Source organism: Arvicola amphibius, chromosome 8 (genome assembly GCF_903992535.2).
Source record: "Arvicola amphibius chromosome 8, mArvAmp1.2, whole genome shotgun sequence".
In the NCBI taxonomy this organism is placed as follows: domain Eukaryota; kingdom Metazoa; phylum Chordata; class Mammalia; order Rodentia; family Cricetidae; genus Arvicola; species Arvicola amphibius.
In genome coordinates, this window is record NC_052054.1 from 71,428,075 (window position 1) to 71,498,543 (window position 70,469).

At 49.3% G+C, this 70,469-nt stretch overlaps 3 protein-coding genes across 4 annotated transcripts in view; 1 reads left to right on the forward strand and 2 right to left on the reverse strand.

Moving 5' to 3' along the window:
* Ccdc8 (coiled-coil domain containing 8) overlaps positions 1-2,156 on the forward strand; it is a 3,335-nt gene extending 1,179 nt beyond the window's left edge. Inside the window, exon 1 of the mRNA XM_038340023.1 lies at positions 1-2,156. This exon is cut by the window's left edge and continues 1,179 nt beyond it. Within this exon, the coding sequence (XP_038195951.1) occupies positions 1-1,403 (1,403 nt within the window). The 3' untranslated portion in view covers positions 1,404-2,156.
* Positions 2,157-19,623: 17,467 nt separating this feature from the next.
* Ppp5c (protein phosphatase 5 catalytic subunit) lies at positions 19,624-44,537 on the reverse strand. Its single transcript, XM_038340102.2, has 13 exons — positions 44,322-44,537; positions 39,064-39,305; positions 32,044-32,191; positions 26,583-26,704; positions 23,922-23,987; positions 23,533-23,631; positions 22,715-22,820; positions 22,170-22,312; positions 22,007-22,094; positions 21,299-21,339; positions 21,026-21,204; positions 20,233-20,314; positions 19,624-20,149 (listed from the first exon to the last, which is right to left on the reverse strand). The coding sequence occupies exons 1-13, from the start codon at positions 44,440-44,442 to the stop codon at positions 20,087-20,089; spliced, it is 1,500 nt and encodes a 499-aa protein (XP_038196030.1). The 5' UTR covers positions 44,443-44,537; the 3' UTR covers positions 19,624-20,086.
* Positions 44,538-50,423: 5,886 nt separating this feature from the next.
* Hif3a (hypoxia inducible factor 3 subunit alpha) overlaps positions 50,424-70,469 on the reverse strand; it is a 28,575-nt gene continuing 8,529 nt past the window's right edge. For both annotated transcript variants that reach the window (XM_038339594.1, XM_038339595.1), the window contains exons 4-15: positions 68,247-68,331; positions 67,171-67,283; positions 66,604-66,812; positions 65,409-65,515; positions 65,015-65,162; positions 61,684-61,796; positions 60,888-61,078; positions 58,911-59,012; positions 57,723-57,994; positions 56,316-56,427; positions 54,294-54,375; positions 50,424-52,626 (exon numbers count right to left, since the gene is read on the reverse strand). In XM_038339594.1, the coding sequence (XP_038195522.1) occupies positions 52,529-52,626; positions 54,294-54,375; positions 56,316-56,427; positions 57,723-57,994; positions 58,911-59,012; positions 60,888-61,078; positions 61,684-61,796; positions 65,015-65,162; positions 65,409-65,515; positions 66,604-66,812; positions 67,171-67,283; positions 68,247-68,331 (1,632 nt within the window). In that variant the 3' untranslated portion in view covers positions 50,424-52,528. The remainder of the gene's footprint in view (positions 52,627-54,293; positions 54,376-56,315; positions 56,428-57,722; positions 57,995-58,910; positions 59,013-60,887; positions 61,079-61,683; positions 61,797-65,014; positions 65,163-65,408; positions 65,516-66,603; positions 66,813-67,170; positions 67,284-68,246; positions 68,332-70,469) is intronic.

A 70,469-nucleotide genomic window follows, 5' to 3' on the forward strand; every position in this document is an offset into this window, starting at 1 on the left:
CCAGCGCGCCTCCTCCACGTCGCCGAGGCAATCTGCCAGTGCCCATGTTTGAAAACCTGGGACCCCGGCCGTCCAAGGCCGACAGATGGCGGGAGTATGTCAGCCAGGTGTCCTGGGGGAAGCTGAAACAGAGGGTGAAGGGCTGGGCACCCAGATCAGGCTCGGGCGTGGTCGAGGCCCAGCAGGCCTCCATCGCAGCTGAGAGGGCTGGAGAATTGAGACGTAGCCATACCAGTCGGGACGATAGCTCCAGAAACACAGGAGACCGGAGCGACCAGACACCAGGTACTAGACGCTGGAAGCCCAAGATCAAGTGGGTCTCCTTGAGGCGGTGCAGGAAGGAGCAGGAGTCCCCAGAGGCTGCAGAGAACCAGAGGGTAGATGTTCCAGCTGAAGGTGGAGTAGAGGCTGCACCTAACCCGAGACCAGAGGCTGCACCTAATCCGAGACCAGAGGCTGAACCTAACTTGAGGGCAGAGGCTGCACCTAATCTGGGGGCAGAGGCTGCACCTAATCCGAGGGCAGAGGCTGCACCTAACCCAAGACTAGAGGCTGCTCCTAATCCAAGGGCAGGGGCTGCACCTGAAGAGAGGGCAGAGGCTGCAGCTAACCCGAAGGTAGAGGCTGCAGCTAATCCGAGGGCAGAGGCTGAAGTTAATCCGAGGGGAGAGGCTGCAGCTAATCCGAGGGCAGAGGCTGCAGCTAACCCGAAGGTAGAGGCTGCAGCTAACCTGAAGGTAGAGGCTGCAGCTAACCTGAAGGTAGAGGCTGCAGCTAATCCGAGGGCAGAGGCTGCAGCTAACCCGAAGGTAGAGGCTGCAGCTAACCCGAAGGTAGAGGCTGCAGCTAACCTGAAGGTAGAGGCTGCAGCTAACCCGAAGGTAGAGGCTGCAGCTAACCTGAAGGTAGAGGCTGCAGCTAACCTGAAGGTAGAGGCTGCAGCTAATCCGAGGGCAGAGGCTGCAGCTAATCCGAGGGCAGAGGCTGCAGCTAATCAGAGGACAGAAGTCATAGGTAGTCCGAGGGCAGAGGGCCCAGTGAACCAAGAGACTGGAGCTGCAGAAAGTGAGAGGGTGGAGGCCCCAGCTGACCAAAGGGCAGGAGTCCTCCATGACCAGAGGGAGGAGGCTGGACCTCAGGCTGTAGCGCAAGCCTCAGCTAGCTCTGTTACCCTAGGGACAGCCCCGGGATCTAGGGCCCGGAAACAGGTAAAAACAGTGAGGTTCCAGACCCCAGGACGGTTCTCATGGCTTCACAAGCGCAGGAGGGCCTTCTGGCACACCCCCCGGCTGCCAACCCTGCCCAAGAGAGTCCCCAGGGTAGGTGAGGCTAGGAGCCTCAGGGTGCTGAGGGCTGAGGCTAGAGCAGAAATGGAACACAGACAGCAAGAGGAACAGCTGTGAGAGGAGTCCAGGGCCCCTGCACCCTGCCTGCCCTGTGCTGGCTGCTACAGTGCCTCCCTCCCTTGTAGGCTCCTTCTACCTCCATGTTTGAAAATGGAGGCTGCTGAGGCAGACAGCACCTCCCATGCCTTCACCAGCAGTACTTTTCTCCCCTTCTCTACCTTCTTCCTCTCCCTTCCTTCCTTCCTTCCTTCATTCCTTCCTTCCTTCCTCCCTTCCTTCCTTCCTTCCTCCCTTCCCTCCTCCTCCTCCTCCTCCTCTTCCTCCTCCTCCTCCTCTTCCTACTCTTTTTGAGACAGTCTTGCTATGCAGCCCTGCTGGTCTGGCATTCTGTACATAGTTGGTCTCAAACCCACAGCAGTCCCTGCCTGAGTATCCTGCGCCCCAGGATGGCAGGTGTGTTCCACTACATCTGGCTCCGGTGACCCTCTTTTGTTTTTGTTGTGTTTGGGACAGGGTGGCTGACCTGGAACTCAGAGAGATCCGCCTGCCTCTGCTAGAACCAAAGGCACACGCCGCCACCCCCAAACCTGCCTTCCTGTGGCCCTCTTTATGATCTTGTTTTTACCTGAGGAGATCATTTGTTTTTAGGGGGACATAGCTGTAGACACACTTGACGTTTTTAATACATTGATTTTTTTTAAAAAAACAATATATACTGAATATAGCATCTCAAAGAGTGAAAGGAACGAAGCCCATGGAGCCTGCTTGCCTGGACGGTGCTGTAACTCTCTTGCTATGTATCTTAAGTGTGCACAGCCTGGCAAAGGGGAATGGGCAGAGGAGGGGTTATTCTGTCCTATGTCTTCTGTCTACAACTGGCTTTGATGGACGGCCCCTTTTGCACTTAAAGAGAGGGCTCAAGCTGATATGCAAATAAAAATGTTTACAACAGTGGTTCTCCACCTTCCTAATGCTGTGACCCTTTGATACAGTTCTTCGTTTTCGTTACTATTTCATAACTGTAATGTTGCTACTGTTGTAATGTAAATATCTGGTATGAAGGCTATCTATCTGATGTGTGACCCCTGAAAGGGTTGTTGCCTAAAGGGGTTGTGACCCACAGGGTGAGAAACACTGGTTCTCAACAGCAGGGTTTCTTGTTTCGGAGTCGTTGTGGATGGTGTTGGGGTGATTTGGCTCCTTAACGACGATGGCCCTGTGTTTAAGCTGTCACTTTGCCAGCCATGTTTAGGCTGCTAAGTGCTGGAGGGCTGGAGGTTAAAGGGCCCGTGGGCTTCACATACCGCACTGATCTTGGTGACAAGGCACGGAAAAGCCACAAGGAGTAGGGCGCCGGAGAGACAGCTCAGTGGGTAAGAGCCCTGGCTGCTTTTGCAGAAAACCCGGGTTTGACCCCCAGGACCCACATGGTGGTTCACAGCCACGTGTAACTCCAGTTCCAGGGGATCTGATGCCTTCTGTTGTTCTTCAGTCACCAGGCACATGTATGATATCCATACCTGCCACATACAGTCACCAGGAAATATATAATACACATACATGCAGCCCAAACGCACAGACACAAAATGATAATTGAAAATTAATTTAAAGCTGGATGGTGGTGTTCTCATGCTTCTAATCCCAGCACTCAGGAGGCAGAAGAAGGCGGATCTCTGAGTTCAAGGCCAGCCTGGTCTACAGAGTGAGTTCCAGGACAGCTGGGGCCACACAGAGAAACCCTGCCTTGAAAAACAAAACAAAATAAACAAACAAAAAGGCCACCAGGAAAGCACTCAAAGCTTTAGTCTGGGACCCTGTTGTAATGTGGTGTAGGCCAAGATGACTGTGTGGCCTTTGAATGTGAAGAGATCTTTTTGTTGTCTATTTTCTGAGACAGGGTCGCCTTATATAACCTCAACTGTATGGTGGTCCTGCGTCTGTCTCCCGAATGCCAGGATTGCAAGTGTGTGCCACCCTTCCCAGCTTCCTCTTGCTGTGGTCGCCATCACTCTGTTTCTATGACTTGCCTGTGGGAGTCAGAAGACAACTTGTTGGGATCAGCTCTCTCCTACCATGTGGATTCTGGGGTCATCAGGCTTGGCAGCAATCAGCTTTACCTGTCCCCACCTCACTACCCCCTCCAGTCTGTTTTGACTGATCTTACAAACATCTGGGGATGGTATACGTGTTAGAATAGAAGCATGCTCAAAGGGGGAAGCAGTGTGCACAAATGCCTCTTATGACCAGACACAGGGCCTGCAGGGGTGGTGAAGGAAGGTGAGGGTATCTCCGTGATGGTTGGCAGCCTACAGTCACTAGCAGTGAAAAAGAATAAATGTGCACACACAGCCTTGGGAAAAGTCAGCCGGAGAAAAGGGCGCTGGTGGGAAAGAGCAGCCCAGCCTTCTTGTGGTGGGTTTGTTTTGTTTCATTTTTTTGCTTTTTTTTTTTTTTTTTTTTTTTGAGACAGGGTTTCTCTCTGTAACGGTCCAGGCTGTCCTGGAGCTCACTCTGTACACCAGGCTGGCCTCAAACTCACTGAGATTCGCCTGCCTCTGCCTCCCGAACACTAGGATTAAAGGAGTGTGCCACCACTGTCCGGCGTCCAGTGCTCTTGTGATTGAAGAGTTATGTCCTAGGAGCCCTTACTTTCTTCTTTTTTCCTCCTGTGGAGAGGACAACACAAAACACAATACAAATGGGAAGGAGAAGAAAGGTGGGGTTACAAGGGGTCATCATAGGGCCAGCCTGCCTAGAATTTCCCAGTGATAGGTGTGGCTCAGATATTAGACAGAAGCTTTGCCACTGAATCATGTCCCCAGGCCCTCACTGGGAGATTCTAGGCAGGGGCTCTATAATGAGCCTTTGTACACTCCTCTTTCTTTTCTTTCCCTGCTGTGTTCTGAAAGAGAATAGTTACATAATGTACTGCACAGTTCTCAGTGGCTTTGCTATAGCCCTTCTGGTGTTGGTCACGGGCAAAGCTTGTTTCCTTACAGCTCACAGCCAGTCCAAAAGAAACTCCCACTGACGAGTTGACAAAAAGGTAAACTATGGACCCCCACCTGGGGGAGTGGGCTTGGTGGGGGCTGGAGGTGTCTGGAATGACCAGGTTAGGGGAGAGATCAGGGGTGGTCCTTGCTGTTGTCCACAGCCACTTGAAGATAAAAAGGAAAGCATCAAAGGACAGTATCACCTAGTGACTGTGCTCAGTCTTCCTCACAGGGCCTGGAGCTCAGTGGGCTTTAGGGACAATATTGGAGTTCCATGTAGGATCGACATAGGACTACAGGTTCCACAGACACCCTTTGCCCTTGGTGATGCTGCATTTTACTTTACTGGCATGGGTGTGTATGCACACATGTGCGTGGGCACACACACATCTACTCCACACTGACACAAGCACAAATGATTAGGCCCCCATACAAATGCATTGGTAGCCCTCCCAAAATGTCCACAAATCCATGGACACACATACACAATGTTCATTCACACTGTGGATCACAGAGACCCACCAGGTCTCCACACATGCCAGGAAACCCTCTGTCCCCTGACACAATGCTCCACCATACTTACAAATGTTAGCATTGACACCCATGTTGCTAGACACCCTTGTAGACACATGGAAAACCACCCAAACCCAGAAGACTGTCGCAAGATGGATTGACACTATGGAGAACCCTCTTCCTGGGAGAGATTTTCACGGTCTTTCTGAATAGCCCTGAAATTGGACAAACCTGGGTCAGCTTGACCTGTAGCCTGTCCCTCCCTTGAGTGGACATAATGTTCTTTTCCCTCCCTTATCAAGCAGGAGCATCCAGAGATAACCCAGATGTGAGAGAAGAGAAACCCTTGCATTGCCTTAGACCAACAGATAAGTGATGTTGTATCTTCAAATAGTCAACCCAAGGATTTTGTTGTTTTAAAGACAGGATCTCATGTAGCTTTGGCTTGCCTGAAATACCCTGTGTTGTGCAGCATGACCTTGAATTTCCGTTCATCTTGTCTTCATTTCCCACGTGAGATGTACAACCACTCCAGAGTTGGGGATCAAACTCAGGGCTTCAAGCATGCTAAACAAACACTACCAACTGAACCCTAAGGGATTTCTGCTCGGTCGGTTCCCAAATTCAACCAGAGGCACAGCTTCTGAACTGCTAGATGTTAAGCATGCCCGGGTCACCCAGTTTACACAAGACACCTAGTCGCCTGCGTAGTTTGGACCAACGGGACTGTAGCGCCACCTAGTGGTCATAATGAGAATTGTGGCTAGCTCAGGCAGGAGGCTGTGGCTGGTTTGGGATTAAAGTGAAGGCTCACTTCTGCAGCCATCCTAGACAGTTCTAGAACATGGTCTGGACACACCAAGGGGCAGAGACCATCTCTGAGGCCTAGGGGAGGGAGGGAGGGTCTTCACAGGCAGTGCCCTGGGACCACTTGTGGCCAGGAGTCATGACCAAGTCGGAATGATTCCTGATAAATGAGTTTGAGGCCGCACTACCAAAGTGTGAATTTAGGGACTTGGTCTTGCAGGTACCATTTAAATCTTCTTTGCAGCCGGGATGAGATGGGGTAGGATAACACAGAGTTCAGACCACAAGTTTTGTCATGTGGGGAATGAGGGTGAGAATTCCTGCCCTCAGCCTAGCCCCCCTCTTCCCGACGGAGCTGAAGAAGACACAGTCATGAATGTGACCCAGAACCTGAACAACCAGTCCTTTGCTTTCTTTTATTTGTTTTTAAAGATCACATTTTAGCCAGCATGGTGGTACTGACCTGTAGTGTCAGCTACTCCAGGGACTGAGGCAGGAGGATCACTTGATTCTGAGAGTTCAAGGCCAGCCTGGGTAACAGGTGAGACCCTGCATAGAGAAACACACAGACAACCACGTGGATAAGGAAGCAAACAAAACTTGATCCCAGGGCTGCAAACCTGTGACCCTGGCACCTGGGAGGCTGAGGTGAGGACTAGAGAGATGGTTCAGTGATGCAGAGGACCTAAGTTCAGTTACTAGCATCCACATCCAGAGGCTTACAATCACCTGGAACTCCAGCTCCAGGGGATCATACTGGCCTCCCATGGCACCTGACACGTCACATGTACACGCGCGTGCGTGCGCACACACACAAATGTGCTCTTGCAAAAAAAAGAATTGATGGGGGAGACAAAGGGAGAGAGAGGAAATCGCCCTATGGAGGACACAAGCTATGCAGAATATTATTTTCTCCTTGCTCTGCTGTAGATGATCCTTCTGATGAGTGGGTTACAGTGATGAGCTCATAGGCATACCTGGATGCATTTCTGTCTTACCTGGTCCCTCTTGACCTGTTTCTCTCCTGCCTGCTGGTCCCCATGGCCACTTATAAAATAATAATTTAGAGGCTTAATATTAATTATAATTGTTTGGTCTATGGCTCAGGCTTATTACTAGCTAGCTCTTATTTTTAAATTAATCCATTTCTAATAATCTGAGTATTGCCATGTGGCTTCGTGACATTACCTGCTCTCTAGTACATCTTGATGCTCTGGCAGCTGCTGGCATCTCCTTGATCCTACCCTTCTTCACCTGTATGTCTGCTTAGATTTACCACTATATTCTGCCCTGCCATAGGCCAAAGCAGCTATATTCATCAACCAATAAAAGCAACATATATTCACAGCATACAGAAAGACAGCCTGCATCAAATACTCCGGAGGTGGGGGACTCGGAGGCCACTTTTGTCCACCTCAGACTGATTGAAACCCTTGGCTTTCATGTGGGTTTGTGTGAGAGAGTATGCTGGATGACACCTCTGACATCATAGTCTGGGATGAAGACAAACACATGAAATATCAGCTCCCAAGATGAAGAGGCAGGATTAGGACATCAAAGAAGACTATATATAGTGAGTTTGAGACCAGCCTGGGATACATAAGACACTGTCGGAATGGTCGATTGAATAAATACAGAAATGGCAGAATAGTCTGCACTAAGAGCATGTTCATATTGCCCATTTCTGCGGCGAGCGAACCCTGACCAGCAGGGAAAGATCACCACCGACACAGGATTCTTCTCTGATCACACTTTAATGAAGCGTTGCTTGGTTGAGGGAGAGCTGGAAGCAGGGGGCTCCGAGCCGGGCTGGGTGGCGGCTTATATAGAGGAGGACGGGGCGTGTCTACTGATTAGGTGACGTGGCAGAAAAGGATTGGTGGAAACCTGTTGCTAGGCAGATGTGGCGCGAAAAGTTCGCGCCACATACTTGTTTACTTTAGCCCTCGGCGCCATCTTGTAATGGCGAATGTAAGTGCGGCCGCCACAGTTCCCCCCTTTTAATTTTATGAAATTTAAAAGACAGTCAAGGCTGAGGTCAGAGGACCTTACCCTGAAAATGTAGACATGTCCCGTTTTTCTCAGGGATGGGAAAAATAAGCGGGACTACCCATATGCATAAGGTCATGATCTCCTGAGTGGATCTACTCAGTGCACTCTTAGGTGCAAAACCTCCTGTCCAGGACAACACATCCCCAGATTCAGGGGAACCTCATCGATCCCTCTTTCCGAGTGCAATGGCTCAATGGCCTTCGGGTGCAAAAGCAGGGATTAGGGTCAGGAGTCCTGTAAGATGCTGATCCAAGCTTGGGGGGAGTTACCGGCCTCCAAGGCTGCGAGGGCACGAGCAATGGCCACCTTTTCCCGTTTCCTTACCCGAATCAGCCTTAGAATCAGAAACAACGCCAATATCACTCCCGAAGTTAATATTAATCCTAGCACGCCAACCCCTGCCCATTCCTTAATATATGAAAAGGTATCTACCAGCCAATCTGTAAATTCCCCCAGCGAAACCATAGTCGCCTGGGTTTGATTCAAAGCCAAAATCTTCAAACTAAAATTTGCTTGCAATTGTTCCAATTCCCTTGTCCAATTGCCATTTAGATATTGAGAAATCGCTCGGGATTCATTAAGGGTAGCAGTATAGGGGGTAACACACAAGTGCTTAGTACGATCCACACAACCAAAGGTAACTATATCAAACATTTTTAACATATTTCTTTCCACCAAATCAACTCTCTTATTTAACAATAAAATACCTGACATTAATTGATGGTTAATCTTTTCTTGTATATACATAGCTTCCGAGGTTTTTTGAACCACGGAATTGATAAAAGTAACTGTCTGAACTTGATTGGCCATAGCTACTCCTGCAGTAACAGCTGCAGCAGCAGACACTGCAATAGCCGTCACAATAGTTGCTGTAATGCCAAAATCCCTTTTCCGGCGAACCAGGGTGGCTAATGGGAAGTTCTTAGGATTGGCTTTTACAGGCAAAAACACAAAGGTAGGGATGCGCATAACAATCGCACCTGAATGGTAGAAATTCCAACATTGTGACAGAGAGCAATTATCCTTCTTGCAATCAACTGCAGTATTATTTGAACTCCCTGTAGTATTAAACAAAAGCCAGACAAAGGGAGGATCCAGGCAAACTCTGGTTTGCCGTAGAGTAGTATTATGTTTTTTCTCTACACTAGTTATATTAATTTCTTTAGAAGTGTGATTCATAATCCCTGTATAATTATTTAACATAATTATTCCAGAGCGAACAAATGTAGCAAATGGAGACAACTCAGTTATAGCTCCTCTGGAATTCATAAGTATCCACGGTGTAAAGGGTGATCCAACCTTTATCATAAGTTTTCTTTTAACCTTAAAATGGTTAAGATTCCTAAGAACCCATCCAGAATTATTGTAAAACTTATCATATCGTCCTCTGCAATCCACAAATTCAGGGGGATAGCTCAAATCATTACCAGAGCATCTAGGGACAGACGAAGAAAAAATATTATTACTAGTATGATTACTATTGCCAACCTGTGAATCACTATTATTAACCTTGCTAACCTGTACCCAATTGGGCGTTGTAAGGTTGCAACTGATCCCATAAGTGGTAACATTAACAGTATCATTGGAACCGAAATAGGAGCCAGATCCAGATTTAGCTCCAGATCTGACCTGAGGCAGGGCTACGCTAATGGCCTTTCTCAAAAAATTAGGGGTATCTTCTAAAAATGGATCTCTAGCTACAGTAAGATTCATAGCATCTAGCAAGATGCAGTCTGAGATAGAAGTGCTCTGATTTGTGGTAAAACATAAAGTTCCTGCTAGGGGCACTACAGTTTGATTAAATTTCTGTTCCTGAGCATCCACCTTTTTGCAAACTAAGTTCAATTGGCAACTATCAACAAAAAATTGTGGCAATATTGTGGACTCATTGTGAACAGGAATTGGAATGGGCCATGTACGGGCCACAGCCCAGAAATAAGATTCTTCAGATTCAACTGGAACCGGCAGGTTCACCAACAGGATCAGGAGCAGCAACATCTCCTTGCTCTTCGTCAGGCTGTTCCAGTGTTGTCACGATCCTTGTCAGTCTGGTAGGGATCCACACCGGATCTGGCCGATTCTGAGGAAAGACACAAACAGCTCCCCTGGACCTCTGTATCACAGGGTCCGGTCCATACCATTTGTTATCAATTACATCCTTCCATTTTACTAATTCTGTATTTCTGTGTCTGTGGTCCATATGTCTTTCCGCGGCTGAACAGCCATTGGAATCCAAGGTCAAAAAATTAAATGTAAAGAGAGCGAGAGATATTCTATCTCGCGGGGATGCGCCCTCGGCTATTCCCCCTTTTTGTTTTTGAAGCAATTCCTTAATGGTGCGGTTAGCCCTTTCCACGATGCCTTGTCCTTGTGGATTATAGGGCAAACCAGTAGTATGATTAATTTCAAAAATAGAGCAGAACTGTTGAAAACTTTTAGAGGCATATGCCGGGCCATTATCAGTTTTTAAAGAATAAGGCTTGCCCCAAGCAGCCCAGGCTTCTAGGCAATGGGTCCTTACGTTAAGGACCTTTTCACCACATAACGGGGTGGCATGTATAACACCTGAACAAGTGTCCACGGAAACATGCAAATATTTTTGTTTGCCAAATTCTGAAACATGAGTAACATCCATCTGCCAAAGGGTAAGTGGCTTTAACCCACGTGGATTAACCCCAATATGAGGCGGATGATGAAAGATCACACAGGAGGAACATTGTTTAACTATCTCACGCGCTTGGTCGCGAGTAATATTAAACTTAAGGCGAAGGGTATTTGCAGGCACATGAAACTTTCTATGAAATTGTTCAGCCGATTGCATAGGATCCAGGGCAACTAAAGCCATTTCCCTGGTAGCCCTATCAACCATATCATTAGCTTCAGTCATAGGTCCAGGAAGACCGGAATGAGCTCTAATATGACCGATAAAAAATGGTTTAGCACGTTGAATTATACAATTCTGAATTTGTAATAACAAAGATGCAACCATGCTACTAGGTTTAACATATGCAGCCACTTCCAGATGTTTTACAGCATTAACTACATAGCATGAATCAGAATACAAATTAAAAGGCTGATGGGGAAAGGCCTTAAAGACCTCCAACACTACTTGACACTCCACGACTTGGGGTGCTCCAGAGCGAAATTTCAGAGTAACAGGCGGGGAGCCATATACCATATAGGCTCCAATTCCAGTTTTGGACCCATCAGTAAAAATAGTCAAGCCATTATTCAAAGGAGAAGCACTGGTAATCTTTGGAAAATATACAACATTCTGTGCCATAAAGGACAGCAATTTATCAGACGGATAATGATTATCAATAACGCCTGAATATGAGGAAATCAATACGGCCCAATCATCAGTAGTCCCTGTCAAAACTTCAATTTGATCTTTGGTATAGGGCAATATTAACTTCTCTGGCATTTTTCCAAAGGTGGTCAAGCTGAACTTCACTCCCAATAATGCCTGTTGTGCCACTAAATCAGGATAATAGCTTAACGTGCGTGAACCAAGTGTATGACCATGTATCCACCAAATCGGGCCTGTCTGCCACAATACTCCAGTAGGATGACCAACAGTGCGCAGAATGCAAAGCAATAATGGTTGTTCTGGATCAAACCGAAGAACCTGCGCTTGTTCTATGGCCTTTTCCACTATCTTTAATGCTTCTTTTCCCTTGGGTGTAAGCTCTCTAGGTGACGTTACATCAGGATTTCCTTCTAATATTGAGAACAACGGCTGCAAAGCTTCACGGGTAATGGGGAGATATCCTCTCAGCCAATTTATATCTCCGAGCAACTTTTGAAAATCATTTAAAGTGCGTAAATGTGATGTGCGAATGCAAATTTTTTGTGGAAAAATCTGTTTTGGGGTAACACGGGCTCCTAAAAACTCTATAATACTTGTTTTTTGAATCTTATCGGCGGCAATAATCAGCCCCTTTTGTTTTAAGGATGCCTCCAGGGCAACTAATGCCTGTTCTAGCATATGCTCTTGTTTTGCTGCCAATAGGATATCATCCATGTAATGGATCAGCCTAACTTTGGGAAAACTACGTCTCACTGGTTGTAACGCCTGATCCACGTATAGCTGGCACATGGTGGGACTGTTGGCCATACCCTGTGGTAAGACCTTCCATTGATAGCGTTCATCAGGCTGTTCGTGATTTATAGAGGGAACAGTAAATGCAAAACGATGTTTATCTAAAACATGCAAGGGTATAGAAAAGAAGCAATCCTTAACATCTATGGCAAAAACAGGCCAATCTCTTGGTAAAGCACTTAAAAGAGGCAACCCTCTTTGGACAGATCCCATGAGTTGCATTTGTGCATTAACTGCTCTAAGGTCATGCAGCAGCCTCCATTTTCCTGACTTCTTTTTTATGATGAAAATAGGGGAATTCCAAGGAGACACAGAAGGTTCAATATGACCAAGCTGAAGTTGTTCTTTAACTAATATGTGTGCGGCCTGGAGCTTTTCCATAGACAGGGGCCACTGAGGCACCCAAACGGGTGTATCTGTGCCCCAGGGGATGCGTAACGCATCATCAGTGGCCCCTAGGAAAAACCCAAGCCCTTCCGATCAGATTTGAGAGTGGGCAACACGGGATCACTTCGTCCTTGAAGGCGAGCCCCCAGCCCTTTTCCTGGTACAAAGCCTTGTGCCTTCATGACATCTTTACTCACTTGAGAATAATCATTGGTAATTATCAATTTTAATTGTTGTTGTACATCCCTTCCCCATAAATTTAAAGGAAGGTCTATGACAAAAGGCTGAAAAATGCCTTGACTGTGTTCCATCCTCCAATGCAATTGCTTAGCACTCATATCTGGAGTATTTTGATATCCTAGACCCTGTAAGGTTTGTGCAGCCGTCTGTAACGGCCACCTCTTCGGCCAATCCTGTTTACGCATCACACTTCTATCCGCTCCGGTATCCAACAGGCCCGTAAAGAGCTTTCCTTCTACTTCTAGGGTACATATGGGGCGATCATCAAGTCCTATAGACAAGCATGCTAGTTCAACCCCAGAGGAGCCGAACCCTCGCTTGCCCCTCTCTTTCTCATAAGAGGGAAATTTTTCATGGTCTGATCGAAGAATTAACAATTGTGCAATACGATCTCCGGGTGCAATCGAAATGATGCCAAACGGAGAATGACACATTACCTTAATAATGCCTTTGTAGTCAGGGTCGATCACTCCAGGTAGCACTAATAACCCTCTAAGAGTACTGGAGGATCTTCCTAAAACTAGTCCCACTGTTCCTTCCTCTAGAGGTCCTGACATATCTGTGTCTATAGCTTGAACACCCATACTCTGAGTCAGTACCAATCCGGTGGTGGCACGGAGGTCCAACCCTGCGGAGCCTGTGGTGGCCCTTCTGATGACTGGGGTGGTCTCATGTTTGGCTCCTGAATTGCCCCATAAATTCTCGGGCCCTGGGGTAGTGGGCCCTTCTGCCCGTTTTTTGACATGGCTGATGTTGCATTAGGTATGGGCTGTCCATTGATATCCTTTACGGATCGACACTCATTCGCCCAGTGTTTTCCCTTTTTGCACCGCGGGCATGTGCCCGGCTGTCTCTGACCTTGGCTCTTTTTATGTGTACCTTGGGGGCAATTTTTTCGTATATGCCCCGGCTTCCCGCAATTAAAGCAGGTACCTAATCTTCCCTGCCCCCTGGAGACTGCTAGCATAGCAGCCGCTAGGCCAGCATTAGTTAGAGGGCCGCCTATCTCTCGGCAGGCCTTAAGCCAAGCATCCAGTCCTTTATTTTTCCACGGCATGATGGCTCTCTTACATTCTTTAGTAGCCTGTTCAAACACTAGCTGTTGAACCAGAGGCATAGCTTCTTCCGCCTCACCGAAAACTTTTCCTGCAGCTTCCATCATGCGAGCCACAAACTCCGAAAAAGGTTCAGTAGGGCCTTGAATAATTTTAGTAAGGTTGCCCGTCACTTCACCTCTTTTTGGTATCATTTTCCATGCTCTTGTGTAAATTTCATTAATTTGTTGATATACCTCCACTGGATAGGCTGTTTGATTAGCCGTCCATTGCCCTTGCCCTAATAACATGTCTGCATTCCAGGGAGCTCGATTTGGCGTTTGCGCATTTACTCGAGCCTGAGTGTGAGCAGCTTCTACTACTATAGATCTATAATCTAGATATTGACCTGTAGAAAGGCATGCTCTAGCAATTTCCCACCAATCTGTTGGTGTCATAGCTCTGGTGGTCAACCGAGTCAGTAATGTGCGGGTATACTGCGCATTAGCTCCATAAGTCTTTGCCGCTTCCACTAAATCTTTTAACTCTTTATAAGGGACTGGCTCATGATATCTTTGTTGATTTTGATCCTCAAAAACAGGAAATACCACCACTGAAGGTGGATAATGCACAGCTAACTGCGCAAGAGTGCCCCTGTCGATGAAATGGCAGCTACTCCTGGGCTGCACGTAAGGAGGGGGAAACTCTCTAGTAGGCACTTTTAGAGCTGGCCCATATCTCTCCTCCTCATAACGTGCATCTTCCTCCTCTAAGCTCTCCTCCTCTGCCTCTACCAGCTCTTCTTCAGCCAGCCGCAAGGCTGCGAATTCATCCAGCACCGGATATAGGGGAGGTGCTGAAGGTTTATTTATCTTAGGATCCTCTTTTTCTTTTATATCTTTCTTTTCTCCTTTTTTGTTCCTTATTACCGTGCACTTTTCTTCTGTATCCTCCTCTGTCTTTGAACCTGCTTCTGAAAGGCTGTCCTGGTGTCTTGCCAACATTTTCCTTCCTTCTCTTAACTCCTCTACATTTTTTCCGTCTTTCAAACAGGAGTGTACTAATCTCCAAAAAGGATAAGTCCCCTTCTTTAATTGCCCCTGTTCCTTTGCTGCCTCCAAATCTTTGCCTAGCTTTCTCCAGCAATGCAGATTTAGATCCCCAGACACCGCAAACCACGGCGCCATGCGATCAATATCCCCGACAATCACCTTTATGGTGGATTTCGAGATTTTCAATCCTCTCTCCTGTAGTAACCGCTGTATGGGATCTACAAAATCGCATACACTGGAGACAGACTGATCGTTGCCCATCTTTGCTCACTTTTCTACAAGAGGCTTACAAAAGGGCAGAAAAATCGCCTTATCTGCTACGGATTTACTTTCACTTTAGATGTTACAGCAGAGACACTCCTCTCCTGGTCTATGACAACGGATAAAAATGCAAAAGGCATAAACCACTACAGCAAAAACAACCACTGCTAGTGCAAACCACAAAGGACTAATTCCTCCAAGAAGCATACCTAAGGATACTTACCGGCGCCGACCGCTTCGTGTGTAGAGTTCTGAATCCTTTTCGGCCCCCTGTGTGTGTCCGCCGAAGTTCCCGGGTTTCGGCACCAGCTGCGGCGAGCGAACCCTGACCAGCAGGGAAAGATCACCACCGACACAGGATTCTTCTCTGATCACACTTTAATGAAGCGTTGCTTGGTTGAGGGAGAGCTGGAAGCAGGGGGCTCCGAGCCGGGCTGGGTGGCGGCTTATATAGAGGAGGACGGGGCGTGTCTACTGATTAGGTGACGTGGCAGAAAAGGATTGGTGGAAACCTGTTGCTAGGCAGATGTGGCGCGAAAAGTTCGCGCCACATACTTGTTTACTTTAGCCCTCGGCGCCATCTTGTAATGGCGAATGTAAGTGCGGCCGCCACACATTTCTGAGCATTATTCTAAGATTTATTACACATCCAACTGCATTGCCCCATGATCCTGACCTGAAGCTCTTGCTGGGCGGTGGTGGTGCACGTCTTTAATCCTAACACTTGGGAGGCAGAGGCGGGGGATCTCTGCGAGTTCAAGGCCTATGATCTACAGAGGGCATTTCAGGACAGCCATGGCCACACAGAGGAAACCATGCCTCACAAAACAAAACAAAATTAAGCTCTTAATTCTGAAGTGGAACCCAGGGTCTTGTTCATGCCGGGCAAGCCTTCTACCATGAAACTACATACTTAGGGTTTCACTAGGGGATTCTCGGCAGGGGCTCCACCTTAGAAAACTAACTCCACGCTCTTCAAACCAGTTTCCATCTGAACCGGTTCAACTGCCACTCACTGTCACAAAAACACATGAAAAGAACTCATACATGGAGGGGGAGAGAAAGCCTGCTTGTCCTGTTGAATATGGGAACATTCTTGGCTCTCAGGTCCAGGCTGAGGAAGGAAGGGGTTGACAAGAGATTAGGAAATAGGAGTCAGGAGTGGTGGTGGTGTGGGACTTTGGAGGAGATTCCTGGCCTCACTCCTGCCATCTGCCCCCACCCCATCCTCTTTCTGAGGCCTGTACATATCTGAAATCACAGTCCCTTAGCTATCCTCGAGAAAAATGGAGATGCTGGAGCGGCACCTGGCACTCTCCTGTCCTTTGCTGCCCCTGCCCAGCAAATGTTAACCAGCAGCATCACCCTTGACCATGACTGCCATAGGGGGTGGATGTGCCAAGACCACGTCAAGTCCAGGGTAGATGCATCCCCACTCTCCTGACCCCTCATTTGACCGTTTTCTGGTTCTTGCTCCCCATAACTACATTCCCCTATCTCGTTTGGAGGCAACAAGAAGGGGTCACCTATCAGATGAGTCGGATAACTGGGTTCCCATTTCAGGGCTGTGTGACTCTTGGCAAGCCGTCCACCAGTTCCCTCATCACAATATCTAGGAATGGGTATATAGCTGGTCTGTTGTTACCTTGCAGGGAGACTTCGGTTCAGCTGACACCCCAGGCTTGGTGGAGCATGCCTGAAATACCAGCACTCTGGAGGCAGAGGTAGCAGGATCAGAAGTTCAAAGCCATTCTCTGCTACATGGGAAGTTTCAGTCCAACCTGGGCTACAATACCTTTTCTGAAGCAGGAAGTTTTAACAGAGCGTGGAACACCGCAACTTAAATAGAAACATTAGTTTTTGTGGTGGTTGTGACTGGTATAAATGTCACTCCTCCCATCTCTGGACCTGGACGCTTTGTTCCACCCGATACCTGTGTAGTAAGAGCCGGCACTGGGGGGTTTTAACTGGTCCTGGAGCGTCACCTGGTGGTGTGTTCCGGTCTTGCATGGCAGGGGTTGAGGGACGAAGGTCTCCTTGTTCTCATCACCTTCATTCCTTCCCATGAGCCCTGGTCACACACCCAGAAGGGCTGGGAGTGTGTTCCTCTGTGTGAGCGTTCTGAGGGGCCTGAACATGGATGGGTGGAGCCGAGTACGTTTTCTACAACTTGGCTCAGTTAGTCTAGTAATCATTTACTCCGCCAGCAACTGTAGGGGGCGATGGTGAGCCAGTCCTGGGCGGCACTCTCCCAATTTGTCTTGAGACAGGGTCTCCTGCCCGTACTTGCTATGCAGCTGAGGATGACCTTTAACTTCTGATTTTCCCCCCCCCCCCCCCCCCACCCCGGTCTCTCTTTCCCTCCCTTCTGAACCCACTCTCGATGGGTCCACCGGTGCTCTGCTCCCTAGGGTTGGGTGTGGGAAAGGCTGAGGACCAGGTGAGGGCAGGATTCTGCAGGTGGAATTCCCTTGGTGTTGTTTACAGGCCTGCTTTTAAAACTATTTCCTAAGCATTCTTTGGTGCTGGACTTTGTCGTCTTTGCAGACCCTCACTGGTGGATTCTGGGTAAGTGCTCTATGAATGAGCCACGACGTCCCTAGCTCCTCTTGGCATTTTAGGACTTCTCTGCTGGGTATGCTATGATTGTCAACTAGACAGAACTCTAGAGTCAACTAAGAGCCCTGCTTCTGGAGAGATCTTTGAGGCTATTTCTGGGGAGGATCAAATAATGAAGACCCTGGCAGGTGGCCCATCCACAAATCCTTTGTAGGCAAGCTTTTTCTGAGGAAAAAGTTGCCTGCACTTATTTTTCATTTTAAACATTTGTGTGGATGGGGTGAGGGCAGAGGACAATTGTGACGGGCTGGGGCATTCAGAGTGTTGGTTCTCTCCTTCCACCATGTCAATCTCAGGGACTGAACTCAGGGAGGTGTCAGGCGTGGTGGCCAGCTCCTTTACCCGCTGAGACATCTTACTGGCCCACACCGTCGATGCACTCAGTTCTCAGGCGCTTCACCATGCAGATGGCCACTGTGGAGGTTTCCCCTTTTATGACATATGCCCATTCTGTGCCTTTAGAAAAGGCTGACATAGCACACAGTTTCTGTGACAGGTAAGGTGTAAGAGCACAGTAAATTATGGGAAGCTCATGGATTAAATAAACATCTAGAGAAACTTCCACAGACCAATTTTGAAAAATGTTATTTTGTGGTTGGGTGGTGACACACGTGCTCGGGTGGCAGAGGCCAGCCTGGGCTACAGAACGAGTTCCAGAAGAGTCAAGACTACACAGAGACACCTTGTCGCATGTATCCCACAGCATGTGAGGCCAGAGGGCAACTTTAAGTAGTTAGTTCTCTACTTCAGCTTTCTAAGAGAGCCAACTCGGGCCATCAGGCTCACCCGGCAAACATCTGATCCACTGAGCCATCTCACTGGCCCTGACAATCTGAGTTAGTCTTAACTGGCAGAAAGGGCTGTAGGAAGGTGTGGTCAGGCTGGTACAGCTCGAAGGCAACTGTCCTCTACATGTGGTCCCCAGCTGGTGATGCTGCTGTGGAGAGGTAGATCTTTTTGGACATGTGACTTAGCTACAGGATGCAGGCCCTAAGGGTGGGTCTTGAGCATCATAGCTGGCTCTGCTTGAGGTCTGGTCTGCTTTCTGGTTCCTACCACGTGAGCTATGTAAACTCCTGTGGCCTTGACATGGTACTTCCACACTGCCTTTCTTGGCATGATGCAGCTCTCTTCTCAACTGTGACTGACAATGACCCGAGTTGCTTGTCAGATGTCCCATTGCAGCATGGAGAAAAACAACACTTGCTATACTATAGATGGGGGCAGTCCTGTGGGTGGGTTGCTAGGGGTTTACAGAGATCATTGGGGGCTATGGAATTTTTTAGACGTATAATCCATCATCCAGCATGTAAGAAATACCAGTTTCAGCCGCTAGCCATAATCTCAGCTACAGGAGACGAAAATTCTAGCACCACTGAACTGAGGTCTCAGGGATCTCTGGACCTATAGCAGCAACAGAGCTTGATGGTGGTTTGAATAGGAATGACCCCATAGACGCATGTGTTTGAATGCTTGGTCATAGGGAGTAGCGCTATTAGGAGGTTGGCCTTGTTGGAAAGGAGGTATGTCACTAGGGGTGGGCTTGGAGGTCTTAGAAACTCAAGTCTGGCTCAGTGTGTCTCAGTCCCTTCCTGCTGTGGTGGATCCAGATGTAGAGCTCTAAGATACCTACCTCTCCAGCACCATGTCTGCTGTATATGGCCATGTTTCCCGTCATAAAGATAATGGACTAAACTTCTGAACTGTAAGCCAGCCTCAACGAAATGTTTCCCTTTCTGTGATCACAGCGTCTCTCTGCAGCAATAAAACCCTAACTAAAATAAGCCCCCAAGCTGGAGAAACAATAGCTTCTCAGGCTGAATGGCTCCCCCTGCCGGCCTTAGTCACCTCTGTGGCTCCCGTCCTTGCCTCTTTCCCCACTGGCACACAGAGCATGGCAGAGCAATTGTTGGGCCCACACACTGAACACACCAGTAGGACAGCAGAGTTCAGAAGAGCTCCATGCATTAAGTTCAGAAGAGCTCCATGCATTAAGTAGTTCCTTGCAAAGCTCAGCTAAGTGCAGAGGTTTCTGAACAGGTCTGAGGTCTCGAAGCCTGTTTGGGCCTCAGCAGAGTCAGAGGATGCTTCTATCTTCTGTGGTCACTCTTAGCCCTGCAATGCCCACCTCACTGTGAGGAATCCAGAACCGAACCGGACTCACCTTGTAGGGGCCTGTGCGTGGTGGACACACACTAATGTGGGTCTGAGATAAGGTTTGACTTACAATAATGACTTTATTTTATTTTAACATATTTAATTACAGAACATAAAATAGCTGGGGGGTGGGCCCCAGCCTTGCCCCACCCTGAAGCTACCAGGAGGAGGCCTCCCTGATGACCCTCTTTTGGGGTCTTCCTATGGTAGGGCCCTATTGCTTTACCAGGGGAGGAGCCATGCAGATAAGGGGGCAGGACCTCCTCTTGGTCCCACCCCTACCCAGGCTGGCCTTCCTCCAAATGCCCAAGCTGTGCCCTACCCCAGTCTCGACTCCTCCTTCCTCTGACCAGGAGCCTGTCTTCTGCTGCCCCGCGCTGCCCCCACCCCCTCTGCAACCTAAAGGGGAATAAATACAAACTTTACAAAGTAAAGGGGGTCCAACGTTGCCCTGGGGCGGGGCAGCAGGCCGAAGGCAGGGCCATCCAGCTGGGCAGGCCGTGGTTCACTGCTGTGGGCAGCTTCACATCATTCCTAGCTGCAGCAGCGTGTTGGCATATGCCATGGGCTTGACGTTGGGGTGAGGCTGCAGCAGGGGCAGAAGGACAGTCAGAGGATCCGCCCACACGCAGCCCCTGTCCAGGCAGTGCCCTGTCCTAGGTCACTCACCACTGCTGTGAATTGGTGGAACTGGGGCCGCAGGTCCGAGCCCTGGAGGTGGATGTAGGAGGCTTTGTTTCCCATCTGGTCACTGCAGGGACAGGAAAAGAGGGGCTAGAGATTAAGAGAAGGTGGGAAACAGAAGAGGGAGGGGAGGAGGGGAGGTCTGAGACAGGAGGGGGCTGCAGAGAGTGGAGAAAAGAGAGATCATCTCAGATAGAGATGGTGGAGACAGAGAAGAAACCACATTGAAGAGGGCTGAAGGAGGAAAGCCATGGAAAAGTAGGGGAAGCAGAAGCAGGAAGAGGAGGTGGGGGAGCCTGGAGACCCATCTCACCACTATCCCAACCACTGGAGGACACGATACCACCAGGATGTTACAGCCTAGTCCAAGAACCAGAGCCTATACAACCCCATGGCTTCCTCTACACAAACAGAGTAGGGAGAACATGAACTCAGAAGAAAAGAAAGGCCTCTGTCCAAGGGAAGAGGACCTAACTCTTGGGGCTGGGGAGCAATGCAGGCCTATAGGTGCTCATTACAGTACCATGTAGCCACTCTTAGTGTCCTTCCTTCCTTCCTTCCTTCCTATAGCAGAGATTTTACATGAGGAAAGTTAAACCCCAAACTTGCCACAGTGGTTGTTATGCCTGTAATCCTACTACTTGAGAGGCTTGCAACAGAAATGCCATGAGTTCGACACCAGTCTGGACTAGGTAAGGCCTGGTCTCAAAAGCCACACATACATAATCCATACAAATAAACCCTGTAGCCCAGGCAAATGGGGGAGGGTAAGACGCACCAATAGTTGGGGGCGGAGAAGACAGTGACACAGCGGCCACCATGGGCCACCTCATAGCCCTCAGACTTGACTTCATGGCTGCGGATGATGTAGTCCAGTTGGTTCTCCTCCAGGAAGGCCTTGGTGACATCAGGCCCAAACTGGCAACTCACGCCCCGCTTGCTGACTGAGCGCCCGTTCTGGTATGAGCAAGGGAACGGGAGACTCTGGGTGACTGCTGGTCTGGCTCCACCCACCACGCAGCCCACACCCACAGCAAGACACCAGGCTCACCTGTGGCTGGGGATCTGACCACAACAGGTCACACATGGGACCTGGGGGGCGGGGAGCAAATGTCAGAGACTTGTCTGTCTCCTGGTTGCACCAGACAGGTGCCTACCCCACAGTACAGACTGGTGGTGGTGGTGGTAGTAGGATCTGGCGGGGACATCACTGTGGCCAGGGCTCAGGGCATGCAAAACAGTTCTGAGCTGGACCCAGTTTCCCCAACATTTCTCATTCAATACATTATAAGGCCTCTTTCCACCCAAAGCCTCCTGTGACTCCCCACTGCCCCAGCAGCAAAGCCCACATACCTATTATGGTCTGTAGCTCTTAGGATGTGGCCTCTGGCCTATGTTCAGCAGGAACATCTGAGGGCCAGCCCTATCCACTCCACCCCTTCACTCTCCACTGTCCTCCCCCACTGGCCACACCCTCGCCTCTCTTCTGGTGTCAGCTCAAATATCACCACCCTGCAGAAGCCACCCACATCATTTATGTCCTCAGTGACAGTCTCTGGGACTTCAACAGGTGCCTTAATTCCTCTCCAGGGGGAGGGGAGAAAGTGAGTGACAGGTGTGTGTCATTAATTCTGATGATCACCAGCTGGCACAATTCTACTCATTCAGGATGCAGGTGGGAAAGTGGGCCGCATGCTCGCCATGGGCATAAACTCTATGTGAGCCCAGGTGCCCTTCTCTGTGCCAGGGGCCCATTCACCTGAGTCTGGTGGCTGCCGATTCCGCTCAATCTTTCGGATGTCATCCAGGGTGACGCCATCCTCACTGAACAAGCCTCCATGCATGATCTGAGGGAGGCAGGTGTCTGTGAGGAAAGGAGCCCCCTCTACCCCTCCACCCTGAACCAGCACGTGGCTCCTCACCAGCACTTTGCCGTTGATGCACTGGGCCAGTGGTAGCCACTCAAACACCTCACTGAAAAGCTCATACATCTGGGCTGTGTATTTGGCCTTCACCTCGCCCTCGAACCCGTAGATCTGATTCATGTTGTCTGTCTCGTGGTTGCCTGGTCACAACAGAGGGACAGGAGAGGCCCCTCAGCCTCTAGGTTATCATATACCTACCTGGCAATCTCAGGTGTAGACTTAGGGACAAGATGGTACTTGCTCAGTGATGGCAGGCTGGCACTATGTTTTGTAAATAAGTGCCTACACCTCACTATTCAGCTTGAGTTTGTGTTAGTGTCCCTGGGGAAGCTGTTCACACCCACTGTGTGTGAACTAGGAAAAGGCACCCTTCCCCTGACTTCCTGTCAGGCACCTGCCAGCAAACGGCCCAGTGAAACCCCACACCGAGCTGTCTGTGGCAGGTGCTGCAGCTCACCTGACGCTGCTAGGGCAGTGGACAACCTGTTCAACCTTACTTGGTGGCCCCAGGGTGGGATGAGTGTGTGTGAAACCCTCCTCACCTCGAAGAAGATGAAAATGATCTGGGTACAGGAGTTTAAAGCCGAAGAGGGTGAGGATCACTTCAACAGAGAAGGAGCCGCGGTCCACAAAGTCGCCATTAAATATCTTTCTTGTTAAGGAAAGTGCAGGTGGCAGATGGGCCAGGAGCAGTCCTGCCTGTCTCCTTGGCACCAAGGCTCCTGTCAGTGCCTCCAAAGGGGGTGCACCCTTGCCCCGCTGTTGGACTGATGCCACCCATCCCAGGATGGCACCAAGGACCCACCCTCACCTGTCTTGGGGAAACCAATGGCATAGTTGAGGCAGTCAGCTCTTCCCCGAGAGCAGTCCTCAAACCAAAGGAGGAATGGGACAGACCTTCCTCCCAAAAGCACAGAGCCCAGGGGCCTTACATGGTGGCTAGATATCAGGAAAATATCCTGCTTCAAACACGAGTACAGGCTGGTCTGGCGGTACATGTCTAAAATCCTAGCAAGCGGGAGATAGGAGGCAGGAAGCTCAAGACCATCAGTTTACCTCAAAACAGCCCCAAAGGAAACAATACAAAAATGTGACAAACCCCCGGAGGCTGGTTTTCACTCATCTGCTCACCACATCCCAACAACCCTGTGAGGAAGACCCTGTCACCCCATGGTACAGATGAGACAGCCTGCGGGAGCGGAAGGGCTGGGTGGACACTGCCGGTGTCTCACCCTGTAGCAGAAGAGAAAGAACTGGGGCCTGGACCTGCAGTGACCCCAGTAACATTAGTAAGATGATGGCCCTGGTGTTCTTCCTTAGTGGGGCCCTGCCCTCTCCACATGGGGTACATGGAGGATACATAGGGGTTCGTCTCTGAGGGTAAACCGTTGAGCTCAAATATGTTGAGGAGGTCATAGAACTGGCCATGGGTGTCCCCACATACTGTAATCTTCTCTGTCTGGAAGAAAAGAGGCCACCGGAGAGGGAGGGGCCCAGAGAGAGATGTGGGGAGGGGGCAAAGGGGAAATGAGGGGAGAGGTCACAACAGACCAAGAAAACTCATGCAGGCACAATGGGAGGGGACATGACAATGAGGAAGCAGACAGGCGGGAGGGATGTTAGGGACAGAGAGAAGAGAAGACTGCACAGGTGGGTTTCTCAGGCCCTGAGCTGGGTGACCTACCGAACTCACCCTCCCTGACTACATGCACCCGCCCTTCCACCCTGCACCCACAGCGTAAGACGCACCTCTTTCAGCGTCGTCTCCACCAGCGTGCTCAGCTTGCAGAGGACTTCTTTCACCTGTACTAGGATCTGGAAAACAGGGCAGGCTGTAAGTAGAGCTGCTTGGGGTGGGAGTTCAAGGTCCTGGGAAAGCCTCAGCTGCTCAGGAGCTGCTGGGAAGGTGTGGACTACTGGATGCTAAGCAGGAACAGAGGTGGCCCTCAAGAGGGGTTGAGTGGCCCGTGTGTCAACAAAACATCATGACTGGGGGGCTTGAAAGATGGCTCAGCAATTAAGAGCACTGGCTGTTTTTTACAGAAGATCAATTTTTGATTTCCAGCACCCACACAGTGCCTCACAACTATCCACACCTTCAGTCCCAAAGGATTCAGTGCCCTCTTCTGGCCTCCACAGATACTGCACACAGGCAGTGTACAGACATACACACAGGCAAACAATCTAAACATCACCATCATTTCACAAGGATTCCGGTTCATCTTTTAAAATTCACCAGCATTAGGAAACACAATAGTGGGTTCACAGTATAGGAAACTTTAAAAAAGAACCAGCCTAGAGCCAGGGAGATGGTTTAGTGGGTAAGAGTACATGCTTGGTAAGGATCTGAGTTCAAATCCCCAAGGTGTGAGTGTGTGTGTGTATTATCTGTAGTTCCAGCACTGAGGGGGCAGAGACAGTCAGATCCCTGGAGCTTGTGGGCTAGCCAGCGCAGATGAACCGGTGAGTTTCCAGTTGAGTAAGATTTTTGTCATCTGCCCTTCCCCGGCACCTGCAAGTGTGTATTTAATGTGGATGCATACATGCATATACAGAGCTAGACTGGACACATGTCATAAAGCTCCTTAAAATACAAGCCTTTCAGCTGGGTGGTGGTGGTGCACGCCTTTAATCCCTGCACTCAGGAGGCAGAGGCAGGCGGATCTCTGTGAGTTTGAGGCCACCCTGGATTACAGAGCGAGTTCTAGGACAGGCTCCAATACTTACACAGAGAAACCCTGTCTAAAAAAAAACAAAAACAAAACTAAAAAACCAAATAAACAAAAAAACAACCCCAACACAAAACCCAAGTCTCTCTCTGCAGAGAGGGGAGGTAGAGGACCTTCTACTGTGCAGTGGTTTTGGCAATTTGAGACTCTGCCTAGTGGATGTCCTGGGACCCACCTGTAACCCTGGCAGGTAAGTCCAGATTCTTCTTTGTTTTATTTTTCAGAAAGCATCTCACTCACTATGGATCTTTAATGGTCTAGAAAGTCTATGTATACCAAGCTGGCTTGAACTCAGAGATGCATTTGCCTCTACCTCCCAAGTGCTGGAATTAAAGGTATGCACCACCATGCCCTGCATAGCCTGAAGTATATAGTAAGATCTTGTCTCAACAACCCCTTCAACAACCTTAAATATATTTTGGGGAACCCCAGGAGAAATGAGAACACTAGGATATTTGTCAATGTTACTTTCACACGCTGAACACGACCTTGAGAAAAGTCAAGTGTGTTTGTCAGTGATTCACGTTTTATGTACAGTCTGCGGGCTGTGCACATTAGTTATGTTTAGTGTCCCATGGGGGACAAGTGAACACATCACAGTCCTGCAAGTGGATGTCCTTATTTTAGGATACAGGTTATAGCGGTTGCAACTGATTCTCAACTAGTTCTGTTAAAAGCAAGGGAAGGAGGCCCCACACCTGTGAGAAGTATGTGGCTGTTAACTTCATCTTTCAACTTCCATGTATGTTCAACAATTTAAAAACAAAGTGGGGAAAAGAAAAAGTGTCATTAAAAAAACAAAACAAAACAAACAAAAAAAACAAACAAAAACCCAAAACCAACACTAGAGGTGGTCACTCAGGAAGTTGCAAGGATCTGTTGCTCTTGCTGCCCTATGGACAGGAACAAGCCAAACAGTCAACATCACAATCAAAAAGAAAACTAACAAATCCCCCTGAAACCCACATGCAAAGAACCCTGAAGGACACACCAGCAACAGTGACAAGCAGCCCCTTTGTGGGGCAGTGTGTTTATATCTGCTCAGGCTAGTGGCAGGTGGCTCCTGTCTGGGCTAAGTACCAGGGGAAGGCAGTGATCACTGGCGGGCTGTGATTCCATCACCGGGGAGGCAGTATGTGTGGCTAGCTCTGTCATAGAAATGATTTCTACTGGGGGCTGGAGAGATGGCTCGGCGGTTAAGAGCAATCAATGGCTGTTCTTCCAGACAGCCTGAGTTCAAATCTCACAACCATCTACAGTAGGATCTGGTGCCCTCTTCTGGCATAAAGTCATACGTGCAGATAGAGCACTCATATACATAAAATAAAGCTTTAAAAGGGGGTCGGGGGAAGGAATGACGTCTATTATTTGAGAACTCTCCCAACCCATGAAATGTCCTCTTACTGAAGCCCCCAACTTGGGTCAGCCATGCTCTTCAAGAACTCCTCTTTCCAGGGCCTTCCTGAAGGTCTCACTTTTGAGCCTGGGCCTGCACTTGTGTAGGGCACTGCCCGACACCCACAAAGGCTGGGGTATTGGATGAGGACAAGTGGTAACCCTCAGCGCGGTGCCCAGCACACAGCACTGGCCTAGGAAGTGGCAGCGTTCACGACCATTCTCCTCACTCTGCTCAGAGCCAAGCTGGCAGTGGCAGGCCCATTCCCGGGTCTCAGTGTGTTACCTGATAGGCACACTTCCGGTGCAGTTTCTTCTGTTCCTTATACCACTGCATAAGTTCTTTCATGAAGGTGATTGTCACTTTGCCGTCCTCAAGCTTGGGCCCGCTGTATTCATCTTCAATGGCTGGTACATGGACAAGGAGATTAATTAGTGGCTTCAGCCATGAAGGGGCAAGAAGGGGAACCCGGCCTACAGGGATGGGGTGAGATGGGGCAATGAAGATTCCCATGATGCCACAATGTTCCTAGGTCTTAGGGTCAGTCCACAGCTCCTACACTCCCGACTCTCTGGCCAGTTCTAAGCAGTGGCTTCTTCCTTTGGCGTCTGTCCTCTGGAGAGCTGTTTCCCCACCCTCTGCCCCACATTTTAAATGAGTGGCTAAGAGGGTGATTGCCAAATAATCTCTCTTCAGATTCAGAGCCCAAAGCACCTGGTGACCTTCAGGTGACATCAGAATGTGGGTCACTCCTCCTAGTCCTGTGCCTCCAACACACAGCATGGGGACTGCTACTAGGCCAAACTACACAGTGGTGTGTCCATCAAAGGGATGGTGGGCACCGTGGCCCCAGAAGGCAAGGTTCACTGTGAAGATACTCTGACCAGACAAGATGATGACACACCCCCTGAATGATGAAGACCCTGACAGGGTGTGTCTGGGAGGAAGACATGCTAGCTCCTGTCATGCTCTCAGGAGGCAGGCCCTCAAATATAGCCTGGCTCCTGGCTCCCAGGCTTCTCAGTGGTGAGCAGATGGACTTCAGTCTGGTGGCACGATGGCTAATGTCTAACCCATTCTAGTCTATGTAGACAAGTCCCTAAAAGTGTGCCGAGTCAAAGGCAGAGACCTGGAAGCTCCTAGAGTCTAGGACCAAGACAGTGGAACCCAGGGAGGTTGCTGGAGGGCGGCTCCCATGTCCACATGCTTTCCCTCTGCGGCTCTTCATGCTGAGACTTTTTAACAGACTGGTAAGCATCCTTCTGGGTTCTGTGAGTCACTCGACAAACTAATGAAACCTCAAGAGCGGACTGTGGGAGGCCTGATTCATACCTAGTGGGTCAGAGGCATGGTCAAAACAAATCTGGGACTTGGAACAAGCAATGCCACGGAGGCAGCAGGTTCCACATAAGTATGGCACATACAAGCCTACTCACACGACATGATAATCAATGAAGGCTTTTCAAAAGGGTGTGTGTGGGGGAGGAAGCTTAGGGCCGTGCCTCAGTTTGTCAGAACTGATTTGAATCAGAGCAATCAGCTGATGGTACCCACTACAGACTGAAGGGTCTGGTTACTGGTGAAGAAATCTGCATACGGTCTTGGTGACCAGTCTGTGCTGACTGCTGAGTGAGATAAGGAAAAACTGCTCTGCTGCTATACTGTCAACACTAGTATCAGAGTGGGATTTGCTAGGATGGCTCTGGCTCACAGAAATGGGTCTAGAAGGAAGAAGATAAGAGGGGAAAGGAAGGAATCTGACTTCTGGGTAGCCACACGGTCACCCACTGTATAGGGCCACAGTTGTGCTGTGCGCTCTTCTAAGAAAATGTGATCTGCCGGGCGGTGGTGGCGCACGCCTTTAATCCCAGCACTCGGGAGGCAGAGGCAGGCGGATCTCTGAGTTCGAGGCCAGCCTGGTCTACAAGAGCTAGTTCCAGGACAGGCTCTAGAAACTACAGGGAAACCCTGTCTCGAAAAACCAAAAAAAAAAAAAAAAAAAAAAAAAAAAAAAAAAAAAAAAAGAAAATGTGATCTGCTCAATTTCTTGGTCAAAGCTTTCTAAAATGGCTAAAACTGCAGCAGAGAGTGACGGGTCTGACACTGGCCTGAGACCAACTTCAGCCTTCAACAGCATCTGGGAAAAAGTCACACAGGGACAACGGACAGCACCTGCAGGACCTCTGGTCACCAAAAATAAAAGGGCCAGAAGAAGACCAAGACACTTCTGAGAGCAGAGGGCCTGGTGTGGAGGAGTTGTCTGTGACTCCATTATTAGCCTCCCAAGGAGCCTTCCTGCAGTGGGTTCTGAAGGAAAATATGTAGGGCCCTGCTGCCTCAGAGCTCTGCAAAGCAGAGGACATAAACACCAGGCCATGTAACAGTTAGTGCTAGTTGCCCACTTTACAGAGTCCAGAAGATGGGCTCTGGGCATGTCTACAGGGGGATTACTGTATTAACTGAGGTGGGAAGACTTGCCAGTTGTGAGTGGCACCAGTCCCTGGCTGGGATCCTGGATTGTGGGAGCAATATGATCAGCTGCTTCAAGCTACTTGGCTTCCCTGCCATGATGGACTATACCCTTAAACTGTGGGCCAATGCCAAAGCAACAGGAAAAGAAACTAAGACAGACTTCTATGGAACAGCCTACCTGGTGGGTCAACCAGAAGCTACTGTAATAGCTCACTTTGAACGGGAGTGCCTGCCTCCCCCATCAGCACTGAGGGGAAGGACACCACAGAGGAGCAGCTGATTTGTTTCTCGTGCAAGCCATAAGGGGTTGGTGTTAGCATGGACCCTCTCTACCCCATGGAACTTTACAAAACCAGTTCAGAAGTTTTGCTAGATCTGGGCTCTCTCTTATGGTCTGAGAGATACTATTAAAAAAATCAAGCAAATAAACTAGAACATGAAGAAAGAAGGAAGAGTTCATCTCAGGAAGGGAGAAGTGCTGAGGGTTACTAAAAAAATAAATAAATAAAACAGGGCCAGATGTGCTGGTGCATGCATGCAATCCTAAAACTTGGAAGGCTGAGGCAGGAGGATTGTAAGTCTGAAGCCTTCTTTAGCTTCACAGTGAGAAAAGATGAACAAGGAAAATGAAGAGGAGGGACTGGCAAGGTGGCTCAGCAGGTAAAGGCTCCTGTCACCAAACCTGATGACTTGAGTTTGATCCCTGGGACACACATAGCGGAGACAGCTAGAGAGCTGGCTCTTCCCAGGTGTTCTCTGACTTCCACCCTCACCATGCACTGACAATCATAACACCCTGGATATGAGAGCCCAAGTGCACTGTGGTAAAGAGTGTGAAACTTGGGGCTGGAGAGTGTTGGACACACACACACACACATACCCAAACCAAGAGAAAAAAAGCTCTCAATACAACATGTCATCACAGCTGGGATAGGGCAAGGGGTCCTTGCTAGAGCTGAAACATTAAGGGAGTCCACAGATATCTGCTTTACTTATCCTTGTTTGGAAATGTTTAACATTTCTAAAACAGAGATTACGGTAAGAAATCTGGTTTGACTGGGTGGTGGCGACGGCAGCAGGGCACCCTTTATTCCCAGCACTCAGGGAGACAGACAGGTGGATCTCTGAGTTCAAGGCCAGAGGACAATGCACAGACAGATGCGAGTGACAACTGTCACCTGTCCACACCAAATGACAGTACAGATCATAACATCTAAGCCCTGGCTGGCAGGGAGATACACTCCTAGGAGCCAGCTCACCAGAGAAGAGGTACTGGCACCCAAAGGACTGGCTGGCTAAGTGACTTACCCTTGTAACCCCAGCACTTGGGAAGTTGAGGCAGGAAGATTATTATGAGTTTGAGGCCAGCCTGGACTAGAAGTGAGATCCTTTATGTCCCTGCCTCTCATACACACAAAAGCCTGGACTCACACACCTGAGAAAAACCAAAGGAGCCTGTGATTGGATTTGCCTCTGTCATCTGGAAGTTGGGGGTGAGGGGGTGCTGTGAGCACACAGCTCTTGTCAAGAGAGCCACATGATCCCACTGTTTTTTCCTATTAGCCCCCTTCTCTGCTTCTACTGCTGAAGCACTGCCACAGAATACTGGAGCTGGGGCATGGTACCGCCTGTGGCTTTAAACCTTATGCCTGCACAAAACTCAAGTCCAAATAGACCAAAGACCTCAACATAAAGTCAGCCACACTGAACCTTATAGAAGAGAAAGTGGGAAGTACACTTGAACGCATTGGCACAGGGAACCACTTCCTAAACAAAACCCCAGCAACACAGACATTGAGAGAAACAATTAATAAATGGGACCTCCTGAAACGGAAAAGCTTCTGTAAAGCAAAGGACACAGTCAACAAGAAAAAAATGACAGCCTACAGAATGGAAAAATATCTTCACTAACCCCACATCAGACAGAGGTCTGATCTCCAAAATATACAAAGAACTCAAGAAATTGGACATCAAAAGATCACATAATCCAATAAAAAAAAAGTGAAGTACAGACCTGAACAGAGAACTCTCAATAGAGAGATCTAAAATGGCTGAGAGACACTTAAGGAATGTTCAACATCCTTAGTCATCTGAGAAATGCAAATCAAAACAACTCTGAGATTCCATGTTACACCTGTAAGAATGTCCAAGATAAAAAACACTGATGACAACTTATGCTGGAGAGGTTGCGGGGGAAAGGGAACACTTCTGCATTGCTGGTGGGAATGCAGGCTGGTACAACCTCTTTGGATGTCAGTGTGGCGATTTCTCAGAAAATTAGGAAACAACCTTCCTCAAGACCCAGTAATACCACTTTTGGTTATATATCCAAAGGATGCTCAATCGTGCCACAAGGACATGTGCTCAACTTTTTGTCATAGCCAGAACCTGGAAACAACCTAAATGCCCCTCGATCAAGGAATGGATAAGAAAAATGTGGTACATTTACACAATGGAGTACTACACAGCAGAAAAAAATAAGGACATCCTGAATTTTGCAGGAAAATGGATGGAGCTAGAAAACATTATTTTGAGTGAGGTAACCCAGACACAGAAAGACAATTATTATATGTACTCACTCATAGGTGGTTTTTAAACATAAAGCAAAGAAAGCCAACCTACAAACCACAATCCCAGAGAACTTAGACAACAACGTGGATACTAGGAGAGACTTACATAGATCTAATCTACATGGGAGGTAGAAAGTAGAAAAAGACAAGATCTCCTGAGTAAATTGGGAGCATGGGGACCTTGGGGGAGGGTTGAAGGGAGGAGAGAAGAGGCAGGGAAGGGAGCAGAGAAAAATGTAGAGCTCAATAAATATCAATAAAATAAAAACCCAATAAAGCAAAAATAAATAAATAAATAAACCTTATGCCTGAATTCCTCAGGACCCAATGGGAGCAGACAGTGTCCACATCTCATCAGGGAAAGCCAAGGATGACAGTGACTAAGGCCATGTCACTCACAAGACATGGTGAGAGATGAAACCAACACCTGTTTGGCACCATGGACCCTGACTGAGCCTAACTGGAGGGGAATGAACTAGAGCAGGGCATCTGTTAGGCTGTGACAAAAGAAAAATCCTGAGCCACCCCAACCTTAATCTAGGGTTCCCACTCTTATAATTGAAATGGAGGGGAGAGGGCTACAGAAGGCAGTCAGCAGCTGTGGTTACACCTGCATTCCCCAATGTCCTCTGGAACCCCGCCTTTACCCACCAAGTGTGACAGAGATGAGTATGTAGGGTGTGGTCTATGGCCAGGCCACTCACTCATGCTCTCGATGTCTAGGGAGTCCACAACAGAGCGCCTGTGCTCGTCGCCCGCAATGGCCCGCTCGAAGGCCTTCTGCTTCACAATCTTGCTGCACTCCTGGTACTTCATCTTGGCGTCCTTGTCATTAGGCTTCACTTTCACCACCTGACCAGGAAGAGGGAGCGAAGAGGTGACACTCTGGAGGGCCAGCCACCTAGCCGATGAACCACCAGGGTCACTACAACTGCCTGGACAGCACAGTCCCGGGCTGAAGGGCAGAGTTAGACCACCCAAGGGTTACCACATGCTAGCGGGGCCACCCTGGACCTGTCACCTAGGACTCAGTTTTAACATCCTCACACAAGGTACACTGAACTGCTCCACAGGGTGGTTTTAGAGACCAGCATTGTGCTCTCACTAAACAACTCTGACCCTGCCTGTTAAAACCAAACAGGTGCCCAGCTGAGCACACAGGTCTTAGGCTCCCAGCACTGCCACTGGGCGGATAAGGAGCTAGTCTTAGAGCAGCATGGATTTTTAACACCTTAATATCCCCTAGTATAAAGTGGGGGGTTGTTGGAAGGACTGAGGGCCTTGGCACACAAGGGGACTGTGCCGGTGGCAGTCAGCAGCTTGTTTCCCCTGGGGCTTTATGGAAAACTGAGGCTCCAATTGCTCTGTTTCCTCTGGTAATGGGACAGGAGACACAGTTCAAGTCCCAGCTTAGCTAGTGATGATGGGGGAGCCTGTAGTAGGTGAGCTGGCCTCAGTTTCTTCTCTGGGTTACCAGTATCACCTCAGAGAGAGCTGTAAAAATGAATGAGCACTTTTAAAAGATCTAACACAGTGAGTTGTGCGCAGGCAGCTTTGGGTCACAGCAGTAAACGGAGCCTGCCTATACTGCTCTGTCTTGCTTCCTGCAAACCCAGATCCCAGGAGCTCAGACACAGACAGAGCTGGGTCTGGTGTACATGTCTGCTATCTCAGCACTTAGGAGGTAGAAGCAGGACAGCTATTAGTATCAGGCTAGCCTTGGCTACCGAGTGAGACCCTGGTCAACAGACTTCATCTCTGAGTCTTAGCTTGGCTACCATAATTGTAATCGGACTCAGCCTGACCTGCTGTTGTTTAAAAGTTTCCTGAGATTGGACCGTTCCATCCTACAGGAAAGCTCTTTTTTTAAGCAGACTGGTAAACACCTCCACATGGCTTTAGGAAGTCCCTGAAACCAACCAGATTTACTAGGCCCCTCCCTGCCAGAGTAAGCAATAAAGATTGCTAAAAGTAGCCAAGCTACAAGGAAGACTCTGAGACCAGACCAGCTGCCTAGAAGAAATAGAAATCAGGCAAGGTGCTTGCAAGAGGTTTAGACCAACTGAGGCATCTGGAAAGGACACGCTCCAGGCCCCCAGCTTTGTAAGCTGTCACCCATGCTAGGGTTGGCTTTGGTGATACAGCTGTCTTTGAGTCATTTCTCCTCCTGTAAGTAACCCCTCACCAATACTCCTGTTAACCCCGATAAAACCCACTGGTTCCCCAAGTTGGACTGTGGAGGTACAGTCTGTTGTGGGATCCCTATCTGTGGTAAGTAGATATGTGTGCTCCCAAAAAGTTTTGTCACACACCTGTTGACCTATACAACCATCCTAAGATTGGGCCCTCTACAGCTTCTGTGCTATTAGAGAAGAAGTCCTAGGGCAGGTCCTCAGAATGCTTCCCTCAGCCCCAAAGCTGGCTGAGTGAGTCAGAGCCTGGGCAAAGACAACTGCTACTCCCTGCAGGTGCTTGGCCAACAGCAGGCTGGGTAGGCTCAGACTGGGCCACCTGCCAGACAGCTCCACTGGGGTGTGGGTGTGGCATCAAGCTTAAGGGCTGCCAGTTTTAGGCAGCCCTTGGAGCCCTTCCCAGGGAGAGGCAGAAAGGCCAGGCTCCCTCTGCTCCCCAGGATAAAGCCTACATGGCTCCAAGCCTGGCCCTCAAGACCCACCCTCTTTCTCTATGGCCTGGTACTGCCTCTCCCATAACTCAGGCCTTTTGGTCACACTGCCCTTGTCCACACACTTCATTCCTAATTTCAACCTCCTTTCTGTTCCTCTTCCTCATGAAGCCTCCAGAAGGCTGAGGACAATATCTTTCCCATTTGAAGTGGCACTGGAGGGACAGAGCTATGTCCTCAGCAGAGAATGAACGCCTCCTAAAGGAAGAAAGAGTGGAAAACACATCCTAGGAGCCAGACCCATCTTCAGGTGAGCTGCAGGCTAAGAAGAAAGATGGAGCTGGGTACTGCCATTATGGCAAATGACCCTGGCTCACAGTATCCTCTGTATAGCTCTATGGGGTGGCCAGCACAATTCCCACTACACAGAGTGGTAAAGTTATTAACCCCAAAAGTCAAGGTTCTGTGCACTCCTGGATTAGTTTGTGTCACCACCCACATGAAGTCAAGTGCTTCTCTCCTGCCACCCCCAGGACAGAGGCAGAGAGCAGTTCTCCAGGCTCTGGGTTCTGGCCTTCAGGGCATGTGTCCTGCTCAATCAAGACCCCCAGTTTCTAGAAAGTAGGGTGTGGTGCTAAGACCCCACAGAAGTCTGGTGTGAGACTGTACTACCAGGTCCACCAAGATGCCGCTGCCGCCGCAGCAGCAGCAGCAACAGGACTCAATTCCCAGGTCTGCAGTGCAGGCGTTGAAAAGATTGCTAGGTATGACTGACAGAAAGAGCTCCTCTCCCGAGGAAAGGTACAGTTTTACACTACAGGGCTCTTTGGGGCCTGAGACCCATTCCATCAGAACTAGATGCCAGCACTAGACATCTCATTCCTTTTTTTCTCCTTTTTTTGAGACTACGTAGCCCAGGCAGGCCTTGAACTCATAGAAACTTGCTAGCCTCTAACTTCTGTCTCCCAAGTGCTGGGATTAAAGGCATGCATCACCACACCTGGCCCATGGACATGTCTTTAAAGAGTGGCATCTGAAGTCGGGTACAGTAATGTGCCCAGTATTCCAGGGATTCTGGAAGCCCAGGTAGGAGGAATGGCTTTATTCTAGGAGTTCAAAGACAGCCTGAGTGTCACAGTTACTTTCTCAAAAGGCAAAACCAAGCGACAAACAAACGATTCTATGTGGACTGCAACTGTGGCAGTGCCCTGTGATGTTCACGTGGTTCAAGCAGACCCTGCACGGGGAAACACGGATAGGACAGGTGCATGTCATCAACCACACTTCTGAAGAAATGAGATGTTTTTAAAAGCTGCCCTCTTCAGGGACTGAAGGTACGGATCTGTGGCACAGCGCTTGATGTTTGTGAAGTAATTAGAACTAGATGAGGTTGTGAGGCTAGGCCCCTTGAAAGGACTAGGGGCTTTATAAAAACAAAGAATAGGCTGGGCGGTGGTGATGCAAGCCTCTGAGGCAGAGGTAGGCGGATCTCTGTGAGTTCAAGGTCAACCCAGTCTACAGAGCAAGTTCCAGGACAGAGTCCATAGCTACACAGAGAAACCCTGTCTTGAAAAACCAAAAACCAAAACCAAACAAAAAACCCAACCACCCAACCAAACAAAAAATCCCAAAAAGAATATAATTGGACTTACTAGGATTGCAGAAGCCATTGGGGCATATATACTCCATCATGACACCCACAGCAGACTCAAGGCAGCTCCACTATTACCCACAAGGCTCTGCTGGCAATGAGGCCGGCAGTCCCCCTACCCAGGAGCAATCTAGAGCTTCAGTCATTCAGGCCTGCTGTGGATACCATGCAAAGCGCCCATACTTATCAGAACTGAGTACAACTGATACAGACCAGCAAGAAGAACCAACAAAGGGCATTATGGTTTATCTGCATAGACAATGAGATTTGGCCCAGAGGAACCAGATGGTGCATCACATAGTAGAGACAGTACGTCAGGTAGCCCGTTAGGGACAGCCTTATACACAACACACCTTTTCTCTAGTGAGTGAATCTACCACAACACCCCCAGCACCTGCTCGATGCAGCAGGCAGGGATATCGCCAGTGCCAACAGCCCAGGGGCCAGCATGGTGCCAGGAACTTGCACATATGCCCTGGTTAGGAGTCTGACTCAGGATAGGCTACCACCTTCTGGAATTCCCCTGAGACTGCAGGGGAGTGGCCTGCCTTACCTCTGAACTTCAGTTTCCACATCTGTAAATCAGGGATAACAGTGGTTTCTGCTGTGCAGAGGACCATGGAGAAGAAATTACTTTCATGGCCTGAAGGTTGCTGGCATGTGAGTGCTGAGCTTAGACTAACTCTGATTGTCCCTGTTTTTTTTTGTATCACTCTAATAAAGGGCATCAAAATGTATTTCTAAGAAACACAAAGGTAAAGTCTATCATCAACCAAAAAAACCCCACAGGACCCTTAGGCAGGGTAGAGAGTAGAGGAAGACCACTGCACCCCCTTCCAGGGCTGGTCTAAGTCTGCAAGGCTGACTGTTCCAAGTGCATAGAAAGAACGCAGTGAGAACCAATTGAGATGTGACCCAGGAAGGGGCGGGCCCATGTGGAAGGGCTAGCTGGGAAAAGAGGGGGAAGTGTGGGCAGGGCAACAAAACAGTCCTGTGGTAAGGGAGACGGACTGCTACTAAGAGTCCAAGGTGCCCCCAAGTGGGAGAGCAAACAAAAACACACCCAGGTCCTTGTGCTCTCGCAATGTTCTGGCACAGGCATAAAGCGGGGACAGAGGCCCATTTCACCATGGGCTGCCTACGGAGGAACCCTGGAGAACATGGCTGATGCAGAGCCAAAGGTAGACCCTCTCCATATTTACCCACTTGTTCAACCCTCACAATGACATTGCTAATGTAGGCCTATGTGTTCCCTGGTTATAGGTGAAGCCCAAGGCATTTGAAGTCACATACCTCGGTCTGAGCTGAGCTGGCCACCAACCTAGACATCCAGATCTTGTAGCCTGTGCCTTCACATTCTGCTCCAGTGGCTGCATACCTGACTCTAGCCCATAGGAAGAAACAGATGCTGGAGGCAGTGGAGAGCGTCTATGCTCATGCATGTAAACAAGGCTTTTTACAGAAAGAGCTGCCCTCTCTTCTGCCTGAGATGGAGAGCTGACTGTAGACAACACCAGGAGCACAGGGAACCAAAGAGGAAGGGGCAAGGGCACCTGGATCTTTTATTTGTTTTCTGTGGCCCCAGGGGGACACACCCTAAACAGAATGTGATTGGCTGAAGTTCCCCATCAGAGAGCTGACTCTAGACAGTGCTCCAGACTCAGCAACGGAGCTGGGTCCAGTCCCAGCTCATCCCTTCCACGTGACCTTGGAGAGGGGCGTCTCCTTTCTACTCAGGGGAAGATTCACTCATACACAATGCTCACAGCTGTACTGAGCCCTCCATATGCATACTGAGGTTGAAAATGGCTGGAGACGCGGAGTCATGGGTTCATTTGTTCCAATCAAGGCTTGACACACAGGACAGGGCCTGGGTATGTCCTTCATGAATGCCAGCATCTTCCAGGAGGAAGTTTTGGGTTGGAAGCTGCCATAAGACCAGCTTCTCAGGCTTGAAGGGAAAGGATCCCAGGTTCCTGCTGGGGTTTCCCGGTGCTGATAATTTAGGTGCTGGGTGTGGCTCCACCTCAAGCTGGTTCTGCAGATGGCTATGGACTTCTCCCATCACTGTGGCATCCACAGAGCCTGGAGTACAGCTTTGATGCAGTTGCCCACCATCCCCCAGTCTCATGGAGAATGCAGAATTGGATGCCAACCTTGTGAGCACTCGCAAAAGAACCTATTCCTTACCCCCAAGTAAAGATGTTTCTGTGAGCCCAGAGTGGTAAAGACCCCGCCCCTGGTCCTGTTCTCCCGTGAGGACCCTGCCTGTCCTTGGTTATTTATTCATTTACCCAGCCCTCTGGCCCCAGTGACCTTTATTTGCCACTGGACCAGAGCTCCAGCTGTTCAGGTGGTGGCCACTCTTGTTACTGTATTCCAGATTAGGATATCAAGGGACAAGGGTGGGGACAGGGACCATGCTTTGCTTCCCACCTCCTTCAGTACCCTTCACATTTTTGCCCTTTGCTAAGTGTCCCTTGACCTTGGCCTAAGCCTTTCTTGGTCTGAGCCTAGACCAGGCTGAGTGACCAGCTCCTTCCCTCTTGGGGCCCTGTGCACACAACAGAGAGTCCACAGCAAGGTAGGTAGTGATCCATTCTGTACTCAGAGCCCCTGGGCGGGAGCTCTCTGGAGGAGAGAGATGCAGTCAAGGGCTACACTGGCTTCAATCTCAGCACTGGCACTTACCAGCTGGGGCCTCAGCCTCCTCAACTGTGTGACAGGGGCAATCTCCTTACCCCTCTGGGTGCCTACATTGACTCAGCAGTCAGTCTTTGTGAAGGGCACAGAGCACACCTGTCCCAAGTGGATGCTCTGGCAGTCCCTACCGCTGTCACGACTGTCAGAGCACATCACCCGTGGGCAGTGGTGGATGAGGAACTATCATCTAGGTCCCTTCTCTCATTGTCCCTGGAGGCTGTCCCTCTATAGTGTGTCACCCTGCTCTGTTTTCTTGGAAGCATTATTCTGTACCTACAGTCATTTTTCTTGCCTGCTCAGTGACATGGGGCTCCCACCTGCCACAGAATCTCAAGCTGTCAAAGGCCTGCACAGCCCTTGCTAATAACTGCTACCATTACTAATCACCACCACTAATAACAGCCACAGTAGTCACAAGGCTGGGCTATTATTGACCACAGACTATGTGCCCGCACGGCTCCAAGCATGTACATAGTAAAAAATTCTCCTGCAGCCACCCGAGGCTGGGCCTGTTCTCAACACACAGGGGCAAAGAAAAGTGGAGAAGCCAGGTGACTTGCCCAGGTCACAGAGTGCATAAAGGCCGAGAGGTGGAACAGGAACTGGCTAGAGGCCTCATGGACATTCTCTGGGTGAGCCCTTGTATAGAGGAGACACACAATGGCTCTTCCCCGTCCCTGGGGCTCCCCCCCCACATCCACCTGGCTAGGGTGCCGGGAGCTGGCCCATGCCCGAGGCCCGGCTCACCGTCTCGTAGTCACGTAGGGCAGCTCGGAACTTGCCCAGTGCCATGTTGCTGGCCGCCCGGCGGTAGTAGCCTTTGATGTACTTCTTGTCAAGTTCGATGGCCCGAGTTGCATCGCCCAATGCATAGCCGTAGCACTCTGTGCGCAGGTAGGCCAGGCTGCGGTTGCCATAGTAGATGGCATTGCCGGGGTTCAAATCGATGGCCTGACTGTAGAACTTGATGGCGTTCTCGTAGTCCTTGGCTGTGGAGGAGAAGGAGGCATGAAGCCCTGTTGCTACAGGCAGGAATCCACCCTAGGCTGGTGGTCCTTGTTACAAAAAAGAAGACTGGAGTTCAGCATGGAATCTGTCCCTTCTCCCTGTCCCCAATATCTGACTATATATAGCCTAAGTCTTGAGGTTCAGGCTAGTTTCCAGAACCTGAACCAATTCCATAGCAGCCTAGCAAAGCCCAGGTTGGGCGCTACTTTCAGGGCTCCAGGAAGCTTTCCCCAAGTCTCCCCAGGACTAGAGGGACACGTCACGGTGCCAGTGCCAGGCATATTGAGACTGCCTGAGCCTGTGGCTGTCCAGATGGCACAAGCAGGCAGGTCCAGAGATGGAGAGAATGGGAGGACAAAGGGAAGAAGCTCCTGAGGCTGCAAGGAGAACTGAGACCACCTGGTGCAGCAGGGCAGGGTAGGACAGACACCATAGCAGTGGGGCTCTAAGTGTGGATGGACAAGGGTAACTCCCAGCCAAGGGCAAAAGGTCAGACTTTCCATGAATTGAGCCATGGCTGGGCCCTGAGCTCTCCACCAACCTGTGGGGTCTTCCAGTCTCCACAGCTTAAGCACCACCTGACCAAGCCAGAGAAGTCTAGTTCAAGGTCAGAGTCCCAGTCTGTGCTGGCAGGTAGGCCTGACCCCTCCTCCAGAGGGTTTATTAAACAAACAGAACCAAGACCTTGAGCTGTCTACGACCTGCCCAGGCTGGAAGACTGGAAGGCAACAGAGGACTCATGGCACCCGAGGGGGAAAGCCACATTAGCCCATTTCCAGATGAAGGCTGCTCAAGTTCAGAGAAGAAAAGCCTATGCTTGAGGTCACATGGCAAGTGGCAGAAGGGAATTCTTAGACAGGCAGAAGTGGCAGTGTCTCCATTCTCTCTCCCGCGCCCCCATGTGCCCTGGTGGGAGCCTGGGACAGCACCAGGCTCAGTCAATGGGAAGGTGGCTGGCTCTCCTCTTTCAAGGCTGGGTGTACTCCACAACTTAAACATCCTCTCTGTCCTTGAACTTCAGTTTCTTCCAAGAGCTTTCAAACTGGAGTGGGAGTTCCTGCTCTACCCCACTTCCCGGCCCTCAGAGCACTCTGTGTTATTTGCTCAACCCACACCTTAAGGCTGGTGTCTGGCTCCCTTCCCCCAAGCTCCTGCCTTGTCTGGGGACTCAGCCTAGCCCTCCAGGGACTGTTGGTGTATCAAGGAGCAAGATCTGACCCCAGACAACTGTGACAAAGCGCTCAGGGCTCAGACAGCCTAAGGGCCTGATCCAAGTCCTAGGGAGAATGTGAGTCTGAAGAGAGCAAGCCCACTAAAGGAGAAGGAAGCAACTGGCCAAAGAGAGAGGAAGAAAAGGAAGCGGGGACTGAGGGCAGAGAGAGGCAGGCCTTGGGGTACAGCTCAGCAGTCCTTCCTGGACTTCTGTTACAAGGTCCAAAAGTCCCCTCAGGAAGCTCCACTTGACCTCTGGTCTGGGCGAGGCACTACCCTGCCCCCAGCTTCCCTGTCCCAGTCCTGCCACTCTGTGTCTTTCCTAGACTTGCAGGACCTAGAACTTCTCAGACGCCACCAAGGCAGGAAGATGAAGAGGGCAGCATATTTCAAAGGGTCCCTCCCGGGAATGTCAGTGCCTCTGAGGGCTTCCTTGGTGTCCTGGTTGGGCTCCAGAGGCTGCCGATTGGTTAGTACTCAATTGTTGGGGTGGGACTTTATCAAGTGGCATAGGGTGTGCAGTCTGGCACCTAGTGATGCAGATTCCTAATACAAAAGTGCAGAGAGCAACTGGCTGCAGCCTTAGCCCCTCAGACCACTTGTCTGCACCTGAGAACCAGGCTGGGCTCGGCCTGACATAGTCAGATGGAGGAGGGAAGAAAGAGTGTAGGGAACAACCTTGAAGGTGTCCACCAGCTGTCACACTCCAGCCTGGGGCCATCCTTCAGCTGCAGCAGTATGTCCCTCCAGGTATACTGAGGTTCAACTGCCCATCTGCGTTCACAGAGGAGCACCCTGAACCACAATGCACTACTTCTCCCCACAACCCTCAGACCACAAAGACCCCTGGGTAAGCACAGCCTCCTTCCTCAGGAAGAAAGGAAAAAGCAGAAGCTTCCTTAGCTGGGGACTAGGCTCTGTCCCCCCTTTACCGTAGGGCTGAGCTCATAGAGGGACCCTCTATGGTTGGAGGAAGGCCTTCTGAGTCCCTGAGACTCCCCCATCCTCCACAGAGTACCCCCTGCTCTCTACGGAGGCTAGATGAGTCCAACAAGGAGAGTCGAACACGTGGGGAGGAAGGGGATATCCGCCTTCTGCTCACTCACTCTGACCTTGGGCAACAAGTTTCCCTCTGAGTCGGCTTCCTCTATAAACCACCACCCCCATGCCCCAGGCGGTTAGGCTCAGGAGTACCTGGCCACCACAGGGGCACAATGAAAGCCAGTTGCAATTATTTTTTATTGGTTATTACTGTAGCCTGAGCCTGGGGTTCTGAGCTTGCCATTGCCTGCCCACAGGAGTGGGAGGTCTGGACCAGGAAGGGTACTACTCCTTCAAGCCAGTTCTTAGCCAGGCCCCTCTGGCTGCCTGCCCAGGCCCAGGTTCCTGAGAGCCTGAATCTTGGGACTTGAGAGGTGGGGCTAGGGTGAAGGGTCCCTCCCCATGACTAACTCCTTCCCTTTCCCTATGCAGCAACCCAGTTTCTGGTTGCTTCTTACAGGACCCAGTAAAGGACGGCTGTTAGGTCCAACCGTTTCACAGCTGGGCCTGGTCACCTGGTTCTGGTAGCCTCCAAGCCTTCAAAGCCCTGCAAGCTCTTCATACTGTCCCAATAGCATCTCACACCTATGAACTCCCTTCCCATTCTAGCAGCCCCACCCCACACTAAACTCTGCCCTCCCCTATTCGGCTCTCAGCTTCCTGCCCTCAAGTCTATAGAAGGCACAAATCTGAACCAGCTTTAGTTCTCCAGAGCCTCAGCTAACAACCACCTCCACTCTGGCCCCACTCACCTAGGTGCCAGGATCCACTCACCTTTGGGTCTTGGCCAATTGCTACCCTCCCCCTCTCCAGGCAGCCAGCCTCATTTCCTCCCACAAGCATGGTCAGAGGCTCCACCCCCTCACCTGTCCTCCCTTCCAACCTTCTCTCTGCAGTCAGGCCTCTGAATCCATTCTCAGCACAGTAAGGAGCACCAGTTCGTGTGCCCAGAGCCAAGTGACCCACTCTCTTAAAACTGTATCTCCCTGCTACCCTGAGGATGAATCTATAAACCCACCCGGCCTATAAGGCTCTACCCACTGCTCCCACTTCAACTCCCTCTCACTTTATTTTGAGACAGTCTTGCTATGTATTCCAGGCTGCCACTCAACTCAAAATTCTCCTGCCTCAGCCTTCCCAGAGCTGGGATGACAGTACGCACCATAATGTCTGGATTTACCCCACGGGGGCCCCCTTTGTCTAGGATTCTAGATCTTTCTCACCCTCCCCCACCTCTTGCAGATCTGCCTCGCTAGGCCTAAACCTTTTTTGGGGCCATATTTGAAATAGCATTCCTAGGGACCCCACCTTCTCCCTCTTGCTACCTGCTCCCACTTCCCCACTTCCCTTAAGAACTGAGACACTTGCCCTGTGGGAGTCCAGTTCGCACTGGCACCGGCTTTCTCATTCACAACTGCTCTGTCAACATTACCACCAGACCTCTGGTGGTCAACGCCTGGGGCTAGGTGACCAGGCCTGTGGCTTTCTTTCTGGAAGAATATTCTTCTCTGAGCCTGTGGCACCTTTCCTGGTTTCCCTTCCATCTCACTCACTTCCTTAGCAGCTCTTTTCCTGTTTTAAACATGAAAATTCCATTCTAGGTTCTTTCTAGATCCCACTATGGTGACTTCATCCATTCCCCGGGAAACTCCAACCATAGGCTGGTCACACCCAAACTTTTCTCCAGTCCAGACTGGCCCATCTACCTACTCAAATGTCTTTTTTTGGACAGCTGAGGAAATCCAAACTAGTCTTTGTAATAGCTTCAGCGACTTTGCCTGGTCGGGCCTCTTATCCTAATCTCATCTTGTATCAGCCTTCCTCTCCCACCCCCAGCTGGCTCAAGCTCCAACTAAGCCAGTCTGTTTTCATTCATTCTCCACCCCAGGGTCCTCCCTTTAGGTGAACTGACCCATGTGTAAAACTCCTTCCCAATTCTCCTTTAAAAACCCTCTCTCCAGGCACTCCCTGACCCCACTCTCTAAAGCAGACTCTAACGTGCATTCCCTACTTTGTCACCTTGATCCAAAGTGCTCATCACAAGTTAGCAATTACTGGTTTTGCTTAAACCCAAGTCTTGTGTCTCATTCATTGCTACAGCCTCCGAGCCAAGCACAGACCGTGGCACAAGACAGTTAATGCAAATGTACTGAATGGATGAATGAATGGACACATGTTCCCATATCTCACGCTTAACCCAAGAACACGCCTGGGTTAAGATTCTTTCCCACTCCACCTCTACTCCCTACTCTTTTCCTCGGATCACCTCAAATCGCCTTCCAATCTAATTATCTATTTCCAGCCCCACAGTTTCCTTCTCTGTCGGGCCTTCCCTCCTCGGTTGGTCACCTCAGGTCTCCCCGCTCCGCAAGCGCCATCACTGCCCTAAACACATGTCACTATTTGGTAGCGCCCTCTTCAGGTCTGACCTCCACCTAGCACCTCTGTCCAGGTCTCACATTTGGCAGCACTCACATGTCGGTCCCCTGCTTGTCCCCTATCGTTTAGCAGAGCCTGCCTCAGTCTCCCCAGTGAGTAGCTTCTGCTCCGTACTCCACTTCTCTGTTGCTCTCCTCTGTCTGGCGTCCATCCTGAGCCTCCTCCTCGCACCAGGCTACTCGGCAGTGCCTGCCCGGCGCCCGGGCTACCGCTCCGCGTTGCCATGGTTCCCCGCGGGGCCTGGCACCCCCCCACGGCCTGGGCCGCTGTCCACCCTCCCTCAGCCCCGTCCGGGCCGGACTCACCTTTGAAGTAGTCGTTGGCCTGTGTCTTGAGCTCCTCTGCCCGCTTCAGAGAGCCATCGGCCGGGGGTTCGTCCCGGGGGTGCTCGGCACACTCAGTCCGCTCGCCCTCCGCCATCGCCATGCCGCAAAGCGACCCCCACCCTGGCAACGGCCGCTCGCGGCACCAGGCCGAACCGTCGCGAAGAAGCGCCGAGTGACCGCCGCCGCTGCCGCACAAGTGTCGTAAAGCGCGGGCCCCAAAGGCACTCCTGACGCGCCTGCGCAGCGCCCCCCCTCCCTCTCCCCCCCCCCCACCCCCGCCGGAGAGCGCGGGGAGGACAAGGTGACCAGAGGGTATCTAGACGCCCCTCCTAGAAGGAGCCAATCAAAAAGAAGAGGGAGGGAGTGCTGGGGTATGGGGTGGGATGGCTGGGAGGGCGCCTGCTTCCAAAGTTAGTTCTGAGGCAGCAGAAGTTTCTTGGGTCTTAGAGACCCAGGATTCGTTTAGACTTGGTGACTGGGTTGCGATGTCATTGGCGGGTGGGGCTGCTTTCATGGCAGCACCCTGCCCAACCGGGAACCTGTTCCGGAGTTGGGTGCTGCCTGTTACTCTTGTGACCTTGAGCAAGTCTTCCTCCTGTCGCCCCTGTGACCCTTCTGGAAAATGTGTAGTTACTCAAGGAAACCAAATAAAGTTTGAACTTTGCAAATCAGCCTTTCTGGATTATTAACAGGGCGTCCCGATTTTCAAGTCTTGGGCAAGTATCAATTGTGTCCTGTTTGTTCTGAGAGCAACAAAAACATTTTTTAAATTTTTTTTTTTTTTGAGTCAGGGTCTCACTATGAAGCCCTGACTGGCCTGGAACTTGCTGTGTAGACCAGGCTGGCCTTGGACTCACAGAGATCTACCTGCCTCTGCCTCCCAAGTGTTGCAATCGAAGGCTTGCAGCATCATGTCAGGCCCCAGCACTGATCTTTTCAAGGACCAGGGATGTAGCTCAGTTGGTTGAGTACTTGTCTAGCATCCTCCAGGTTTGAGCTCCATCCTCAGCACCACAAAACCAGGCTGAAAGATGTAATCTCTCTGTAATCTGAACACTTGGTGCTCAGAGGCAAGAGGATCAGAATTTCAAGTTCGAGTCAGACTCTGTTGCAAACACAACCAACCACATGGACTGAGTCTCTTAAATGACACTCGGGTTGCTGTCTTCATTTCCCTTGCCTGGATCACAGCTTCAGCCTCCTCTGATGCTTTACTTATGTTCCTCCTCCCTCCTCCAGTTTACCTTCCATATGGCAGTCAGAGGCATCTTGCTAGAACACTGTAAGGCTGGCAGCCGCCCCAGCCTTCCATGGCTCCAATTCCCTTAGAACACCCAAAATCTTTCTGATGAGAAGCCATGACTAGTCTGACCTCTGGCAACATCTCCAGACCGTACTGCTCACTCCCTTTAGAGCTCACATACTGCCTATCTTCCTAATTCTAGCTTCTAGAACTCCTCTCAGGCTAGACTCTGTAAGTGCTTCCCCACCTCCACCGCTGGCCACAACCAACAATCACCCTGGAAAGTAGGTATTGTTGTCATGTCCATTTTAGACGTGAGGACACTGAAGTTCACAGGGGTTTGCTCCTGAAAAGTCTCACTGAAGGTCCGAATCTGAATCTAATTCCCCAGCACTTAGTTCCTATTTGACTGCCTCTGGCAGTGCCAGTGAAATCAGAGGGTAGTGAATTCTTTTGAGGCAGTATCTGTTCCAATATATTTGAATCCAGCTCAGACTTTTCCTGAGACTCTGTGGCCTTGAGCAAGCCATCACCCTTTCTATTATTTCCTTTGTAAAGAGGAGATAGTCGTGGTGCCTGTGCATAAAAGCAGAGGAGGTTTGAGAGAAGCCCAGCCTGAAGGCTCACACTTGCAATCCCAGCATTTGAGAGGCTGAGGGAGAAAGAGTGCCATGAGTTTGAGGCCAGCTTGAGGCACATAGTGAGTTCCGGGTCAGCCTAAGTTATAGAGTAAGACCCTGCTTTGATCTCCCTCTCTCTCTTTCCCAGCTAAAATCTCCAACCCAATGAAAAGTTCATGTGAGTTACAGTGCTTGACTGAGAGGTGAAGAGAAGTGCACTCCATGTTAAGAACCTTACAGGTAGTCTGAGTTCAACAGAGTGAATAGGCTGGAGCGAGGGGACTTTGGAAGGTTTAGAAGAACCTTCTCCAACTGGGGGAGGCAAGAATGGCTTCCTGGAGGAGTGTCGAACAGAGATCTGAAGTATGAGGTGAGCAAATGAGAGCATGGGGGAGAACTAAGACAAGGTCCCACATAGCTTCAGCTGACCTTAAACTCAGCATGCAGCTGAAGATCACCTTGATCTCCTAACCCTCCCACCTTCAGCTAGGAAGTGAGGGCATTATAGGTCATGCCATTGCGCCCTGTTTGATATGATGCTGGGGATGGAACCCAGGCCTTTGTGCATGCTAGTCAATCACTTTACCCACCAAGGTACTTCCTCAGGAAAGACATTTAGGGCAGGAGGCGCAGCAAGTGCAACTACTTGAAAGTGGTTTTCTTCTGTGAGGAACAAGGGAGAGGGATAGGGGAGTGACACGTACAGAGACGAAACAGAACAGACACACCCTCCCACACAGGAACCTGCAGACTCACAGTCTCCCACGCAGACACAGACACACAGGCAGGCACGCGCACGCACGCACGCATGCACGCTCTCTCTCTCTCTCTCTCTCTCTCTCTCTCTCTCTCTCTCTCTCTCTCTCTCTTCTGGAATTGCTGTGCTAAACAGCCCCACACACATATGCAGGATCGCAACATCACACAGACATTAAATAAGAAACCACAGTGCCAGGCTGGAGATGTAGGTCGATTGGTGGAGTGCTCGACGAGCACGCAACAAGCTCCAGATTCAATCCCCAGTACCAAATAAAACAGGTTTGGTGAAGCATGCTTGTAATCCCAGCACTAGGGGGATAAAGACAAGAGGATCAGAAGGTTTTGGCTACACAGTGAGTGAAAGGCCAGCCAGGGATATATAAAACCCTGAATTAAACAAACAAACATAAGCAAACAAACTCCACAGGCTACTGTGAAGCATCAGCAAGTAAAGATGCTGCCACCAAGCCCAATGAACTGAGAGTTTGATGCTCAAGATCCATACGGTGGAAGGCAAGAACCAGCTCCTGCAAGTTGTCCTTTGATGTTCACACATATGGCTTGGCACCCACATCCCAACTCACGCACACACACACACACAATCAGAGATTAACATGGATGTCAAATGTGGTGGTACACCCCTATTATTCCAATACTTAAGATGTGGAGGCAGATGGATCAAAGTTGAAGGTTATCCTTGGCTACATAGTGAGTTTGAGGCTAGCATGGCCTACAATAGTCTCTGACAAACAGCCAATGGATACCAGCTACATGGTGCACCCACACCTTTCAAAACAACCCCACAGGGCTGGAGAGATGATGGCTCAGAGGTTAAGAGCTTTGCCTGCTCTTCCAAAGGTCCTGAGTTCAATTCCCAGCAACCACATGGCGGCTCACAACCATCTGTAATGGGGTCTGGTGCCCTCTTCTGGCCTGCAGGCAGACACACAAACAGAATATTATATACATAATAAATAAATATTTAAAACAATCAAAACAACCCCACAGATGAGTCAACACACGTCTCTCTGGTGCCTACCAAGGCGAGGTCTTTATGCTGGTTTTGGAGACATTTTTGGGTTTCTGAGCCAGCATAGCTGGGCCATGTCCTTCCTCTCTCCTACCCAGGACAGTTCCTTCCATTGAGAACCCACAAAACCCATGATAGGAGAGAAGGTTCACACCCTTTCCCCTGTAGCACCTGGACAGGCCACCTCTTGACAAGACAGATTGAGTGGCGCCTTCCATAGAGTCATGAATGGGACAGAGAGGGGAGCCTTTTCCTGTGGAAGACCAAGAGTAGCACCATTGTAGAAAGGGAGCTGCGGGTAAGGAGGGTGTATAGCTGGTGGGAGACAGATGAGGGGTACTGCCCTCTCTCCCCACCCCAAGATAAGCAGATAGGGCTGTGCGTGTGCCTGTGCGGCTGGATTATGGATCCCCTAAGGAGAGGAGGGAGGCCCAGGTCTTTAGAGGCCTGGAGAAAAGTTAAGTGCATACCTGGAGGCTTGGGGTGAGGAGTGAAAGAGATGCTAGGGTAGAGAATTTTTAGGGCTATGAGATAGGAGGGCCTTGAGCATGAAGTTCATGAGCAGAGGATCTGGAATGGGAAGACTTGAGAGTTAAGGGGAAAACTGGGACAAGTACAACAAGGGCCAGGACAGAGCTAGAAGATTAGATTTGGACCTAAAGAGTCAAGGGATGTGAGGTCTTGGACCATGAAAACCTACAGAGTGAATTCTAGATTCTACAACAAGAAACATTCCGCAACAAGCCCATTTGGAGGTTGTGTTCTAGAAACTGAAGAAGTAAGATCAGAAACCAGAGGCCTAGAACCCCAGTGATTTATGAGTAATGGTAGAATCAGAAAAGGCCTGGAAGAGGGCATGTATCTCAGCTGGTAGAGTGCTTGCTGGTCATGCATACACAGCTGGGTTTCATCCCTGGCACCACATAAGGTGAGTGTGACGGTGCACATGCACAAGCCCAGCATTTGAGACGTGCAGGATAGAGGATTGGAAGGTCAAGGTCAGCCTTGCCTACATAATGAGTTGGAGGCCATCCTGAGCTATGTGAAATCCTGCCGCCCCCAAGAAAAACTCAAAAACTAAATTCTAGAATTCACAGAGATTTTTGGGATCTTACAATCTAGAATGAAAAAGAGTTAGAACTAGAGAAATATATAAGGCAAGGCATTATCAGCTGATATTTTCAAGATGTGTTCTAGATTCAAGGTAATTTGAGTCATAAGATCTAAAGTAAGGAGGACTGGGCAGCTGTGGCATCTAGAACCAAAGGAACTCACGGCACAATGTCTAGAATCAGAAGACATCTACAGAGGCTGAGTGTAGCTCAGTCGGTAGAGTACTTGCCTAGCATGCATGACATTCGGGGTTCAATCCCCAGCACCACATACAACTAGGCATGAATGTAATCCCAGCACTTGAGAGGTGGGTGAAGAGGTATCATGAGTTCAAGGTCATTCTTGACCACGTGGCAATTAATGTTGAGTTTTGAGACATTAACAAAACAACAACAAAATCCAGAATGTTTTTCTTTTGTTGTTGTTTTGTGTTGTTTTGGTTTTTCAAGATAGGGCTTCTCTGAGTAGCCCTAGCTATCCTGGAACTCACTCTGCATACCAATCTGGATTCAGATCTGCCCTTTTCTACCACCCAAGGGCTGGGATTAAAGGTGTGTACCACCACCCCCTGGCTTGATATTTGAAGCTCAGTAATAGGCAGATCACAAGGTCATCTGAGATCAGGGAATCCTGGAAGTTTCAAGTCTAGAGTTTGCATAGTCTAAAACCTGGGGGTGGTGGAGGTAGTAAAATCTAGAACCCAAGAGACTGGGCACATGGTGTCTGGCTCCAGAAGAGCCAGCTCTAAGTTCAAGATAAAATTTGCTTTACCCTTCCTTACTGGGGGAAAGCAGTTCTTGAATCCTTGCATGTAGAAACTTGGAGAGAAATAAGATAGGCATCATGAGGTTTGGAACCAAAATGATCTAGAAATGAAATTTGGATTTGAAACCAAATATCTTACAGATGAGAAAGACTGGTATCTACCGGAAGTTTGGAGTTGTGGGCTCCAGAAACAAGAAGGAATCATAATTATAAGATCAACTGAACTCAGTCTCAAAGGTCTCAAATTCCTAGACACTTGGGAGGCTGAGGCAGAAGGATCATGAGTTCAAGGCCTACCTAGATTTAGAGAGTGAGTTCAAGGTTAGTCTGAGCTGTCGAACAAGATCCTGTCTCAAAACAAGAAATGAGGCTGGGCAGTGATGGTGCATGCCCTTAGAATCCCTGTGAGTTCAAGGCCAGCCTGGTCTACAAGAGCTAGTTCCAGGACAGCTAGGACTGTTACACAGGAAAACCTGGTCTCAAAAAACAAAAAACAAGAAACAAACAAACAAACAAAACAAAAAGCAAACAAGAAATAAAATAGGGAGCTGGGTGGTGGTGGTGCACACCTTTAATCCCAGCACTTGGGAGGCAGAGGTGAGCAGATTAACAGGTGCAAAGTCCCGAATTTAATCCTCAGTACCACACACACAACACACAAATGGTCTGCAATGACAGGGAACAGAAGACATGGGAACCACAGGGATTTTGAAGAAGTCTAGAAGCGGAGGATATTACAGGATGAGTTTTGTAGTGAGAGGATTCTGGTGGTTGTAGGCTCTAGACCCAGAAAGCCTTACAGATGATGTAATTCAAACCACACTTTAAAGCACTGTTAGGTTTGAAAACAGACACAACTGGGGGCTGTGAGAGCCAGTCCAAGAAAGAGCTGAAGACTATGAGAAGGGTTTGAAGAAACTGAGGTCTGTAGCAGACCATGGTGGAAGTGATGCAGTCTGGAGTCAGCGGGAAGTCAATGATAGCATAGTCTAGAACCAGGGAATGTCAGAGAAGGCTAGTGGTCATATAGTTTGGAACCAATGAAGATCAGAGGCAGTGTAGCCTAGAATTAAAGGTGTTCATGGGTTGTATAGTCTAGAGTAGCAGTTCTTAACCTGTAGGTTTCAACCCCTTTGGGAGTTGCATATCAGATATTCTGCATAGCAGATATTTACATGATTCATAACAGTAGCAAAATTATAGCTATGAAGTAGCAACAAAAATAATTTCATGGTTGGGGTCACCACAATGTGAGGAACTGTACTAAAGGCTGCAGCATTAGGAAGGCTGAGAACCACAGCTCTAGAACCACAGAAGATTGGAGGGCCTATACTCTAGAACCAGAGCAAAGGTCAGAAAAGTGGCACAGTGTAGAACCACAGCAGGGTCATAAGGTGTGCAGTCAAGAATCAGTTAAAAACCAGAGAACATACAGACTAGTAATAGAGAAGGCTAGATAGAGGTTGCATAGTCTAGAACTGAAGAAGGCAGGAATAACACAGTTTAGAACCATGGAGGCCAGAGTCCACAGTGTCTATAACAAGGAAGGCCAGAGGCCATAAGCCTAGATATAGAGGAGACCAATGGTGGCACAGTCTAGAGCCAAGGAAGGCCATAGGCCTCACAGTCTAGAAATGGGAAAGAATGAGGGATATGGAGTCCATTGATTGTTCATTTTAGAAGGAAGTAGAAACTCTAGAACTAGAGAGCCCACAAGCCTCTAGAACCAGGGAAGGCCCAAGGACATACAATCTAGAACCAACAAAGACCAGGGGCTGCATGGTCTCGAAACAAGGAAGGCCCTGGGTCTTGCTGTCTAGAACCAGGGAAGGTGGAAAGTGGTATAGCCTAAGACCTGGGAAGGCTAGAGGTTGTACGGTCTACAAACAGTGAAGGTAGGAGTCAAGTATTCTAGATCCAGGAAAGGTCGGAGATTATGTGTCTGCTGAGTGGAGGAAGTTGCTGGATATACCTAAAACAGGAAGATCACAAATGAAGACATTATTTAGGCTAGGTCGGTGCTGGTAGGAAGTCAGGAACAGAAATAGCAGGCAGATTGGGTGGCAGCTTGGGAGGCTGAGACTCCACAAGTCGCTGGGGGTGAGGTCTGACCTTGAGTCTCCCCACCTTTGCCACCCACCGAGGAGGGGGGACATTGCAGTCCCACATTGCTGAGAACCCTGTGCAATGCAGAGTGCCCGAATGAATTATTGTGAAAAGGATAAAGTAAAGCTGATAGAAGGGCGATGGAAAACAAAAGCAAACACAAAAGAACAAAAAATGCGATTATGGTTGTCCAAACTCCACGGGGCCAGGATCAGAGGCAGATCCCTTATTCTCCCAAATAAAGCAGAGTCAGAGAAAGGGATAGTGAGGTAACCAACTACGGAGAACCCCAAGAGAAGTCCTGAGAGGAGGTGGAGGGGGTCACGCGCCCCCTCCCAGAGGTCACTGAGCTGTGAATAATCCAAGAAGCCCCTGAATGGGTGAAGGCAGAGGGTTGGGGGGGGCTGAGGTAGGACTGAGGCTGGCGGGGGGGGGGGGTCTGTGGAGGGCACTCAGAGGAGAGAGGCCCCATCCTGGATGTGGGCTGCTGGTGTGGAGTGTGGCTGAGTCCTCTCTGGGGTAGAAGGAGGGATCTGGGAAGAGAGCTGACTCAGTGGGCCTGGGCCAAGCCTGCCGCTGGTTGGACGTGGTTCCTGGGCTGTGTAGTTTCTTCATGCTGGTAGAGAGAGAGCAGCGAGGGAGCTAGTCCTGAAGAAAAAGGGAAGGTCAATCAGGAGAGAATTAGCACCCAACTGTATATGCAGCTGCATCTAAAAGCAGGGAGGCAGGCTGGCAAGACGGCTCAGAGGGTATAGGTGCCTGCTGCAAACCCTGACCATCTTGAGTTCGGTCCTTAAAAGCCACATATTGGAGGGTGAGAACAGACCACTGAGTTTGATCCTCAGGCCTCACTTGAAATTTCAAGTGAGACCAAAGCTTTTGATAGCTGCAAGATAAGATCACCATAAAAAGACAAACAAAGCTTTTGATTGCAGCACGGTAGGATCAAAGACAAAGGAGGCAAAGGCTGCAGAACCAGCACTGCCCCACCCTGCAGTCACAAGGGGAGGTGTTCCTTGAGCATTTACTATACAACAGTTCTTGGGTGGATTCTGCCCCTGCAGCATCTCCATAAGTTCATTTCTCCAAACAGGTCCTCCAGTAAGAACTGCATTCATAAGCTCCCACTGACAGATAAGGGACTTGAGGCTTTATAGCATCTGTCCCAAAGCCACGTGGCTGTGAGTTGCCTTGTGGGGTCACTTCAATTAAGTCATGCTTCGAAGTGGAGCTCTCTCTGGGTCCACCCCAAGGGGTAGCTGTGGTAAGTTCTTACCCTCCTTAGGCTCTTTCTTTCTCTCCACAGGACTCAGGAGAAGAGGGAAGGGAAGGGCTATCTGATGGCACCCTCTGCACTTCATAGTTTTGTGTCAACTTGACATAAGCTAGAGTCATTTGAGAGGAAGGAACCTCAACTGAGAAAATGCCCCCATAAGATCGGGTTTTAGGAAGGCTTATAGGACATTCTCTCTCTCTCTCTCTCTCTCTCTCTCTCTCTCTCTCTCTCTCTCTCTCTCTCTCTCTCTCTCTCTCTCTCTCTCTGTTTTTAGAGACAGGGTTTCTCTGTATCTCTGCCTGTCCTGAACTCAATCTGTAGACCCGACTGGCCCTGAACTCAAATCTACCTGCCTCTGCCTTCTGAGTGCTGGGATCAAAGGTATGAGCCACCACCAGGCTATAGGACATTTTCTTAATTAATGATTGATGTGGGAGGGTCCAGCCCATGGTGGGTGGGGCTATCCCTGGGCTGGTGGTTCAGGGCTCTATAAGAAAGCAGCCTAGAGGCTGGGCAGTGGTGGCTCACGCCTTTAATCCCCAGCACTTGGGAGGCAGAGATAAGCAGGTTTCTGTGAGTTCAAGGCCAGTCTGGTCTAGTTCCACAGGAGCTAGTTCCACAACTGGCTCCAAAGCTAGAGAAACCCAGTCTCAAACAAACAAAAAACCCCCAAAAAGAAAAGGAAAGTAAAGGAAAATAAAAAAGTAAGCAGTGGGGCAAGCCATGGGGAGCAAGCCAGTAAGCAGCACAGCACCCTCCACAGTTTGTGCATCAGCTCCTATCTCCAGGTTTCTGCTCTGCTTGAGTTCCTGCCCTGACTTCCTTACATGATGGACTGCAGTGTGGAAGTGGAAGTGAAATAAATCCTTTCCTCTCCAAGTTGCTTTTGGTCATGGTGTTTCATCACAGCAAAAATAACCCTAAGATACCCTCCTTCACCTACCCCCAAGATGGTTCCATTCTTCTGTTAATCATTTGTGGAACCATCCAGGGTAGAAGTGACTTGAAGTTTCTGTATACCCAAGCTGTTGTGACTCACCCAAGGCCTCATGGGAATCCAGGAGTGGGGTTCTGGGATCCTGCTGGTTCCCTGGGAACTGTCGTCCTTGCAGAAGGAAACTCTGGGAAGTTAGGGAGACAGAGTTATCACCATCAGCGTCAGCATCACCATTAATGTCATTATCAGTACATGACATCATCACCAGCATCAGGAGCAGCATCGCTCCTCTCATGATTAGCATCAACCACAGCACAGGATCTTTAGCATCACCAGCCCCATCTCTATCACTTCTGTCACTAGTATCAGCAGTACCATCACCATCATCAGCATCATCATCATCATCATCATCATCACTCATCAGCATCAGCACCATCAGCATAATCACTCTCATTAGCATCATCACTACCATCACTGTTATCAACAACAGCCCCATCATCATCATCACAACCACCACCGTCACCTGATAAGACAGTATGGTGCAGAAGTAGACTGGAGTACTAGCCATCCAAGAGACTTTGGGAAAAATCACTGTTCTAGATGTCCTCTGGGTGGTCCTCCCGCCTTTCCCTTCCTCTGTGTCCCAAGAGGCTGATCCCATTGCTGTGTTTTCCTGCTGTACTCAGAAGATGGACCACCCTAGCAGGTGGGAGGAGGAAGGTGGCATTCTAGCCATTTCCCTGCTATGGTTGGCTATGTCCCACTCTGGAAGGCATTAGGCCTTAATGGCTAGGGGCTAGTGTTGGCCCCGATGCTGCAGCAGCCATGGACTTGCTTGCACTGTCCTCACACCATCCACAATCTTGTTAAATTCTTCCCAGCATCCCATTTAGGTGTGCCACCGAGACGGACTGATCATGCTGCTCAACTTCCTCCATGTAACTGTCTCACCATAATGACGACATTGATTTATGTAAGCATTTCTCAAGACAGGGTTTCTCTGTGTAACCCTGGCTGTCCTGGAACTCATTCTGTAGACCAGGCTGGCCTCAAATTTACAGAGATCCACCTGCCTCTGACTCCTGAATGCTGGAATTGAAGACATGTGCCACCATGCCTGGCAATATTTATTATTATGAAGCAATATTAAAGCATACTCAAAGGAATAAATAAGTTAATCTTGCAAGATATTTATTGCAGCCAGGATGGGCACACAGTAATGAAGAGCTATTGATATTATCACTCACACCCTTCATATGCAAACATTTCTTGCAGACCCTGGAACTGAGTTCTTTGGGAGAAAGGGAGGTGTTAGACAGAGGCATTGTGGAAGTCATACAATCCAGGGTGGCTTTACCAAAAACAAACAAACAAACAAACAAACAAAAAACCCAACCTACCAACCAAACAAACAAAAAAAGATTTTGTTATTATGCAGAATAATGTTTTTCTTGCTTTTTAAAAAATTTTTGTTGCTAATTTTTTTAAAAAATTATTTTTATTTCATATGTATTAGTGTTTTATCTGCATGTATGCCTATATGAGAGTGTCAGATCTTGGAATTTGAGATAGTTGTAAGCTGACATGTGGGTGCTGGGAATTCAACCTGGGTCCTCTAGAAGAGGAATCAGTGCTCTTAACCACTGAACCATCTCTCTAGCCTCTCTTGCTTTGTTTTTTGAAACAGGATCTTACCATGTAGTTCATGCTGACCTCAATCTGCTAATCCTCCTGCCTCAGTCTCTCTAGCATTGGGGTAATGGGCGTGGCCACCACGCTCAATGTTTATTCTTTAAACTCTGCAGTGGTACTCCAGATCCTAGGCTGTCTCATTTTAGAGTGGGACCACGGAAGCAGAGACGATTCGTCCTCATCTGACGAACTGCCTCATTCCTCTCGACCTACTTTGTATCTCTTCTTAGTGATAGCTATGTATTTGCAAAGTCATTTCATGCCCATTAACAGTCTTAAGAGGATTCAGGTCCTGTCTGCAGCTGGACCACTGATACTCTGTCTGACTTTCAGCCAGCCATTGGTTCTCTCTGGCTTTCCCATCTATGAAACATGGGTTTGAAACCTGCTAGTTTCAGAGCAGAACCTCCACCCCCAACTTCCTAGACCTACCAGGCTGAGGGGAGGCAATCGGAAGCTTCCAGGTTCCAGGCTGGGAGACCGCTTGGCGGGCTTTGTTTCCAGCTGCTCCATCCCTTTGTCCTCTGAGCTCTGGGCCAGGGCCCTGCAGAGACACAGGCGAGACTCTCAAAATAGAACAAAACTGGGCAACTGTTGGTACCCTTGTTGGAAGCCAATGGCCTCCCCAAACAACTGTTTAGTCCTTTACATACACGCCTACCAAACCCCACCCACCCAACCACCACATCCTCTTATTCATCTGCACTGTGACCTAAGTTTCCACACATGCACCTTCCTTCATTCACCTTCTCCCCACCCCTGTCTATCCATTTATCCATCTGTGCATTCCTGTCCCCACCTATTCACTCATCCTATCCACCCATCCGCTCACCTGCCCACTCTTTCATCCAGCTATCATCCTATCTTCTTCATCATCTGGTGATCTCCTGTACTTCCATTCATCTACTGACTAATCAACTCTCTCAAGACCCATCTAGCCATCCGTTCATCTATCCACTGATCTTTCCATTTGTCCTTCTCTCCACCCGCATATTCATCCATCCATTCAATCACCCATTCACCTTCCAGCCACCATTCACTCATCTATTAATATTTTATCTATTCATTTATCCACTTACCTACTCACCTACCCATCCACTGAATTTTTTCTCTATCTTACCATCCATCCATCCACCCACCCATCCACCCACCTATCCATCCACCCACCCATCCATCCACCCACCCATCCATCCATCCATCCAACAACCCATCCATCCATCCATCCATCCATCCATCCATCCATCCATCCATCCATCCATCCATCCATCCATCTCCCCACAATGGCAATATCGGTCAGCACTAGAGAACCTGCCTAGAACCCATCAGTGAGGGGACTGGGGTTATCACTCAGTAGTTGAGCACCTAGAATTCCCTAGTGAGAGGTTGAGCTTTGTAACCTTAAACATGTGACTGAATGTATCCAGACTGGGGGATTCTAGGCAAGTGCTCTACCACTGAGTCACACCCCAAGGTCCTCACTGGGGGGTTTCAGGCAGGTGCTTGGTCAATTTCTAGGCAAGTTCTCTACTGAAGAGCTATATTTCCAGCCCCAGTTTCTTCTCATTAAAACACAAAGTGTCAGTAATTCATATATAAATGTGTCCCAATGATGGATTCCTGGCTGCACTGGGAGTTGGTAAGTGGTGAGAGCAGTGGAGGGAGCTTCAGTAGGGGGCTCCATGTAAAGGCTACAGGGCTGCAATAAAACTGGCATATGCAGGGAACGTGGAGGGCCTGGCTGGAGAGGTGGAGATGGGAAGCACACTGAGGGATGGGGCATGAGAGTGGGCAGGGATAGTCTGTATGCCTGTGTTATACCCCTCTTTCACTGTGGCTCACCTCTTTCGAGTCCCAGGCATTAGGGAGGCTGTAGGGAGGGCCCCCCTGGAGGGGCTGGAGCAGTTGAGTCGTGGATCACTCCCCCAGCGGGGCAGCAGGGAGGGCTCAGGGATGGGGGGCGACAGGCCGTGGAAGCTCCGAGCACGGGGTCTGCGGGCCACCCCAGGAGGTCTGCGGTGGGTTCTGGGCAATTGCTCGCTGGAGTTGAGCTGGAAGTCATCATCCATGGAGATGTAGGGAGCCAGCATCTCCAAGTCCAGAGTGTCAGGGTCCTGTAAGGGGGCAGGAGGGAGTTTATAGCAGGAGCTATGGCCTGGGGTGGAGCAGGGGGAGGGTCCTCTGAGGGGTTCGCCTGAAGAGCTGTTTTTCCTGCTCTCTCTCTCTCAAATGGGTACAAAGACTGTGTGGTAGTTCCTAAGGTGCTTCAACGATTCTCCTTGGGCACAGTCCCTTTCCACAGAGATCAATCAGTTGGCCTGGGTTTAAAAGGACACAATGCTGTGTGTCTTTCCTACTTAGCTGGAGGGCATGATAGCTATAGCAGCTGTCATTTGTGTCACTCTCTGTCTCTTTTGTGTGTCTCTCTTTCTGTGTCTTTGTGTTTTTGACAACGTCGCTCCAGCTCTGCCTGTAGCCCTGCCTTTCTATCTCTCCCTTCTTTGTCTCTCGCTTCCTGTCTCTCTGTATCTATTTCTTTGTCTCTGTCTCTTCTCACTCTATCTCTCTCCCCTTCTTCATCTGTCTCTTCTTAACCCCTGTATCTCTGTCTTTGTATCCTTTGTTTGTCCCTCTCCCTGTCTGCCTCCTTCCATCTTTCCCCTTCTTTGTCTCTGTCTCTCCAAGTGTCTCCCCTCCCTCACTGTCTTTCATTGTCTCTGTCTCTATCTGGATGCTTGTTTTTCTGTCCCTCTGCCTCTGCCTCTCTCTCTTACCTTATTTGTTTCTGTCATTTCAAATTTTTTTCTGTCCCCCTCTCTCTTTCCTTCCCTGTCCTTCTGTCTTCCCTTTCCCAACCCCAGCCAATGAAACAATGGTCTATCTATTCCATTGTCTATCAATCATTCTATCTACTTATCCATCCATCCATCCACCCATCCATCCATCCACCCATCCACCATTCACCCACCCATCCATCCCATCACCCTTTTGTAAAGACAGATAAACTGACTCCTCTAAGCCAGTACTCACCTGAGCTTTATCTAGATCTGTCTCCACAGTCTTGTTTTTCCTGGCAGTGGAGAGTCTGTATGCATTCTCTAAGCCCCCAAGCAACTGATCTGGGAGATCAGCCTGGAGGGAAAGAGAGCAGAAACACCAGAGATTGAGTCTGCAAGTGCTCACAATTAAGATCTTGGCATGGAGGTAGGGGTTTTAAACTGGAGCTTGCAGGGGATCAAAGAGCAATACAAAGGTGGTTTTGTTTGTTTGCTTGCTTATTTTTGTTGTTTTATTTTTTGTTTTTGTTTTTCTGAGACATTGTCTCCGGTAGTTCAAGGTTACCCCTGAATTCATAATGTAGCTGGGGAGGGTTTAAAATTTAGGCTCTTCCTTCTGGGATTACATGTGTGTCTCATTATTCTTGGATCTATCTATCTATCTATCTATCTATCTATCTATCTATCTATCTATCTATCTATCTCTATCTATCTATCATCTATCTATCTATTATTTTTTTTTAAATATATTTATTTATTTATTTATTTATTTATTTATCATGTATACAATATTCTGTCTGTGTGTATGCCTGCAGGCCAGAAGAGGGCACCAAACCCCTATACAGATGGTTGTGAGCCACCATGTGGTTGCTGGGAATTGAACTCAGGACCTTTAGAAGAGCAGGCAATGCTCTTAACCTCTGAGCCATCTCTCCAGCCCCTCTATCTATTATTTTGAGGCAGGTTCTGTGATGGTTAGCTTTGTCAACTTGCCACAACCTATTATCACCTAGAAAGAGGGATTGTCTACGTTGAATTGGCCTGTGGAGATGTCTGTGGGTGATTGTCTTAATTAGTTAATTGAGGTAGGGGCTGGAGAAATTGCTTGGTGGTTAAGAAAATTTGTGGCACAGAGTGATGGTGGTGCAAGCCTTTAGGAGGCAGAAGCAGGCAGATATCTGAGTTCGAGGCCAGCCTGGTCTACAGAGTGAGTTCCAGTACAGCTAGGACTGTTATATAAAGAAACCCTGTCTCAAAAAAAAAAACACCCCAAAACCAAACAAACAAACAAATAAAAACCACAACAACAAAAAGAAAAGAAAGAAAGATAATTTGTTGCTTTTCCAGAAGATTCAAGTTTGATTCTAAACATCCACATGGTGGCTCAAAACTATCCAATAATTCCAGTTCTGGGGCATCTGATGCCCTCTCTGGCTACCACAGGAACCAGGCACACATGTGGTGCACATACATATACATGCACATATACATGCACACACATACACACACACATACACACACACAATTTAAACTTAATTGATGTGAGAAGACCCAGCCCACTGTGGGTGACAGACACCATTCCCTAGTTAGGGGTCCTGAGCTGCCTAAGCATGGAGAAAAGATGCTGGGCCCAAGAAAGCATACATCCATTCATTTCTCTTTGCCCCTGACTATAGATGTGATATGACCTATTGTCTCAAGCTCCTGTCATTGTGACTTCCCTGCAATGATAAAATAAAACCTGTAATTACAAGTCAAAATAAACCCTTTTCCCCCTGAGTTGCACATGAGTGCAGATGCCCACAGAGTTCAGAAGAGGTTGCTGGAATCTCTGGAGCTGGAATTACAGGTGGTTGTGAGCCATCCAACGTGGATGCTGGGACCCAAAGTCTGGTGCTCTGTAAGAGCAAGTGCTCTTAACCCCTGAACTGTCTTTCCAGCTCCCTTTGTCAGGACAGTTTATCACAGGAACAGAAATGAAACTAGAACAGGATCTCATTCCAGGCTGGTCTGGAACTCACTACATAGCTAAGGCTGGCCTTGAACTCAATCCTCCTTCCCAAGTACTGGGATCTTGAGCGTGTGCCACCATACTTATCTTGTAACTTAGGTCTTAGAGAAACCCATCTCATCCCTGAGATGGAGACATTGAGAACAGAGGACAGCAAGACTCAAGCCAGAAGCCCAAGCAGAATGGGTTCTGTGTGCTCAGGGAGGTGACACTGCTTACCGGAAGAGGACTTTGGGGTCGACGTGTAGCCTGTGGGGTGCTGGGGGTGGCAGCTATGGGATGCCCATCCAGAATGGGTGCCATAAGGCGGCGCAGGTCTGGGCTACAGAAACGGCGAGGGTCAGCAGCCAGGGAGGCCTCACTCAGGGCCGGAGGGTGCAGGAAGGCCAGAATCCGGGGAGCAGGTGGGTCTGGAGGATGAACAGAACACAGTGAGATTACAGAGGGCTGAGGGCCAAACCCTGCTCTGCTGTGCTCAGCCTAGGGGATGACGGTGACAACTTTAGTAGTACGTGAGGATGGCCATTGTGTTTACTGCTTGAGAAGAATAGCCAAAAGGACTCATTCTAGGCCATTTCACAATCAGATTGCTACGGAGCCTTGGAGGGTCCTTGGGGAAGGGCTTAGTGGCTGCAAACAGCATCTGGCCTTTGCATTCCTGTGTGTTAAGACTGGCTGGAGGCATGCACCTCACCCCCAAGGAGTAGGGAAGTGTGAGCGATTGGGAACCACAGCGGGAGGAAGAGAAGGCGACAAGAAGCTCAAGCAATCATCTCACTCTTAGATGCAGGGAGGACTGGAAGGAAAGGCATCCTAAGCAGAGAAACGGCACGGGGGAAGGCAGTGAACGGAAAGAGTGTGGCATGCCCTGAGTGCCGAAAGGAAATCAGTGTGGTTTGGTGGGCGAGTGACAGGAAGAGAGGCAGCAGACGGTACCACAGGGCCTTGTGAGCCAAGTGAATGCATTTGACCTTTCTTCTGGAGGTCCTCAGGAAACAATGGCCTTGATCCATACCTAGACTGTTGCCAGGAATACCCTTCTGTGAGGAGGTACCCCGCTGAGGGGGTCTACGAGTGTGTTGCTCTGTTTGTTCCAGGGACAGCACCACTCCTGTCTCTTCTACCCGGCTGTGGGGGAAGGGAGGAGCAGGAGAAAAACAGAGTGAGTCAGAGAGTGTCCTTGCCCACCCTCCTGCCCAGGTGGCTGCTCTTCCATGTTTCTTATAGAGGCCATTATCATCTACGAGTTGAAGGGAAGGGAATTTGCTGCTTTCTCACCAGGATTTATTTTGCTTGTTTTGAGATGAGTCTTGTGTAGCCCAGGCTGGCCTCAGCTAGAGATGGCCTTGAACTTCTGATTCTCCTGTCTTCACATCCTGAGTGATGGGCTTACAGGCACATACCACCGTGCTCAGGTTATGGGGTCCGAGGATGGAACTCCAGTCTCTTTGTGTATGTTAGGCAAGCATCCTATCAACTGAGCCACATCCGTGGCCCCTCAGAAATGCTTTTGCTCCCAAATTTATGAGACTTAATCTATATAATGGCATCTATCTATCTATCTATCTATCTATCTATCTATCTATCTATCTATCTATCTATGTGTTTGTTTGTTGTGCTGGGATTGAACTCAGGACCCCATGCATGCTAGGTAAACCCTCCTCCACTGAGCTATTGCCCCTAGCTCCTGCAGTGGTGTTGAAAAGAAACTTAAAGCCTAGAGTGGTGGAGCCAACACGTATTCCAGTACTTGGGAGGCTGAGAGGCAAGAAGTTTGAGAAGCTGGTTTGAGCTACTACCTTGAGACCCTGTCTCAACAAGACAGAACAAAACAGAACTTGTTGGGCTTGATGACTGTTGCCTGTAATCCCAAGATTTTGGAGGCAGAGGCCGGAGGGTCAGGAGTTCAAGATCAGTCTTAGCTACATAGTGAATTTGATGTTGGTATGCTCTATAGAAAACCGGGTCTCAAAAAAACTTAAAAAAGAAAGCCAAACCCATATTCATTACATTTCCAAATATGAAGAATTCATAGCTATATTTCTATGAATAAGCATTTATTTGAGAAGCTTCTATTCATAGACATCTCCATCCTCAAGGGAACAGGTTTATAAATACATTCTTTTTCATCCCCCGCACCTCCCATCCCACAGTCTCTGGCTCTGGAGACAACCCTAATGCTGGCTGGGTAAATTGGCTTTGGAGGAGTGGGTCTGAGGTTGAGGACCATGCATTCATTTGCATTTCATTAGCAAAGTGCATCTGGTACTCCCAGCAGCTCCTGAAGAAGTTATGACTCTACCCTCACTAAGCCTATCCTGGGGACGTACCAATTTAAGATGGCCACCTTCACCCCCCTGAAAGACAGAATGTACATGGTGACACAGGCACACACTTGGTACACACAGACATAGAGGAATACCTGTAGATACCCAAGTATTTGGAGGAAAAGGACTCTATGCACTTTGTGTTTTATATATGCATACAGGCTACATGGAGCTCATTCACTTATTCATTCCACAGACACCTCTCAGTTAAGCATCACTACACAGAGGTTCAGAACAAGAACTCTGAAGCTAGCATCTTGGATTCAAATCTCAGTTCTGCCATTTCTAAGCTGTGTGACTTTAAATGTGTGACTGAATGTCTCTGGACTGGTGTGCTCTAGGCAGGGCCTCTACCACTGAGCCACACCCCAGCCCCTCACTGGGGGATTCTAGGCAGGGGCTCTACCACTGAGCCACACCCCAGCCCCTCACTGGGGGATTCTAGGCAGGGGCTCTACCACTGAGCCACACTCCATCCCCTCACTGGGGGATTCTAGGCAGGGGCTCTCCCACTGAGCCACACCCCAGCCCCTCACTGGGGGATTCTAGGCAGGGGCTTTACCCCTGAGCCAAATCTCCAGCTGTTCTGAGAGATTCAATGCAGGAGCTCAGCTCCTCCCCCCAAACCCTGCCATTTCCCCAGCCCCTCACCGGGCCATTCCAAGCAGGCACTCTACTCCAGATTTTAGCAATTTGAATTGCTAAACTGAAAATATGCAGCAATAGGACATGTGGCAAGGATGGGGAGCACTGGGGTTCACATCCCCTGCTGAAGGGAAGGCAGAATGGCCCAGCACTGTGGGAAGAGTTTTCAGTTCCTTACAAAGTCCAGGTCTCATGGAACATATGACCTCCCCATCCCCCTCCTAGATGCTTACCCAGGAGAAATGAAAATGTTCATTCTCACAAAATCCCACTTGAGAATGTTTATAACAGCTGTTTGTATAACCCCCCAAACAGGACACAGCCCAAAGTCCCCCAGCTGGCACATAGATAAACAAACAGTGGCCGATTCATTCTCCAGACCACCAGTCACCATGAGAAAGGAACTGTTGGTCTGGACCTAGTCAGCACTTGAGGGCCCGAGGCAGGAGGATCGCTATGAGTTTGACACCAGCTTGGCCTACATGAGAACCTTTTTTTTTTTTTTGAGATAAGGTTTCTCTGTGTAACAGCCCTGGCTATCCTGGAACTCACTTTGTAGACCAGGCTAGCCTCAAACTCACTGAGATCTGCCTGCCTCTGCCTCCTGAGTGCTGGGATTAAAGGTGTGTGCTGCGACCACCACCCAGCAAAGTATATATTTATTTATTTATTTATATGTGTATGGATGTTTTGCCTGCCTATATGGCTGTGCACCATGTATGTGCAGCACCCACAGAGAAGGATGCCTGATCCTCTGGGACTGGAGTTGCAGATGGGTGTGAGCCACCATGTGGGTGCTGGGAATTAAACCCAGGTCCTTTGGAAGATCAGCCAGTACTCTTTTTTTTTTGTTGTTTTTTTTGGTTTTTTGAGACAGGGTTTCTCTGCAGCTTTAGAGCCTGTCCTGGAGCTAGCTCTTGTAGACCAGGCTGGTCTCGAACTCACAGAGATCCGCCTGCCTCTGCCTCCCGAGTGCTGGGATTAAAGGCGTGCGCCACCACCGCCCGGCACAGCCAGTACTCTTATCTGCTAACTCATCTCTTCAACCCATTGATCTACCACCAATAATTTTTAAAAAAAAATTAGCAAGGGGCCCTGGTGGTGCATACCTTTAATCCTAACATTTGGGAAGCAGAGGCAGGTATATCTCTGTGAGTTTGAGGCCAGCCTAGTCTACATAGAGTTCTAAGACAGTCAAGGTCACTTAGAGAAACCCTGTCTTGAAAAACAAAACAAAAAAGAACACACGGAGATGCATATGTGTATCCTTATGGCCATACGTGTTCCACACAGACACACATGTACACCTCCTTACACATGTAATACACAGTCTGCCAATGCATCCCTCTACACACATTACACCCTTCTGCTCACCTGATTAGGAAGTGGACACAGATGATACTTTCTGACTGGGGGCCCCGTCCCCCTGACACCACTGTAGCCTGAGTCTGAGTCCACAGGTAGCCTCCAGTCCGGGCCAGGAAGCGATACTGTCCTGTTACTGCCTGGCCCTTGCTCAGCACTGGGGAAAGGGTGGGTGGGGGTCAGTGTCTTAGCAGGGACACCTGAGGACAGAAAGCTCAGGAAGCTAGAATTAGGAATGAGAGGTCATAGAAGACAAAAATGCAGGCCCTAGCATTTGGGGTTCCAGGGGGTGGGGGCAGGAGTCTCACAACACCCTGGGCTTTCTGTTCAGAAGATTGGGGATTGCTGTTAGGTGGGATCATGCAGCAGCTGGCTCTGGCCTGGGGACATGTTGGTCACCTACAAGTGTGGATGCTCCTGCTGACTGCATCAGAGTCCAGTGCATGGATGTATTCATAAGCAGAACAGCCAATCAGGTCATCGGGGCTATAGCCAGCGACTTCTGCGATCCTGTAGTAAAATGGAGAGGTACTGGTCAAGGCCCAGATGGAGGGAAAGGGCAGGTGTCACGGACAACACCAGCAAGATGAGAGACGGGGCAGCAACAGAGAGGCAAGGGGAGGGTAAGAAACGGAAAGAGTGTGACAACTTACACCTCTAATAACAGCACTCAGGAGACTGAAGCAGGATTGTGAGTTTGACTGTGAACTGGAATACAGCAAGGCCATATCTCAAAAAACCAAGGGCTCAGGGCATGCCTTAGTGGTAGAGCCTAGAATCTTCCATTAGGGGGTTGGGGGCGTGGCTCATTGGTAGAGCCCCTGCCAAGCATGTTTAAGGCCCTGCATTCCACCACTAGCACCACAACAATAAGTAAACAAGAAAGTGAAAAAGAAATTAATTAGGTGTGTGTACGACAGGGTGGAAAAGCAAGAAGCAGAGAAGATAAAATAATGTTAAAGAAGCATGAAGCTGGAGCAGAAACGACAAAAAGAAAGAATGAAAATCGTTATAGACTGAAAATGAGACCCTTGCATTGGCTCTGCACGGTGTGATGCGAGGAGTGCTGAGAACAATGGCAAAAACAGGGGAACTATTCTACAGGACAGTTGAGGACCCGGAGGTGCAGAGAAGCAAAGTCACTCGGGCAGTGTTACAGACCCAGGATGGAAACCCAAGGCATCAGAACCTAGAGTCACTGCTTCTGAGCATGTAGCTTAATAGGCAGAGACTTTCCTAGCATACATAGAGTCCTAGGTTCCAACCCCAGCATGCCTATAATCCCCTCCCTCGGGAGGTAGAGGCAGGGAGGTTAGAAGCTTAAGGTCATTCAGAGACAGACAGACACACAGGCAAGCAGGCACACAAAGAATTTGGGCAAAATCGGACACGGGCACACACACACACACACACACACACACACACACACACACACACACAGAGAGAGAGAGAGAGAGAGAGAGAGAGAGAGAGAGAGAGAGAGAGAGAGAGAGAGAGAGAGAGAGAGAGAGAGAGAGGGGGAGGGAGGGAGAGAGAGGGTGAGGGAGGGAGGGAGGAGATGGTGGGTGGATGCGGTTCTGCACAAAGCCACCGCCCACCTCTCGTCGCAGTATGTGAACTTCATGTCCAGGCTGTGGCGGCTGAGAAAGGCCCCTCGTCCCAGAGGGGGCTCCAGACTGGATGGGTGGGGGATGGCTTCACAGATAAGCACCAGGCATTGAAGGGGAGGCTCGGAGCGAGGGCTCCCGGTGGGAGAAGTCTGCGCAGGGGGCTTGTAGGCCCTCATATGTCCTGAGCAGTGCAGCACCTTTGGGTGAAGTGGGGGCGTTGTGAGTGTGAGTACCCATCTTAGCCTTAGGCTACCCACAGGGCTGGGAGACCTGTGTCTGGGTCCCCTAGGGAACCGGGGAGAAAAGATCCTTGATTGTGGTCTTGGATCCTCATTCCAACCCTCGGGAAACTTTGGAGACTTAATTCAGAAGACTGAGGACCTTGCCATCCTAACGTCTGGCCCCGGGATACACAACTTCATACGTGCTCTAATACCCCATTGGACTCAGTCTGAAGGAGTTCCAGCAAATCTCTGAGCCCGGGAGACCCAAATCCAATGAGGAGTTAGATCTTCAGGGGTCAGACCCACCCCACTGAGACCAGTACCAGCCCACCTTCCAAGTGGCAGCTTTGAGGTTGAGCGTGCGCCCCCTGCTGGTGAGTGTGCTTTTCATGCGCAAGGAAAAGTGGCGCTCTGTGGGGGCTTCCAGCTTCTTCTTGGACAGACCTGGGAAGTCACAGAGAGGTGAAATGTTGCTAAGTGAATGTGAAAGTCTCCCCAGCTTCAGAGATGGCTTAACGGTTAAGAGCTGGTTTTGCTCTTGTAGAGGACCTGAGTTTGGATCCCAGAATCTATGTCAGGCAGCTCACAACCATCTGTAACTCCAAAACCCACATCTGGCCTCTGAAGTCACCTGCACTGTATAATCATCTCCCTACCCCTTAGTACCCCCCCCCCCCACTCGGCCCTACTTAAAATAAAACTAAAATCTTTTTTTCTTCCTTCCATTTTTTTGGAGGGTGGGTGGGTGGGTGGGGTGAGACGACAGCGTCTCTCTATGTAGTTCTGGCTGTCCTGGAACTCTGTAGAACAGGCTGACCCCGAACTCACAGATATTTTCATGCCTCTCGAGTGCTGGGATTGAAGGCATGCACCACTACACCTAGCAAAAATAAATCTTTGTTTGTTTTGGTTTGTAGCTTTGGAGCCTGTCCTGGAACTCTCTCTGTAGAACAGGCTGGCCTCAAACTCACAGAGATCCGCCTGCCTTTGCCTCCCAAGTGCTAGGATTAAAGGTGTGCACTACCACTGTCTGGCTCAACAATAAAATCTTAGTCTCCCCAGCTTCATCCTCTGGAACCTGGAATGTGAGCAACCAGGATAGGGAGCACCCAAGGAAGGGAACACTCAGGAAAGGGAGTTTCCAGGGAAAGGAATATTCAGGGAAGGGAGCGCTCAGGGAAGGGAATACCCAGGAAAGGGAATATCCAGAGAAGGGAGCACCCAGAGAAGGGAATACCCAGGAAAGGGAGTCCCCAGGGAAGGGAGCACCCAGGAAAGGGAGTCCCCAGGGAAGGGAGCACTCAGGGCATAGGTAGTTTTCTCCACTTTTCTCTATGCAGGTGGAGGGGAGGGCCAGGTCAGTTTCCTACCCTGAGAAGTAGGGGTCTGGGTTTACAGGGCACTCACTTGGCCTGGGGGTCAGGGCATCCTGGAGTTCCTCTTGGTCACAGGGATGAATAAAATCAAAGATACTGTGTCCGATGAGCTCCAGCTGGGGAAAGGGTAGGGTAGTGGAGAGAAGACACACTTAACAGGACTCCTGGGCTGACTCCTCCACCCTCTGCTGGTCACTTTTACCCCAACCAGGAGTCTGGTCGAGGTCATCGGCCTCCTCAGTCACTCATTCACCCACTCCTTCATTCAGTAACCAGTTCTCAGCACCCAATTCTTATTAGGAGCCTTCCTAAATGATTGGACAGATAATAGATGGATTATTGCCTTTTGACGTTTACTGGGTGGTGGACATGCATATGTGCATCTGGGGAGGCACCTGGGTAAGGTCACATAATGAGATACTAGTTTAAAGACAGTGACCCACGCCAAGCGGTGGTAGTACACGCCTTTAATCCCAGCACTTGGGAGGCAGAGGCAAGTGGATTTCTGTGAGTTCAAGGCCAGCCTGGTCTACAAGAGCTAGTTCCAGGACAGGCTCCAAAAGCAATAGAGAAACCCTGTCTCAAAAAACCAAAAAAAAAAAAAAAAAAAAAAAAAAAAAAAAAAAAAAAAAAAGAAAGAAAGAGAAACCGGGGGGCTGGAAAGATGACTTAGTGGTTAAGAGCACTGTCTGCTCTTTCAGAGGACCAGGTTCAATTCCCAGCACCCACATGTCAGCTCACAAGTGTCTGTAACTCCAGTTTCAGGGGATCCCTGAAACAGACATACATGCAGGCAAAATAGCAATGCACACAAAATAAAAATAAATAAATTATGGGGCTGGAGAGATGGCTCAGAGCTTAAGAGCACTAACTGCTCTTCCGGAGGTCCTGAGTTCAATTCCCAGCAACCACATGGTGGCTCACAACCACCTGTAATGAGATCTGGTGCCCTCTTTTGGCCTACATGGCATACATGGAGGTTGAACACTGTGTACATAATAAATAAATAAATCTTTAAAAAAAAAAGAAAAGAAAACGTATTGGGCTGGAGATGTAGCTAAGTGGGTAGCAGACCTGTTTAATTCAGACTGGACCCTGGATTTAACATTAGACACAGCATCTGGGCACTGTGTCAAGTACCTATAATTTCAGAAATGGGGATGTGGAGGAAGGAGGATGGGAAGTTCAAGGACATTCTCTGCCACATAGTGGGTTTGAGGTTAGCCTGGGCTATATGAGATGCTGTTTCAAAGGGAGGGAAAAAGCTCAATAAAACAAGTGAAGTGAGTCTGTGGCTCTCTGGAGAAAGAGAATTCTTTTAAAATGGGAGTTGTCCAGGGTGGGGTGACCCATACCTTTAATCCCAACACTCAGGAGGCAGAAACAGGTGGATCTCTGTGAGTTCTAGGCCAGCCTGGTCTACATACGGAGTTCCAGGCAAGCTAAGTCTACAAGGCTACATAGGAAGACCCTGTCTCAAAGAAGGAGAAGAAGAAGAAGAAGAAGAAGAAGAAGAAGAAGAAGAAGAAGAAGAAGAAGAAGAAGAAGAAGAAGAAAGAGAGAGAGAGAGAGAGAGAGAGAGAAAGAGAGAGAGAAAAGGATGGAGGAGAGACAGTACACAGGTTAAGAGCACTTGCTCTTAACAGAGGACCTGAATTCAGTTCCCAGAACTCATATCAGATGACTGACAACTGCTTGTAATTCCAGTTTCAGGGGATCCAATGTCCCTTTTAGCCTCTGATGCACATGATGCACATACATATATGCAGGACCCACCTGTCATGCAGGTCACACACACACACACACACACACACACACACACACAGAGTCAGTCAGGCCCCCCATATAAATAAAATAGATAAATAAACCTTTACTAGTAATAAAAACAAATAAAAATAAAAACAGGAGTCACAAATGCAAAGGGTGAGCCACCCCTCCTGGGCAGTCAAAGATTCTGTTACTTGTTTCAGTTTAGGAAATGAGCCTGGTACTGGGAGGAGGGGACACAGATGAAAAAGCACCCGTACTGGGATCCAACCCAATGTGTTGGGCGACACAGTACTTGTCTAACAACACTCCTTATAGCTGGGTTTGGAGTTGGTTCTATCCCTCTCTAGTTTGGAACTTTGGGGCAGTCACTCGTCTGACTCTGAGAGCTCACACTCACAGAGAAATTGGTACCAGGAGTGGGGTTATGCATCGGGGAGAAGGAACAGAGGTCCACTGTACAGCCATTTACATGAAAGAGAAAAAA

What these genes read in the sequence shown, in the direction of transcription:
- Ppp5c (XM_038340102.2), bottom strand. Translation starts at nt 44,442, where the DNA reads ATGGCGATGGCGGAGGGCGAGCGGACTGAGTGTGCCGAGCACCCCCGG. An exon ending in GGCCAACGACTACTTCAAAG is followed by an intron (nt 39,306 to 44,321) that starts GTGAGTCCGGCC and finishes TCTCCTCCACAG; the next exon opens with CCAAGGACTACGAGAACGCC. An exon ending in ACCGGAAGTGTGCCTATCAG is followed by an intron (nt 23,988 to 26,582) that starts GTAACACACTGA and finishes CCTGTTTTCCAG; the next exon opens with ATCCTAGTACAGGTGAAAGA.